This window comes from Dermacentor variabilis, chromosome 7, assembly GCF_050947875.1.
Source record: "Dermacentor variabilis isolate Ectoservices chromosome 7, ASM5094787v1, whole genome shotgun sequence".
NCBI lineage: Eukaryota > Metazoa > Arthropoda > Arachnida > Ixodida > Ixodidae > Dermacentor > Dermacentor variabilis.
In genome coordinates this window covers 5,329,447-5,401,535 of record NC_134574.1, presented here as the reverse complement: position 1 = coordinate 5,401,535, position 72,089 = coordinate 5,329,447, and positions in this window count along the sequence as shown.

Below are 72,089 nucleotides of genomic sequence, written 5' to 3'. Positions count from 1 at the left end.
CCAGTTACGCTGGCTGCACCAGTGTGTCGAACCATTGGTCGTATGATAGACGCTGTTGTTCTCGCCAACGTGACGTAACGTGTGCACGCACTTACGCTACATCGGGCTATATTTAGCCCGCCCGCTCCCGCATTCGAGCGACGCCGGAGATCCCAATGGTGTGTTAGATCTAGTCCCCCGAAGCGCTCCTGATAACGGCCGCGTTTCATCGGCGCTACGGTTCTGTAGCCGGAATTTTTGCGGAGTATTGACAGTGAAGCTGAAAGAAAACTTTAAGCATTAGCGCCAGCTCTTGCTACTGACCGAAAATCGGAACTACTATAGATCGAGTTCACGACACTGGTGCCGGGACAAACGAGATGCTAGCTACGTCTGCTGAGCATGCATCTGCTGAAAGCTTTCAGCGGGTGCTAGGGCCGGATTAAGAAAAATGGGGGCCCTATGCGCACGCAGGCCCCCTTTCCCTATACTAACCCCCCCCCCCCCCCTGTCGCCTGCTGCACTACTGGAAGTGTGCCATGTTTCATTTTAATTCCACCAAATTATAGAGAATGAAGTGCGATCAACGGGATTATTATTATTGTTATTATTTGCTATTATTGTTATTACAGGCGTGGTTTGAGGCGCGACGAAACTGCGACACGTATATGAGACTGATTCAGACCTGAACCTTTTCTTCAACGACAATCTAACCAAGATGAATCGGGACCTGTTCTGGCGCATGCGCATGGCAGCGAAAGAAAAAGGGTTCAGGTACTGCTGGGTGAAAGGCGGAAAAGTCTACGCACAAAAAGACTCCAATGCTTCTCTCATTCGTGTGAGCCGGGAAGCTGATATTAAAAGAATTGCTTAAGCAGAATGGCAGCTACTTTCAGTGAGTTATCTGATTTCACCTCTTTCAAGAAATTGTTTGGGCGCACGTCACCACGCGATTTTACACTCGTGACATAAACATTAGGAGTCTACGTAAATACGGGGAGGCATTAAAAGTGCTATCTGAATATTTGCTTGATTTTGTAGACACTTTTGTGGTCACAGGAATCAACGTGTCTGAATATTTCCTGCATATGTTCTCGTTAAATGGATACAGGTGTTGCTTCATAACACGGACTAACCGTACAGGGGGCGGCATTGCTATATTTGTAAATTCAAAATATGACACTTCACTGGTAGACTTTACGTTCAGGCATGCGGAATGCCTCGCCGTAAAGGTTCGTTGTATAAATTATGAACTGTTATTGTTAGCGGTGTACCGGCCCCCAAGTAATAGGGTTGAAATCTGGGCCAGTTGGTACATACTTGAACGAAAAAAAAAAACAGTAAAAAAACACAAAGGACAAGAGGAGAAGTTCACACCACAACGACTGGACCAGTCGTTGTGGTGGGAATCTCTCCTCTTGTCCTTTGTGTTTTTTGACTGTTTTTTTCCCCAAGTAATAGTCCTCCTCGTTTTGTGTTGGAACTGGAAGACGGTCATCAGTGGATCAAGTTTGCCTGGCAGGGGATTTCAATATTAACATTCTATGTCCAACAAACACCTTAGTATCAAATTATTTATCCGTTTTGGAATCTTATGGTTTCACGTCAACGGTGATTGCCCCGACAGAAGAGGAAATTTTGAATGGCCGTTTTGCAACGTCTTGCTTAGACGATATGGCGGTTATAGCGCCTAATCATTCGCTCACTTCTTGTGTTATCATTATAGCGCCTAATCATTCGCTCACTTCTTGTGTTATCATTCATAGATTATCTGACCACTATGCTGTCGCTTGCCGTGTATACCTAAGTGCATCGTTCGTTGGTACGCAGTATTCAAGTGATAAGGTCAGAACCACGTCAGAATGTCAGATTAAGCTTGTGGATCAAAAGAAACTTGACAGTCTCATTGTGAATTTTACCTGGTCTTCGTTGATTGACGGTAGGCCCCCATACCAAGTGTACGATAGCTTTTGTGAGCGTCTAGCACATTTGTAAAGGAGCTGCACATTTTTCAGAAATAAAAAAATGCAGGAAAAGCTATCCATGGATTAACTCCGATATTATGCAAGCCGTATCTCACAGCGATTGGCTTTGGAAAAAAGTAAACGCACTCGTAACAATAAAGACCTTCAATTAGAATATAAGATTGCCAGAAATAAAGTAGTTGCTCTTCTCCGCGTTGCAAAACGTCCCTTTTTCTTACACAAATTTAATCAATCATCCAAAAGTGCTAGCAAAACTTGGTCGCTGATAAACCATCTCAGAGGGAAATCCGAGACTGTAAAATCTCTGATAGAACATTTTCTCGGAAACCCTGTCAAAACAGCTGACCTGTTCAATCATTTCTTCAGTCAGGCTTCAACAGAGGCGTTTGGTGATTCTTTGACAGCATCTGCATTTTTAGCGCGGCTTTCGAAATCACACCTTGCCCGAATCACTTTCAGTTTTCGGACGAATAAACCACCTGGAGTGGAGGGAATGTCTGTTAGCTTGCTGAGAAGAAACTTTAAGGTGCTTTCAGATATTGTGCTTTTCATGCTAAATGGCTTCCTAGATACTGGAACTGTGCCACAAAATCTAAAAACTGCTTTAGTTAGACCACTCCATAAGGCAGGAAGGAAAGCTATTATTGAAAACTACCGGCCTATATCCATTTTGCCCGCATTATCTCAGGTTATAGAAAAATTTTTGCTTGAGGTTATGACTTCTTTCATTCAAAAGTTTTCAATTTTGTCTTACCGACAATTTGGTTTCGTGCAAGGCCGGGGTACATTTTCGCTCCTGGAAGAATTTGCAGATGATTTGTATTCTGCTTTTGAACACTATCTTTTTTGCTGTGCTTTGTTTCTCGACGTATCCAAAGCCTTTGATTCAGTTTGCCATGACATATTACTTCGCAAATTATATCTTACTGGTTTTAGGGGCCCCTTCTATACTCTACTTCAAAACTATCCATGGCAGAGTGTATAAGCGCGACTGTATGAGGACGTAGAAAGAAACAGATACACAGACACAGCGCTTCACACAAGAAGCGCTGTGTCTGTACAACTGTTTCTTTCTACGTCCTCGTACAGTCGCGTTTATACACTCTACCATGGATTCTAACCAACTAGCCCGCCAACGTCTTTTAACCAAGTTCAAAACTATCTCACCGACAGGTCAGAAATGGTTGTTATAGGTACCAAATACTATACGCCTCGTGCACCGCCTATAGAGGCGCCACTGATAGCCACCTAGCGGGCGCTTCCAACAGTACGCGCGGGAGCAGTAGCAGACGACAACCCTTTGCAGCAAGGATGGCTGAAGTTCGCGGCTGCGATTTCTCCTTTGTTTGGGTGCCAGGCTGCTGCTTCTGCGGTGACAGCTGTAGGGAAGACCCTGGCCTCTGTGGGAGCGGGTACGAACACGATATTACCGGTGTTTGGGACAACATGGTCCACATACTGTGCCAGGTGCGTCCCGCAGACAAACGCCCTGAACCCCATTTACATGAAGTGGAGCTCATGTTAACTAGCCGATCAATTTTGTTGAGTAATGCGATCTGTCGATCGTTCTTGTTTTAATTCTACCCTTGCCGTAATGATGCTTCTGTACCTCCATAATAAGCACCCCTCGTTAGTGCAGACTTATATCAAACTTATCCGCACGGTGCGATGTCTGCATATGCCATTGTGATTTTTCTGCGGATGAATACATGTGACATCGCCGAATAAGTGTAGTCGAAGCCGCCTCAAGAGGAGTAATTGCGAATTTATTGATGGAAACGCGTACACTAGTCAATGAAGTCGCCAAACGCATGGGTTAATAAAAGCGCGTGTTAGTGCTGTACCACTGATGCAATTCTGCTGCATACGCCGATGAACTGCCGTTTCCGCTGCTGTATTTGCAATTTTACATTCCCCAAGGGAGCTGCTTGGAAACGTACAAAGCTAAAGTCTAACTTTTCAGTACTTTTTTATATTACTAGAGAGAGGTGCCACATGATATATTTAAAGGCAGAGCAGCGCCAGCCAAAGTAGATGAGCGCTGGCGGCAAGGCCGGGTTTAGTTCTCTGCAGCGTAAGCATAATAATAATAAAGAATTCTGTTGAGTACAATATTCACATGCAAGAAGGGACTACGTAGTGAAACGAACCAATCACTCGGCGTGTTAAGTCTGCTCAGGCAGCATCGAGGTGTGATGACTTCGCAAACGTGACGCGAACTTTTCAGCGAAAAATGGAACAAAAATACCATATCCAGCAACTATTAGCAATTCTCACTCTGAACTACCTATTTTCTAAACACATTTTCTAAAAAAATCACACTATCTAAGATGTCCTCGGGCGGAAAGAATAAAGCTGTTAAAGAAGCACTTGTTTTGTATCATTTCGATAAGACACAGCGTGATTATAAAAACGAGGCAGGGTGACAACCTCGCAGCTCAAAAGAATCCACAAGAGTTATGCATGGAGCAACTAGCAACAGTTAAACATGTGCGAAACCACGCATAAAATAGATGCAAAAACATGAAGTGCGCGACAGGATTTACCAGGCCACATAAAACCAACAATTTCAATCCTTGCAACCTTCAGTAGCTTCAACATACAGCGCAATGCGCTCGTGCAGTCGTGCTGCCTATAGCTAGCGCAACGCGGTAAGGAAGCGGAAAACAATATAAGCGGCAAACGGCATTCCGAACTTTAGCGAAATGTCTTTAAACCGCTAGCTGCACTGCAGACGAACTTCGTCGCTTACGCGTCTAATTATGGGCAATTGGAAAAAAACACCGAGGAGCCAAAGGAAAGGATGAGAACAAGAAATTTCCCGCCGAAACGACGATCCACTCTTGCTACCGTTGCTCCCGCTGATGAGGCTTTGCTGGGAATGATTAGGACCGTATTGCCGGCACATTTTCGCCGGTATTTGAGCCCCCCACCGTGCAACAATTCTTCTTCGATGTTGCTTGGAGCTTTGGCCACCCCACACATGCTAAGGGTGCTGCATATTTTGCTCTGAAAACGTGAATAAAGCAGAGAATCACTATCAACGACACTACAAACTACGGCGCGCGGCTGGGTCCTCTCCCGTGTGTTCTGCGCAAGGTCGCCACCACCGCGTAGGGCGCGTCCATCGGCGCGCACTACGCGTATAGCAGCAAATTATCCCTTGGTGCTGGTGTCCCTCAAGGGTGAATTTTATCGCCTCTTCTCTTTAACATATTTGTGAAAGATTTCATTTCAGTAATACCAAATGGTAAATTGTATCAATATGCGGACGATATCGTCCTTCTAACAAAGCATGTTGATTACAAAAAGGAGGTTGAATATCTGCAGCAATCGGTGCATGAAGCTATGGTCTGGTTTTTTAAAAACAAACTTACCGTCAATCAAAGAAAGACAAAAATGATATGCTTTAAAAATCCCCTGAAGATTGGAACCACGGTCATTCCAGTGTATCTTTATACCCAAGACTGCTTATCCTGTAAGTGTACTCCTGTCTAAAATACAAACTCAATTAAGTATCTTGGCATTCATTTCGATAGTGACTTGTCGTGGCATAATCACGAGGCGCATTCACGCTCCAAACTAAGATCTGTCGCATGTTTACTCTTTAACATTAAAAGTTTTGTGCCATTTCAGACTAAAAAAATGATAGTACATTCCCTTGCATACAGCACCTTAAGGTATCGTATAACGGTTTTCGCTTTCTGCTCCCAACGTTGGCAGGATAGATTTGATAACCTTGTTAAAATACATTAAAAAGTGTGGCGTATAATCGCCTGACGCCATCAAAGAAAGATATTTTTCATGATCTCGGTTTCCCGTCCTTTTAATCTTTATTGATTTCTACGCTTGTGCTGCGCCATTTTGGATGGATGAATTTAAGCATCCGCATGCCTCCCCGCGACCGAGCCCCGCGAAGAAAGGCGCTTCGTTGTACCGCGCGTATCTACTAGATACGCAGCAGCAAGACGCTGCATGTATGTCCCCAAGATATTTAATATTTTGTCAGACGACTATTTTTCTGTGGACTCTCGGTCTAAATTGAAAAGTCTATTGAACATGTAATACAGATGTATGTACTTATTTTCCTGTTTGTCGCAGTTTAGCTGTGATTACTCTATGCTTTTGTTTCGATGCCTTGGGAACCTGATCTACGTTTACCACTCTCATTTGCTTCCCTTTTCTTTGTCGGTTTTAAGTTTGTGCTTGTATACTGCAACCACATCGCTTAGCTGATGATGCCGGGCCACGTCACACAAGTCGCCATTGGCTTAGATTGGTTTTGCTGTACTGATTATCTTGGGTGCTTAATGAAGATTATTATTATTATTATTATTATTATTATTATTATTATTATTATTATTATTATTATTATTATTATTATTATTATTATTATTATTATTATAAGGAAAACAACAAAACTTGCTCTTGAAACGTGTGCTGTTGTGAACACCAGCACATATGTTCACTTTGTGATTAATCTGCAATTCTGTTTTCAGAAAAAGCTGGGCTTTAAGGAAAAGTTTAGTGCACACAAGACGAACAAGAACGTCGAAAAGACAACACAGCTCAGATGTCGATCCTTCTGAAGCTAGGCTTTGTTTGCATCACTTAGTTTAATCCCGTGAGGGGCCGCATGGTTGTTATCCAAAACATTCTTTATTAAAATTCAAGCATCAGACCGCAGTAATCGTTATACACGTTACTCTATAAATATGCAATAGATATATTCAACACTTAAGGCAATCCAAATACCATAAAAATGCAGTAGAATACACATGAAAATTACCAACTGTAATTACAAAACTGTTGTCTATAGGGGGCGCTGTCAACTAAATCAGCTATATATAAGCGATTGCCATCGGAATAAAGGTCAGTTCCGTGGTTCGCCGTCAATGCATAGTCTTGTCTTATCATTGAGCGCTTCGCATCACTACAAAAACATTATCTGAAAATATTTTCGTTAAAGGTAAGACAAGCAAGGACGACACCAAATAAACGTGGCACTATCAAAAGCAACAAAAATACCGTTCTTTATAAGCACGCTAAATATCACAAGAAGAACAAACAAGAGACGAACAACGAAGGTTTCCATATCTTGAATTACACTGCTCAGCGTTTCATTTTCAACGTAGAGGCCGGGAGGCGACACAACGAACTTATTGGAACTATTCATGTACAGCTCAAACAATCCTGTTTTAAAATGGCATCTTTCGCGCCTTCGCTTTGGCGAAATCAGATATTGTCTGTTCGAAGGATAGATCGCGGAGAAGGTCACTTTCAATGGACATGATAGCAAGCGACTTCACCTTGTCGTCAAGGAGGCTCGAACGAAGGCGATTTTTTATCAGCGACAACTTGGAAAACGATCGTTCGGTCTCACAGTTTGCCACGGGTATACTTAAGTACATTCGCAAAGCAATAGGAAGGTTCGGAAACAGATCAATAAGCTTTCTTTCGTGCAGCAACTTCATTATTCCCAGGGGTCTCGTGTCCTGGCACAGAGTTGTGCAGAAAGTTCGCAAACAATGATTTCAGCTGAAAATGCAGGCTCCAAGTCATTTTTATAGGTTTTCACCAACTTCTCAGCCTGCTGTGCCAGAGAGGCCTCGCTCCCAACTTCTGTTAGCAATTTTAAATGTCCGAACCTTTCGCGAAGTTCAGTGTTACTCAAAATGATGCGTTTGCCCTGATGCTGATAACATTGATTGATACTTAGCTTGCGTGCTCTGTCTTCGAAGGTATCAAAGAGAGGTCGCAAATAATTAGCAAAACCTTCTAGAGAGCTCAGCAGGTCTACAGCAGTTGAAATGTCTAGACCTGGTTTCTGAAGAGCTATGCTCGTTTTGTCAAAGCGCTCCAAGATTTCACTCCAGAAAATCGCCATGAATGCAGTCTCTATATTTGTCGTTTTCTTGAAGAGAGTGCGCTTTGTTCCTAGTGTCACCGTTTTCTTCCTCGTTCTTTGATGTAGCTTCAAGGCAACCCAATACTGCATTGGAATTTTTCAGAATTGCCTTACATGATTCAGTGTGTCTTGACCACCTGGTCGCAGAGATACTTTTCAAAACAAGCTGCTGGCCAGTTCCGCCCATGCTGTCCAAAATATACCTCCATTGCTTAGGTGAGGCAGCAAAGAACACATACAGTCTCTGAATTACAGTGAAAAATTTGACTGCCTTAAGGCAACTGTCAACGCTACACGCGCCAACTAAGTTCAATGAATGACCAGCACACGGGACGTAGACTGCCAATTCGTTCAAATGTTTGATTTGAGCTTGCAGTCCTTTTTATTTTCCTGACGTATTACTCGCATTATCATAAGCCTGGCCCCTACAATCATCAATTGAGATGCCATTGGTCGTCAAGAGGGACATCACGGTATCGAAAAGATAAAAGCCGGTAAGCGATTCAGTTGGAACAAATGCAAGAAAGCGTTCGTACACTTTCGCATTTGAATAGTATCGTAAAACAACTGACAGCTGATCAATGTGAGTAAGGTCTGGAGTCGAATCAACAATTAAAGAGAAGTATTTTGCGCGCTTCACTTCGTCAACGAGACGTTCCTTGACAGCCTTTGTCATATGCTCGATAAATTCATGACAAATTGTTTTCGACAGATACAATGGGTGACCTTTTCCTTTGTTCCCGTAGCGTTTGATGTGCTCCTCCAGAAAGGGATCAAACTTGGCAATGGCCGCAAACACTCCCGTAAAATCGCCATTTAAGATAAAAGCCGGTAAGCGATTGAGTTGGAACAAATCCAGGAAAGCGTTCGTACACTTTCGCATTTAAATAGTATCGTAAAACAACTGACAGCTGATCAATGTGAGTAAGGTCTGGAGTCGAATCAACAATTAAAGAGAAATATTTTGCGCGCTTCACTTCGTCAACGAGACGTTCCTTGACAGCCTTTGTCATATGCTCGATAAATTCATGACAAATTGTTTTCGACAGATACGATGGGTGACCTTTTCCTTTGTTCCCGTAGCGTTTGATGTGCTCCTCTAGAAAGGGATCAAACTTGGCAATGGCCGCAAACACTCCCGTAAAATTGCCATTTCTCGGTGAACCAAAACTGTCCTCACTGCCCCTAAACGCTAGGTTGCGCTCAGCTGGAAGATTAACTACAACGACTACGCGCTTCTACACCTCTGTCCAGTAAGTAGTCTCAGTTACTAGATGCTTAACCAGCTCCTTGTCAATTGTGCTGCTCGAGTTAGAGCGGGCGAGCCATGCTGCCATGTAGTTGATGTGCTCGACGCTGTCTTCATGTGCGCAAACCTTTTCTTCTGCTTTTTTCCAATCAGAAAAGCCGTGCGTGGTGAAAGCACCGTGGTTGTTTGAAATCGAAAATAGTTTGCACATGAAACAGTAAACGGAACCCTTTGGCTCCGAGTACATTAACCAGTGTCGCTCGTACGCCTCCCCATTTACAGCCTTTCGCAGCCTCCCCATTTACAGCCTTTCGCGTTTCTGAGTTTTGTATTGCCTTTCGGAAAACGGAAAATTTTCTGCCTCATTTTGAAAATACAATGGCCCTTTCTGAAGGCATACACTCCGAAGGCTGTCAGTAATAACGCCCGGCCACTTAGCAGGGTCACTTCGGAGAATCTCCATACTTCCGATTTTTTCCAAAGGACTAGAGAAGATAATATTTTGTAGGTTATCCTGTTTTCTTGACGAACATAACTTATTAACCCCACATCAACACGCTTTCCGCAGATTCATGTCAACGGAACTAGCAATCCTTAAGCAGTAAGAACTAATCTTTGAAAATTTTGAGGTGTGTTTATTAACCTTAGGCGTTTTGTCGACTTATCTAAAGCCTTCAATTCTATTGATCATAAACTTCTGGTTCATAAGCTAACTTATTATGACATCCGTGGCATTGCTCTCAGCTTACTTGAATCTTACTTGAATCACAGAAAGCAATTTGTGCATGTAAATGGATTATCATCCAGTGTCCTTCCTGCTCATGTAGGTGTCCCACTAGGAAGCATCTTGGGCCCTCTCTTGTTCAATATTTTCGTCAATAACTTTATTAACATTGATTCTGACACAACGTACATTATGTATGCCGATGACACCACACTTCTTTTTTCATCCAAATCTCTGTATGACCTGGTCTTACGTGCTAATAGTGTGCTCTCCAAAGTACACCAGTGGCCCCTTGAAAATGGTCTCACAATCAACTCCGCAAAAACCAAAGCCTTGCTCTTTCATCCAAGAAGCATGAATATCGTGCTACCTGGAAGGTATTGTGCTTAACTCCAGTACTATTGAAGTTGTCTAATCAATCAAATGTCTGGGTGTGCACTTTGATCATGATACGACATGGCGCTCTCATGTAGATTTCCTCACCGGCAAACTGTCACAGATGTTGGGTGTTGTCTATTCCTTTAGATACCTGCTGCAATCCGTGAAATTGCTGATTTATAAGGGGATTACGGTAGCGCGAATCAAAGACGGGACAAAAGAAGACACATAGGGACACACAGAGCGCTTCTGTCCAGTCTTTTAATCGCGCTACCGTACTCCCCTTGAAGATGCACTACCAACAAGCCCACATTGCAACCCCAGCTGATTTATAACTCACTTTTTTTCAGTCACCTAAATTACTGCTGCCTCGTATGGGGGACAACTTCAGCCACAAATATTCACAAGCTGTTTGTAATCCAGAAGAAATTTCTTCGTTTCATTTGTAATAAGCCTCGTGATTTTCATTCCGCTCCTCTTTTCAGCGCGCTTAGAACCCTTAAATTGCCTGCCCTAATAAACTTGCGCTTGTTGTCAACCTATAGAAGATATGAGAAAAATATTGGCGCCCTCCGCTCTCTCACTAATCTCACAAAACGAGAAACCCTTACACACCTCGAGCTCCTGAGACATGGTGCGTTCCTCAACCTCGGACTAATTATAACCAGCAAATGTTATGCCACTGGCTGCCCAGTTTACTCATTGATCTCACCAGATACAATATCGATGTGCTCACTTGTTCCGCGAAAAATCTGCGTGATATGTTTCTGCAATCTTGACTGTGTACCGTTGTACTTAGTGATTTTTGCCCTTAGTGTTCTTGCTCTTTCTTTTTTTCTCCTCTTTTATTTCCCTTAACGTTTCCCACCTGCCCTGCTGCTGCCATTGTAAACGGAACCTGGGGCCAGTCAAGCTGCTTTTCCGCAGCTTTTTTCCCCTTGTTTTTCCGCCACAACCATGTACCTCCTTGCTTGAAGAAACAAATAATTGAAATCTCGCAACGTACCTCTTGTTGCGGGGGTGTCTGTACTTCTCTGTTGCCGCAACGAGAAGCCGTCTCATTCGTCCTCTCGAGGCACACTTTGTGGGTGTGAATATAATTGTTTGAAGCCACACTAACAGGAAACAAGTGAGTCGGTTCTTGGGGTGTTGTTTCCTGGCGCTCGTAAGTAGGAGGCTCATCTGGGTGGTTTGGCACCTGTTCATCAGCAGTAGCAGAAATCGGACGTGGCGACCCGGACACCTGGAGCTCTGTGGTAGGGGCCCGGCCGAGTAGCATAGACGTTGCTGACTCAGGAAAGGACAGGGCTCGGTTAGCGTCGGTTGTTCAGAAATATGGACGACCGAGGTCGGCACCGTTTTCACAGGATCCAGACAACGAAGATAAGTCAAACCTTGTTTCTTGCCAGGAAACCGCGGTGATGTAGTTGGCAAGTCCTCCACAGAAGCACAGTCGGTACTATTGGGAGTTTGACACGGTCTCTGCGTAGAGCGATCATACTGCTCCGCGCAAACTGCTTTCAGTAGGTACTTTGTCATCTTTGTTAGCTTCTTTTCACGCTCTTCTCTTTCTAACTTCGCCTTTCGTTTAGACGCACCACTTTGATGCTTCCGACCGAGCATTTTCGCATGAATGGAAGCTAATTGTATTATGCGTATTGCGCAGATCGCGTAATGCCGAAAATCTAGTTCACTTTAAACAAATTAAATCATAGGGAAGGTGAACGCGACGTCAGACACAGAGAGAAAGCTGGGTGAGGTTCATCTCAGGCATTAATTCATACACGCAGCAGGCAAAAGTGTGGAATGGTACGAGAAAGCTACAAGGGCAACAAATCCATCCGTTGCCTCTGGAGAACGACCAAGGGGGTACCTTGCAAGACCAGGCAGATTCTCTTGGAAAACACTTTGAGCGTGTGTCGAGATCAATACACTATTTTGAATCTTTCCTTAAATACAAAGAAATAGAAGAACTTAAGCCATTCGTACGTAAATGCAGACACGACGAAGCGTATAACCGGCCGTTCAGTATTGCCGAGTTGATAGCTGCCTTGATCTCATGCAAGAGCACAGCACCGGGACCTGACCGAGTCATGTATGACATGATCAAAAACTTGCGCACTGACACACAAGTTACACTACTCGCACTCTTCAATGCTATTTGGGCTGCCGGATACCTTCCACACACATGGAAAGAAGCAATTATTGTCCCTGTTTTGAAGCAGGGGAAAGACCCACCCCTGGCGGCAAGCTATGCGCGATAGCTCTTACAAGCTGCCTGTGTAAGCTCTTTGAAAAAAAAATGATTAATCGCAGACTCATACATTTCCTTGAGCTCAACAATATACTTGATCCCTATCAGTGTGGCTTCAGAGAAGGCCAGTCGACAACGGATCATCTTGTACGCAATGAAGGATATATTCGTGATGCATTTGTACATAAACAATTTTTCTTATCAATATTCCTTGACATGTAGAAGGCGTATATGACACAACATGGCGTTACGAGATCTTGCGAGACTTGTCGTGAATGGGCATCTGTGGAAATATGCTGAAAAGAATTGAAACCTATTTGTTGAATCCTATCTTCCGCGTGAAAATCGGCAACGTATTTTCGCGACCTTTCACAGAAGAAGCATGTGTACCCCAGGGAGGCGTGCTTAGTTGTACGCTCTTTATCGTGAAGATGAACGCGCTTCCTGCTTCATTACTACCTGCCATTCTTTATTCTTCTCACGTGGACTACATTCAAATCGGCTTCAAATCCTGTAACCTCGCAGTATGCGAAAGACAGGTGTAGCAGGGCTTGAACAAGCTTTCCAAGTGGGCAGACAAAAACGGATTTAAAGCAACCCCCACAAAAGCTATTGTGTTCTTTTTACTAGAGAGAGAGGCCTGGTTCCAGATCCTTGCGTTCAACTGTGTGGACATCAAATACCTATCAACAAAGAACACAAATTTCTAGGTAATATACTTGACTCCAAGCTTACTTTTATTCACCACATTAAATATCTTAAAGAAAAAATGTGTAAGGACAACGAACTTACTTAAAATTCTATCCCACACAACATGGGCTAGCGACACGAAGTGTCTGATGAATGTTTATAAGAGCCTAATTCGATCACGATTGGACTATGGTGCCGTCGTATATAACTCTGCCGCTCCAAGCGCACTAAAGATTCTATCCTGTCCACCACCTAGGTATCCGCGTAGCCACTGGCGCTTTCAGGACAGCCCTATTGCAAGCTTATACGCGGAATCAAATGAATGGTCACTGCATCTGCAGAGAACTTACATCAGCCTCACATATTTCCTGAAAATACACCCCAGTCATCATCATCCATGTTTTAACACCGTTAACGATATGACATGTTCTACACTTTTCCATAATCGTCCCTCTGTAAGACAGCCTTTCTCGCTTCGTGGGAGGGAGCTTAGGGATGAAATGCATGTCCCACTCCTCGAGCTTCGCCTAATTCATCCAACCAAGCTGCTATCACCTTGGGAGTGGCAGGTGATGGAATGTGACATATCCTTTTTAGAAGTAACAAAACACGCACCAGAGATCGAAATCCGAATGCATTTCCTAGAACTCCAGCACAAGCACTCCTACGCAGAGCACTACACAGATGCTTCGAAGTCAAATGCCGGGGTGTCCTATGCTGCCGTTGGCCCATCCTTCTCAGAATCCGATGTACTGCATCCGGAAACAAGTATCTTTACGGCCGAGGCCTATGCATTACTGTCTGCTGTGAAGCATATAAGAAAATCAAAACTTCAAAAATCAGCGATATATACAGACTTCCTAAGCGTCGTGAAGGCCTTGATGTCACTCTACACACAAAAAATTCCAGTACATAATGAGCTCTATACCGTCTTGTGTGAAGCGTACATATCAAACCAGCATATCATTATATGCTGGGTGCCTGGCAATAGGAGCATCGAGGGTAACATTATGGCCGACGAGATGGCCACGTCAATCGCATCGCAGGCTGTTAACCCTACCGCACAAGTGCCTGTCACAGATTTGAGGCCTTTCTTACGAAAGAAACTGCGAAACCACTGGCAACGCATGTGGGACACGGAAACAAATAACAAGCTCCACCTGGTAAAGCCACAGTTAAGATTCTGGCCCTCTACTACTATATCGCGACGAACAGATGTCCTATTCTCTCGTCTCAGAATAGGACACACATTTGGCAACTATATTTTTCTACTCACTGGAAGTGAGCCACCAACCTGTGGTAGATGCGGGGAGAGGCTGATCGTACTCCACGTCCTCCTCGAGTGTGGGGAAGCCCAATCTGTGAGAAAGAGACATTTTTCCTTAGCATACCGGCAGCACATTCCTCTTCATCCTGCAATGTTTCTCGGTCAAGAATCGTTATTTAATGCAGACACAGTCCTAGGTTTTCTCAGAGATGTGGTCTTACAAGTTATTAGTCCCATACGTTCGTAGCGCTTCCTTTCTTTAGAGGATGCCGCTGGGATAGTCGTACTGTAGAGCACATGCCTCCGGGCCCTTGTGTTTCAAGGGCTCTGGTGAGGCAGTTGTGCTGTACCTAATTTTTGCATCTTACATGTTCTGTATATGATATCATTCTTCCGCAATGCAGTGTAAGGCTGATAGTACTCATCATTAGTTATAGCCATAATCTTATTGCATGTAGATTTTACGCACTTTATAGCGATTATTTTAGGTCCCTTTACAGCCACGTCACATCAACTTCACAGAACTCATCATTCCACCGCGAAATCACTAACACTGTCTTGGCGCTCTTTGGTCATTCATTCATTCATTCATTCATTCATTCATTCATTCATTCATTCATTCATTCCATCTCCATCCTGTTATGTTTATAGGTAAAGAACCCCTTTTTGCCACTAAAGCTGTCCAGCATTTCTTGAAAGATGTGGTTTTGCATCTTAATAGCCCAAATGTTTCGTAGCGCACCCTCTCTACAGAGGATGATGCTGTGATTTTAGTCCTTGTATAGCACGCGCCTTCAGGTCCTTGCGCTGCAAGGGCGCTGTTACGGCAGTAGTGCTTTTAAGAATTTTTAGCCTGTGACAAATTTTAGCGCATTGCAATTCTTTCGCAATGTAGCTTTCGCGTCCTTGGCACGCTTCATAGTCATTGTCATAGTTTTATTACATGTATTCTACCGTCTTTTAGGCCCCTTTACAACCCTGTCAAATCCTTGTTCAAAATCTATAGCTTCACATTGAACACATTCACCTTGGCTTGGCGCTTTTTGGCCATGCTTGGCCCTTGCGCCACAAAAGACTATATTCATCGTCATCATCATCCTCTCCAGACAGCTCTGGACAGACGGACTGACAGGAAACCACGCAAACTCTTCCAAGCAAACGCACCTCGCTTCGTAAGAAAGAGGGCCACGCCGGGGTGGCGGGGGATTCCTGTTTTTGCAGCTCGACAAGCTCTGCCCAAATGATAAGGCTAAAGGCATGCTGTTACATTAGGCGGGGGGCCCCGTCTGCTCGTTCTGGTGTTCTCGCTTCATACATGTCGCTCGAAGTTCCGTTGCCCATGGTTCCATATACTAAGCAGGTTAGAATAAATGGGCCCCCTTCTCCTACTGTCCGAAGTGAGGCCCTGGGATGCAGCCTCTTTAGCCCCCTCACCCCCCCCCCCCAGGTCCCCACTTTATCCAGCGCTGGCGGGTGCTCAGAAGGCAACACCGTAGTGACACTAGCCAGACTACATTCCTAAAGGCTACTAATGCAATAGTACTTGTATATATTCAAATATTCTGTGGTGTTCTGTTACAAAAATAAGCTTATTTTGTTTTCGCAAGTTTTCTCAGAATCTAATTTCTGGTGTTTTTTAAACTTTCCGAAACGCTATCTCGGTCTTCGGCGCACATAGAACCATAATGTAGCTACATGTGTGTACTACACAATGCTAGGAGCAGATTTTTAATTTCGCTTTTGTATACTTTAAAATCTGGCTACTAATTGGACCACGTGACTGCCATGTCTGGAGGTTGAACTTCAAATTTCTGTAAAGTTGGTAATACCTGCAATATAAAAAAAGTAGCCCTACAGTTGTGTAGCTTACACTTTGTAGTATCCAGCCATATGTGTTTATAAACATTCTGGCTGATACTCTTCTTACAGTTGTTCAGATAAACAATAGGTGATTAATTTTAAATATATCTGGAACCACTCACTCAATTTAAAAAGTAATCATATTTTTCGTTGTCTGGGTGACAATTTTCATTAAAGGTAGTAAGAAAATCAAACGTTTCTAAATTTCTCTTCCCCAACAGACTTTTGGTGTGGATTTACGCGTGACTCCAGACACGTCGTTTATATTGTTACGTGTGGAAAGACACAGATGAAAGAGGCTATATACAGGCTATTTACACTGGAGCCAGACCGTCAGGCCGACACTCGCTCGCGCCAAGGGCACAGACCCACTTCGTCATCGTTCTCGCGGGGGCTCGTCCCTTGAGCATCGCTCGATGATATCGTAATACTACCCCCCGGCGGCAAAAGCGCCGTCACGGTGCTGTTAAATATCCAAGGCGCGTGGGGAGTTGTAGGGTTTGAGTCGGGCGACGTGGACAATGTCACTGGTTGTCACAGCGGAGGACGTAGACGTAGTGGGTGTGGCTAGGACGATTTCATAGGTGACGTCGGTCACTTGGCGGATCACGCGATACGGGCCTGTGTAGCAGGAAAGCAGTTTTTCACAAAGGCCAACTTTACGCGATGGTGACCAAAGCAACACAAGGGTGGCGGGCACGAAATGGACATCCCGGTGACAGCGGTCGTAGCGTTGCTTTTGTTTGCCTTGAGAGACTTGTAGACGAGCGCGCGCAAGTTGGCGAGCATGGCCAGCATGGGCAATAGCATCACGTGCATAATCGCTAGTTGAAGCTGTGGTGGACGGAAGCACAGTGTCCACTGGTAGCGTCGGTTCACGGCCACACAAGAGCTAAAAAGGCGAAAAGGCAGCAGTTTCGAGACGGGAAGAGTTGTACGCAAAGGTAATGTATGGTAGAGCCTGGTCCCAGTCACGGTGGTTGTCTGAAACGTATTTGGATAGCATGTCTGTAAGGGTGTGGTTCGAACGCTCAGTGAAGCCGTTCGTTTGAGGGTGGTAGGAGGTGGTTAATTTATGTTGTATTCAGCAGGCACGCATGATGTCGTCAATGACTTTCGCTAAGAACGTACGGCCACGGTCTGTTAGCAATTGACGGGGAGCTCCATGAATCAAAATGATATCATGCAGGAGGAAGTCCGCAACATCAGTTGAGCAACTGGTCGGAAGAGCACGGGTTATGGCGTAGCGGGTCGCGTAGTCAGCAGCGACCGCCACCCACTTGTTTCCTGATGTAGATTCCGGAAATGGGCCGAGAAGGTCTAAGTCGACACGTTTGAGGGGCTCGGCAGGGGTGTCGAGTGGCTGCAGGTAACCAGCGGGGAGCTGGGAAGGCTTCTTGCGTCGTTGGCAAAGTTTACAAGTGGCGACGTAACGTCGTACGGAACGGGCAATGCCCGGCCAGAAAAAGCGGCGACGTACACGGTCATAGGTTCGAGATACGCCGAGGTGTCCTGCCGTTGGTGCATCGTGAAGCTCTTCTAGAACGGTTGAGCGGAGGTGTTTAGGTATGACAAGTAGGAACTCGGAGCCGTCCGGATGAAGGTTACGACGGTACAGAGTACCGTCGCGGATGACAAAGAGGCGTAGAGCAGCACCGGCCGGATAGTGTTCAAAGCGGTCGTTGAGTGCTCTGATGTAGGCGTCACGTCGTTGCTCGTCGGCGAAGTGAAGCAGCTACGATACAGAGAATACGCAAGCAGCACTGGTAATATTGGAGAAGTCAGGGTCGTCAACAGGGTAACGCGACAAGCTGTCAGCGTCTTGGTGCAAGCGGCCAGACTTGTAGACCACGGAATATGAAAGTTCTTGTAGCCTCAATGCCCATTGACCAAGCCGGCCTGTAAGATCTTTTAGCGATGAGAGCCAGCAGAGAGCATGATGGTCAGTGACTACGGAAAAAGGGCGACCGTAAAGGTAAGGAAGGAACTTCGCAACTGCCCAGACTACGGCAAGGCATTCTCGTTGGAATAGTTGCGCTCCGATGGTGTGAGGAGGCGGCTCGCATAATCAATAACGCGATCCCGGCCACAATGACGCTGGGCTAAGATGGCACCTACGCCATGACCGCTGGCATCTGTACGCAATTCTGTAGGGGCATCATGGTCGAAGTGGGCGAGAATGGGTGGTGAGGAGAGAAGAGCAACGAGACGAGAGAAGGCGGTGGCTTCTGGAGTACCCCAAGAGAATTGTACGCCTTTCTTCAAAAGAATAGGGAGGGGTCTAGCAATTGTCGCAAAATCTTTAACAAAACGCCGAAAGTACGAGCATGGCCCTACAAAACATCGAACGTCTGCGGCCGTCTTCGGAACCGCAAAGTCTCGGATAGCACAAGTTTTGTCGGGATCAGGCTGTACTCCGGAAGCGTCAACGAGGTGGCCCAGAACAGTAATTTGGCGGCGGCCGAAACGACATTTGGACGAGTTAAGTTGCAGCTTCGCCTTTCGAAATACATCAAGTATAGCTGTTTGACTCTCAAGGTGAGTGTCGAACGTGGGCGAGAAGACGATGACGTCGTCGAGGTAGCAGAGACATGTGGACCATTAGAAACCACGGAGGAAGGAATCCATCATACGCTCAAAAGTGGCACGGGCGTTGCATAATCCAAACGGCATTACTTTAAATTGGTATAGGTTATCAGGTGTGATGAACGCGGTTTTTTCTCTGTCGATATCGTCAACAGGAATCTGCCAGTATCCAGAACGAATATCAATAGAAGAGAAATAGCTGGAACTTTGTTTATTTTGTTGTTTTGTTTCTTTATTTTGGTGGATACAGATCGGTTCTGAGAGCCATACGACGACCAATGCGTAATTGCAAAATGAATCACTTTTGAAACGAAGATCTTTTTTGATATTCATGATCAAGTACATCTGTTTCTTCTTCCTCGTAACAATATTAATAAAAGAACTCTTGATTAGCATGTACGACTACGCAGAATCAGTATTTACTGCCTTCCCAAAAGTACTGTTGTCGTGTTAACGAATATATATATATACATTGCCACGACAAACTTGGAGACATTCAAGTTGCGCGCCCTTTGCATTGGGCACTGTGCACGCCGTACAGTGGTGTTGTCCAGCCACAACAGGCAGTGATCTTCGTGGCACGAGCAGCCAGTTGGACCCGGCTCGCATGCGCCACGTGCACGAGGTGTCACGCGAGGAGAAAGAGGAAGACGGTTCGAGCCCAGTTTGAGAACGCGACTGCCGCGGATTTCTTCACGACCGCAGTGACTTTTACTTGTGGGCACAAGTTCTGCTTTAATAAATATTGTTGTTTTACCAACATCGTTACATTTCTGGTGGAGGTGCGGGGTGTGAGTCGAAGCCCCACGAACGAAAGTCAGCGTAGCCCCGACAACCCGCGAGTCCATCCCGTGGAACTGGCACCTGTACACAAGCGGACCAGCCGCCGTATTCGAGGTGACTCACCCGAATTCGGCCCTCTTTTCTTCATGCCAAGAGAAACTCCCACAACGGACGCCGCCACAATGACTATCCAGGTAACACCGGCACAGCTAGTCGTAAGCCAACCTCGCAAGCCGACAACATTCCATGGTGACTCGTTTGAAGACGTGGAAGATTGGTTGGAACTGTTCGAGAGAGTGGCGAGCTTTAATGAATGGAATGAGAGACAGAAGCTCCGTAACGTATATTTCGCTTTGGAAGATTTCGCAAAAACGTGGTATGAAAACCACGAACCCTCTTTGTCCTCTTGGGAGGAATTTCGACGACAACTGCCAGCAACGTACGCCAGCACGGATCGTAAAGAACAGGCGGAAATCGCACTTCAAGCCAGGAACCAGCTCACAAACGAGAACGTGGCGATGTACATCGAGGACATGTCCCACCTGTTCAAGCGTGCTGATCCGACTATGAGTGAAGATAAGAAGCTGCGCCAGCCCATGCGTGGAGTAAAGCAGGGACTCTTCGCAGTTGTCGTCCCCAACCCACCGCGCACGGTAGCCGAGTTCAAATGCGAAGCAACGACCATCGAAAAGACGCTGGAACAGCGGGCTCGGCAATACAACCTTGAGGCAAGCTGCGCACCTGTCCATGTCTTCCCTGGAGGCCTGCCAAACGAACTGGAAGCCCTGCGGGAGCTCGTCCGGTCAGTGATCAGGGAAGAGCTCAACAAGTTGCAGATACCTCAGGCTCCAACTGCACTATCTATCGTCGACGTTGTCCGGGACGAACTCAGGAACGTCATACGGGATCCAGAGCGTGAGCCACAGCCGACGCGGCGCACCCCAACGTACGCCGACGTACTCAGTCAACCCGCAGTACACAGTAGTGGAGCAGTTGCGACGACCGTTCCCTACCCGCCTACAGTACGCAGTGCACCTCGTCTACTGGAACCACCTGCTGCCTATCAGCCTTTAGCACGTAGTGCACCTCGTTTTGTGGAACAAAGGCCCCGGAATAGTGACGTCTGTCGTGACCACGAGCGCAGGCCTCAGTGTTTCCACTGCGGAGAAGAGGGTCACCTGTATATGTTCTGCCGGTATCGTCAAGTTGGATTAAGGGGTTTTCCCTTAAGCGCACCATGCCCCCGAAACGGTGAACGGCCAGCGGAGATCGAAGAATACTTGTCGGCGCGCCAAAGCCCCGTTACTCCTCGCCAACGTCAACCACGATCACCGTCGCCCATGCGCTACCGATCGCCTAGCCCACGCGCGTCTCCAAGATTGCCTAGGCGTCGTTCACCAAGCCCACACCAGGAAAACTGAAGCAAGCGACCTGTGGAGGTGAGGCCGCTGATAACCAGAGTTACGAAGATCCTCCAACGCGATTCCAGTGCGGTGACGAGATAATTCCAGTCTACAGGTGCAGGAACGAAATGATTACGTCAGATTTGCGGTTGATAATAGACGGATGCGAGCTGAATGCCTTAGTCGACACCAGCGCTGATTATTCGTTAGTAAGCGTCAAGATGGCGAAGCACCTTAAAAAAAGTTGTGACGAAGTGGACTGGTCCGCAGATACGCACGGCAGGCGGTCATCTTATTACGCCCCTTGGCCGATGCACCGCAAGACTTACGATAAAAGGCTTCACTTACGTTTCTGACTTTATTGTACTGCCAGAATGTTCACGGGAACTTATATTGGGAATGGATTTTCTACAAGCTAACGGCGCCATAATTTAACCTACGTAGTTCCAGTGTGTCTTTCTCGACAAAAGAAGCTATACCTGTAGAACAATCGGAGGAGCGACGTCTCGCTGCACTGCGCGTCTTTGATGATGACGTAACTGTGCCGCCACGCTGCAGTATAATGGTTCTTGTGGAGAATGAAAGATTTTCCGACCGCGAAGGCATAGCGGATGGAAACATAGAGCTCCTTTTCAACAAAGGTATTTGCGTGGCTCGGGGCCTTGTTTAGTTAAGCGATGGCCGTGCAAATGTCGCACTTACAAATTTCGGTAATGAATTCTAACACATCGCACAAGGAACAGCTATTGCCTATTTCCACGAGTTCTGTGAAGCGACCGAATTATGCAGCCTAACTACGTCAACTGCCCTGCCAGGAACCTGCAGTGTCGACAGATCAATTACCGTCAACCCGAGACTCCCGAAAGCCCAAAAGAAACAGATGTGGGCTGGGTGGGCTGTGCAGGTGGGCTCGGTGGCTCGGTGGCTGCGCCACGACGCTGCCGTCTAACCCACTGGTTTTCGCCATGCAGATGATCGCCGCTGCCCTTTCGCATGTGCTGCTGCCCGCACTGGCAGCTGCTTGTTCTCGGACCCCCTCGGAGCATGCGCCATTTTGTGACCGGTTTTCGGATCAGCGAGGCGTCGCACAAGACTGCGCCTTTCCGGTTACCTACGTACTGCCAGCACAGCAATGGAGGCTGAATTCATCGTGGGTTCCTGCATCGACATCGACGCTTTCCAGCTCGTCCACTATAAAAGACAGCCTACCGCTCCGGCCGCTCTGTGGGCTAGGTGGCTGCGCCACGACACTGTCGTCTAACCCACTAGTTTTCGCCATGCAGGTTGGTACAAGGCACAGCCTTTTTTGCTAAGAGGTGTAGCGACTATTGTCTGGTGCAGCTTCCGAGCCCCCATTGCTGCCTTGCTCTTATGGGTGGAAGGGATTCGCCGCTTACTAATACTCTCTGGCGACGTTGAAACTAACCCGGGGCCCGACACGAACGTTGTGTTGAAAGAATTGCAAAAGATTTCAGCCAGTCAGAATACACTAATCAGTGAAGTTCAAGGCTTAAAAAGTCAGATTTTAAACACTGATAAGATTCTAATGGACCTGAACAAACGAATGACCGAACTGGAACATCATTACCAGGCCATGATACCACTTCAAAATGAATTAGAAGCTGTCAAATATGCCGCTGCTCAAACTGCCAGCGTGATATCCGGCCTCGAAAATCGCCTAGACGATGCAGACAACCGGTCCCGAAGGAATAATCTAATTTTCTATGGCCTTCCTGATACTAACCCAAAAGAAACCTTTGCACAATCTGAAAAGTTGATCATTGATGAAATCACGGATATCATGAAGGTAAAACTTGAGTCCAAAGATATCGAACGTGCTCATCGCCTTGGACGCTATTCACCTAACCGGCACCGTCCCATCATTATCAAATTGGCGTCATATAAAACGAAAGAATCTGTCCTGTCTAACGGCCGCAAACTGAAAGGCACAAATTATAGCGTGAGCGAAGATTTTTCACCCGCAGTTTGAAGCGCCCGAAAACATCTTATCGCCTACGCCAAAAGTCAATCTATGCCTTTTTCCATGCGTATCAAAACGCTCGTTATGGGTTCCCAGCGCTATGAATATGACGATTTGACAAAATCAGTTAAAAATATTCAGTAGCAATCATTGCAGAAAATTCATGCAGTTAATAACCGCCCTTCCGCCGCTAAGAAAAACCTTTCCCTATCTATCGTTTACACTAATGCCCGCAGTTTCATTCCCAAACGTGACGCAATATCAAATCTCGTGACGTCATCTAACAACTTGCTAGTTATAACGGAAACGTGGCTCACAAGTAAAATTAGGGACGATGAAGTAGTCCAAGACTTGCCAAACTTCGATGTTTATCGCTGCGACCGTCAAGGGGCACGCGGGGGGGGGGGGGCGTTCTTATTGCCTGTAGTCGTGAATTATCCTGTACACCAATTATTATTTCTTCGAACTTAGAAATACTATGGCTTCTTATTCGCTCTTCCCCTCGATATGTCCTTCTAGGTGTGTGCTACAGGCCACCTACCAGTAATCCAAACTTCTCACCAGAACTTAACAGTACTTTATGTCAGATTACAGTAAGCCATCCTAACGCTCATATCCTTCTGTTCGGTGATTTCAACTTTCCCATTATTGATTGGAATAACCTAACTTCCACAATAAACAACACTGAGGCGAAGGATTTCATCGACATCTGTCTGAATTTTAACATAACACAGCTCATCTCAGAGCCGACACGTGTAACGCTCGACTGCGCAAACATTTTAGACCTTATACTTACTGACCATCGAGAGACATTATCATCGGTTACCTACCTTCGTCCTATCAGCGACCACAGTGTAATTCATGCCACATTTGGCTTTGCCCCAGCACCACGTGTTCTTTCCAGCAAAACTATCAACCCGTATGAAAAAGCAAATTTTGAAGCTATAAATGAAGAATTATGCACTTTTTTTGCAGTCTTTGAAACTTCATTCAATGAACGATCTGTTCAAGACAACTGGGAACTGTTTAGAAATAAAATGAATGAACTAGCAAACAAGTATATTCCGAAACTAACATTCCGTGCGAATCATCAGAATCCCTGGTTCAATAACAATTTAAAAAGGTTAGAAAATAAGAAAAAAGACTGTTTCGTAGTGCCAAGTTTAAACCAAGCCCAACTTCATGGGATAAATATTACGCCGCTGAGACTGAATACTTACGTGCTGTCTGCAATGCCAAATGGTCTTTTTTCAATAATGACTTACCTAAAATGTTAACAGACAACCCCAAGAAATTTCGGAAAGTTATTAACCCAAGTAACACACGCACTGTAACTCTTGTCGATGATATGGGTGAAATCGTGCCTGAAACTGAGTGCGCACTTATATTTAACAACGCATTTTCGTCAGTATTTTCTAATGATAATAACGTTCCATTGACTAATGTCCCCTGCAACATAGTTTCTAGCATGCCGAGCGTGGTGTTTTATCCTGATGGTGTTTTGCGCATAAGTGAAAACCTTAAACTTTCATCCTCAGCAGGTATAGATGGTATAAACTCTAAACTGCTAAAAAATACAAAATATATTTCTTCATCATTTTTGTGTCTTATATTCTCGCAGTAACTTTCTACAGGTTTCATGCCTCACGACTGGAAGGTGGGGAAGTTCATTCCCATCTACAAGTCTGGTAATAAGAACGCACCGCTAAATTATCGACCCATCTCTCTGACTAGTCTTCCTTGCAAAATCATGGAACACGTCATCTACTCCCTGATCATAAATCATTTGGACGCGAATCAATTTTTTCATTCGGCACAGTATGGGTTCCGCAAGGGTTTCTCTACCGAAACGCAACTAGCTCTATTTCTACACGACTTACATGTAAACCTTGACTCTAACCAACAAACTGACGCTATTTTCTGGACTATGAAAAGGCCTTTGACAAAGTTTCTCACCGCCACTTACTACTAAAGCTTTCTTCCTTGAAATTACACAGTGACGTACTCAAATGGCTCGAAGCATTCCTTACTGATCGCTACCAATTCGTTTCTGTAAATGACAAATCATCCACTCTTCTCCCTGTAACTTCTTGAGTCCCTCAGGGATCAGTTCTCGGTCCTCTTCTTTTTTAATTTATATTAATGATTTACCCCAACACGTATCTTGTAAGATACGAATTTTCGCCGATGACTGCATGATTTACCAACCAGTTTCTAATGCTACTGACGAAAACACCTTACAACAAAGTCTTAACAACGTGCAGTCTTGGAGTGAAAATTGGCTGATGACTCTTAATCACAACAAATGTAAACATATATCTTTTACCCGTCGCCGTAACCCTTTCCTGTCCTCTTATACTATAGTAAACGTTCCCTTAGAATCATTTAAGTACTTGGACGTCACACTTTCTCGTGATCTCAGTTGGGGTACGCATATTTCCAACATACTTTCATCAGCTAACAGAACTTTTGGCTTCATGAGACGACACTTGCGTGACGCCCTGCAGAACGTAAAACTCCTAGCTTTCAAATCCCTTATCAGACCGAAAGTTGAATACGCATCACATATCTGGAATCCATATCAAGTCTATCTAGTTAACGAGCTCGAGTCCTTTCAAAACCGCGTCGTCAGATACATCCATTCATCCTACCCATACGACGTAAGCGTATCATCCTTAAGAGCAAAATCTGATCTACAGCCTCTTGCACGTCGCCGCGCTACTGCTAGCCTTTGCCTCTTTCATAAGTTTTTTTACAGTACCTTATTTCACGAGCCATATATCACACCACCCGCACGCATATCGCTACGAACTGGACAACCATTACAAGTCTTACGCCCACGCTCCCACACAACTACTTTTTCCTCGTCTTTTTTCCCCCGCACAGCATCAGATTGGAATGCCCTTCCCCACCACGTCGCTGCAATCACTTGCTCGACATCGTTTCTCGAAAATGTGTCCTTGTTGGCTAATCAATAACCTGCTTTTTTCACGCGTTATTATTTCTGTTTTTATGCACTTGCGAAAATGTAGCTTCCATGTACAATTTTTTCTGTATACCTGTGTTTATATTTGCATTATCAACTGTACCCACCCCTTATCTAATACCCCTAGCAAAGGAGTCTTTAAGAAAATAAAACTGATCTGAACTGAAATTATATGCCCTGATAAAGGATTTTTCTGACTGAAGCTTCTCCATGTCCTCGAAGGTACGGCGCACGTCTGTTGCGAAGCACAGAATCATAACAGAGGACGCCACAAGACCGGTATGCCAGCACCCGTATCGGGTTTCACCAAAAGAAAGGGACATCATCAAGAAGCAAGTAGAGGAGATGCTTTCAGATGACGTTATTCAGCCTTCCAGCAGTCCATGGGCGTCTCCGGTAGTGCTCGTTCAGAAAAAAGATAACACACTTCGATTCTGCGTCAACTACCGTAAACTGAACAGCGTAACCAAGCGGGATGTGTACCCCCTTCCGCGTATCGATGATACGTTCGATCGGCTCCGATGTGGAAAGTTTTTCTCCTGCCTGGATCTCAAGAGTCGATATTGGCAAATAGAGGTGGATGAACGGGACCGTGAAAAGACAGCATTCGTAACCCCTGATGGCCTCTACGAATTTAAAACACTTCCATTCGGCCTATGTTCCGCGCCCGCAACGTTCCAGTGAATGATGGACTCTGTGCTTACAGGATTGAAATGGCAGTCATGCTTAGTGTATTTGGATGATGTGGTCGTATTTTCCACCACATTTGACCAACATCTAGAGTGCCCGCGACTAGTATTAGAAGCTATTCGCGCAGCAGACTTGACAATTAAGCCGGAAAAATGTCAATCCGGCTTCGATGAACTTCGGTTTCTCGGACACGTCATCAGTGCTGAAGGCGTTCGGCCAGATCCCGAAAAGACAGCAGCTGTTGTGAGGTTCCCGACACCCACAGACAAAAAGTCAGTGCGACGTTTCTTGGGTTTATGCGCATACTACAGAAGATTTGTGGAAAACTTTTCAAACATTGCTGAGCCCCTTTTAATACTGACAAGAGAAGATCAACCTTTCATGTGGAGAAGCGAACAACAAGACGCCTTTGACGAGTTAAGGAAACGCCTGCAAGCTTCTCCAATCCTTGCCCATTTTGATGAGACAGCCGACACTGAAGTTCATACCGATGCGAGTAACGTCGGCCTCGGTGCCATACTAGTGCTGTGGAATAACGGCCAGGAGAAAGTAATAGCTTATGCCAGCCGTAAGCTCTCGAAAGCAGAGACAAGCTACTCAGCAACTGAGAAAGAGTGTCTTGCAGTCATTTGGGCAATATGTAAATTTCGGCCCTACCTCTATGGTAGACCATTCAGAGCAGTCAGCGATCACCATTCGCTTTGCTGGCTGGCGAATCTCAAGGATCCATCCGGACGACTAGCAAGATGGAGCCTTAGGCTTCAAGAGTATGACATTACTGTCGTATACCGATCCGGGAGGAAACACAGCGATGCCGACTGCTTGTCACGCGCACCCGTCGAGACAACTGTGTCAGAAGAAGAGGCTTTCCCGTTCCTTGGCATTGTTGACGCGTCGCAAATTGCTCAACTACAGCGAGATGACCCGGAATTGCTTCCACTTATACAGCGCCTGGAGGGACTCGACGTTCAACTCTGGCGTATTTTCTCTAGAGGGCTATCCTCGTTCTGTCTGCGAGGAAGTGTCCTCCACAAGAGAAACTGAACAGCGAGACAAAATTTTTACTTGTCGTACCCACATCTATGCGAGAAGAAATTTTGCATGCATGTCACGATGAGCCGACGTCTGGACACATGGTCGTGAGCCGTACAGTCGCCAGGATTCGTCTGAAATACTACTGGCCCAAGTTATTAGCATCAGTGCAGCCCTATGTCAAGACTTGTCGCGAGTGTCAAAGGCGCAAGGCTCCATCCGTAAAACCGGCCGGCCTCCTCCAGCCAATAGAGTCACCAAAAGCCCCATTCCAACAAGTCAGTATAGACCTCCTTGGACCCTTCCCAACATCGTCTTTAGGCAAAAAGTGGATAGTTGCAAAAGAAAAAGTGTTGGCTGATGCCGAGATGCAGGTGTCCGTCATCCAAACCAATAAAAACTATTTAAAACAATGAAACAAAACACTGACGTGTCGTGCGCGGGCTGAGAGTATGTCAGGACAGTTGAGGTTGACTTACGAGCTGTTGAAAGAGAATCTCAATTGTGACAAAGTTCGGGCCTAATACCACTGAGCTTGCTATCAGTTGATAGAAATAGCTCGTATTCGAAACAATTTGCTTCTGTATGCATCTGCTTTTTATTTGTATTTGAGAATTTCCGACTCGAATTGCGATTGTTTCCGAAGGCATTTTATTTGAGAATAAATTACTAATTGATAAATTTACTAACCCCTCCCTTCTATTCTCTTTTGGAATAACATAAACACTACTCCTTAGTATTCAAACTTGGTTAAGTCGTTTTCTTTTTATTTGTTTTTCTTATGCTTACTAGAGAGTGACAGCATTGAGCGGCGTGGTTTCAGCCCGTCGTGACATAAAACATCGTTCTGCGTCACTGAGGGAATTTTGCAGGGGCGCTCAGGGAAAACCTGGAAAACTCAGGGAATTTGGAAATGTCAATTTGGTAGATGCCCTGAATGAGATGGGCCAAAGAAGGAATGCAACGCAGCCGGACACGTGATCGCACAAAACTGTGACTTGCGCACGCCAGCGCGCTCGCCGGCGCGAGAGCTTGGTGTTGCTAATTCGCCGGCTACGCCTGCACTTGCTTTGCGATGTCCTTGCCATCATCGTCGTCCTTGTTTTCGTCGTCCAGCGGCGACTATGTCCTGCTTGCGGTATTCGCCACCGAATTAGACGTGGCCAACCACATTTGATTGGATCCACTACAAAGCAGCGACTCGGAATATGCGGCCAGCGACAGCTATCAATATGCGTGCGCACTGGTACAAGTAGTACGAGCCATTCGTTGAGGGCACTTTGGAAACGAAGCATATTCCGGAGCAGGACACAAGGCGAGGTAAAAGTCGACACAGCATCAGGCTTGGGGGCACGTAGCCTTGGTGGAAGATCATCGGACTGCTCTAAGCTGGAACGGTTTTGTTTATTTTACCAGGCATTCTCGAAATGAAACGAGCAAATCTGGCTGCTCTTCAGCGGGGTCCACTCTAAGCGTCCAGCGGCGTGCACGCACTCGAACCACTTAATTCTGCCGCTTATCGACGCCGAGCGGGCTGGCGATCGCTGGGAAACGGCAAATAGGCTTAGCTCGCTAGCCGTCGGATACGAGGCCGGCGGCCCTTGCAACCCGTCCACAGCTGGTAATTAATCATCTATATTCGTCAACACAATCAACGTCTGCACATTTATGTTGCTCATAAGTGACAAGTCTTCCCGACGCCGATGGTATACGATGGTATACATTAGCCAGGTGAGCCGCTTCGCAGAGACAATTGCAGCGGCAGCTGCGCGGATCGCTTGCGACTCAAAATCACAGCAACATTTTATAACATGCACACTTTCGAGGTCACTTTATGAGTTATTTCGTGTCACAAACAAATTTTAGCCGATTTTTGTGCCGCCGTCCGCGGTGACAGATGTCAGCGTCACGACCAGGGAGAAAAGGAAAAAAAAACTGAGAAAAGAGACAGCCAGGATGATCGGAACAGCGAGCAACTTGCTCGCAGGGCCCAAATCGACGGCAGTGCAAACTCGTGACGTAGCGTTTTCTCGTTTGTTGACATTTCTTTCTTGCTGTCGATGTCGCGAGTTGCTGCGTTTTGCGGTTGGCTGCATGGAGATACTTCAAAATTGATTTTATGTTCTAAGCTGTATTCACCGTTGATAATTTGCAGACGATGTGTGTGTGCGCCCAAATTAACTCGACTTAGAAATTTTGTGTTAGAACTCCTTTAAAGTCATGAACAACGTCTTAAAGCCAGAAAAATTTCGATAACAACTGACCTTTTACAGCACAGCGAAAGCTAGCGATGCACGTATTTGAGCCCGTAATAAGCGCCTTTCGCCACCTGCCGACAGCTGTAAAAACTCGAGAGGAGTGATGGCGCGCCTGGGGCGCTCGTTTGGCCACCTCTCCTATTCTACCACAGTGGCTAGGGGTGGCTTAAAATTCAGCCGAGCGGTGTGCTGCAATCGGCAGCGATGTACATATTAAAACCTTAAAATAAATTACATGCTTTACGCGGAACACTTAGATGCGTCAATTAATTACCGGAAAAACCTACTCTAAGACTGGGTACGTTTGTACAAAATCGTTTCAGGGTCCCTTTAACTGATCAGACATGGTCGTGAAAACACTCTGCACACACAACAAAATGGACCATGACTAATCAATACTTTCCCCCCGGATGGATGGATGGATGGATGTTAAGAGCATCCTCTTTGCAACGGGGCGGTGGGTTGCGCCACCAAGCTCCTGCTATTATACTGCTTAATGTCTTAAACATGATGATGTGTGGTGTTTTATGGCGCAAGGGCCAGGTATGGCCAAAGAGCGCCATGACAAAGATAATGTTAACGGTGCATTGTGAATGATGCAGGCAATGAATTAGACAATGGATTTCTTGTGGTATATGTGACATGGCTGTAAAAAGGCCTACAATCGGTCGCTGTAGATGGCGTAAAATATATAGTTGCTAAAATACTGACTCTGACTAAGTAGTGCTGTGGGCTATGGTAATGGGGTTTCGTTAAAAGCATGATGCAATAAAACATAACATTGACAATTTAGCTTCAAGAAAGGCTTTGAGTACAGGGCTGTTATGCGTGAGCTAAAAATTTCCTGGCCAAATGATTTCGAGAGTGTCTGTTTCAGCTAAAAACTCTAAAGCTAGTTTCGGATTAAAAAGCGGTTTATTGCTGAGAAAAAATTTCGGGTGAAGAGGAATATTTTCGCGATATGCAGAAATAAAACACTTTTTCCTCTGTGCTTCTATTGCAGGGCATTGAATAAGAACGTGCAGGACTGTGAGATTTTGGCCACACTTACTACAAGTAGGGGGATACCCCCCGGTCAAGAGGTAAGAGTGAGTGCCGTAAGTGTGTCCTATTCTTAATGGGCAAAGGAGCTCTTCGTTATATCGTGATGTTCTCTCCGATACCCAATATCCTAATTTGGGTTTTATCAAGTGCAGTTTATTTGATATCTCAGCATTCCACTGTTGTTGCCAATGGATTTTGAGTTTGTGACGCAAGTATGCTTTTAGATCTGTGGCTGGGATGGGTATGTTTATGTCCGTGTCACTAAAAGCTACTGAAGTAGCTTTCTCGTCAGCAGCTTCGTTGGCTTTTATCCACAGTGGCCAGGTACCCAGCATAGCATGATGATTTGTTTAGCACTGTAAGCTGAGCATAGCAATGTATACAGTTCATTAAAGACAGTGTTTTTATGTTTACGTACATTCATTAGGGCTCACACTACGCTCAATGAATCTGTGAACGCAATAGCCCTAGTCAGATTCGTTTGCTTGATGTGCTTTACTACAGAGAGTATTGCATACGCTTCCGCTGTAAAAATACATGTATGTGGGTTCAATGTACCGGATATTAAGAATGCTGGTCCTAGTGCTGCGTAAGCAACACCAGAAGAAGACTTAGAGGCATCTGTGTATCAGCACAAGAATATTTCTCCTGAAGCTCAAGAAAATGTGATCGTATGTGTGCCTCAGGTGCTCGTTTTGATATTTCTGCAAACGAGACGTCACATTCGATAGTCTGCCACTCCCACGGCGGTGGAAGCCGCGTAGTTGCCATTATGACATTCTGTAAAATCGGTGCACCTGTTTCTTCGGACAATGCTTCCAACCGAAGGGACAGAGGAGGTCTAGTGCCTGGGCGGTTACGGAAAAGCCTAGCCGTAGACACGTCGTATATAACTGAATGGCATGGATGATGGAAATCTGATTTCACCTTGAGGGCGTAAGAGAGACTTAAATGGGTTCTTTGAAGATGCAGGCACCATTCGTTAGATTCAGCATACAGGCTTTCTACGGGGCTAGTCCTAAAGGCACCTGTAGCAAGGCGGATACCTAAGTGGTGAATAGGATCTAGCATTTTCAAAGCGCTAGGTGCAGCAGAATTATAGACTATTGCTTCGTAGTCAAGTCGTGTTAATATTAGACTTTTGTAAAGTTTTAAAAGGCACCGCCTGTCGCTTCCCCAAGATGTGCGTGAAAAGAGCTTCAGCAGATTCATAGACTTGAGGCACTTTGATTTCAGATACTTCAGGTGTGGTACAAAAGTCAGCTTGCTGTCTAAAAGCATTCCTAGAAATTTGTGTTCATGGCCCACAGATAGCCGTTCTCCATTTAGATCTACTGCGGGGTCCGCAAGTATGCCTCTTTTGTTAGAAAACAGGATGCATGTACTTTTTGTGGGTTTAGCTTGAAGCGGTTTTTGTCCACCCACTTGGATAATTTATTTATGCAAAGCTGTACTTGTCGCTCGCAGATACTTAGGTTACATGATTTTAAACCTATCTGGATGTCATCCACATATACAGAATAAAACATAGTATGTGGTATGGCAGTCTGGATCGAGTTCAACCACTTACTTCTGCCGCTTATCGACGCCGAGCGGGCTGGCGATCGCTGGGAAACGGCAAATAGGCTTAGCTCGCTAGCCGTCGGATACGAGGCCGGCGGCCCTTGCAACCCGTCCACAGCTGGTAATTAATCATCTATATTCGTCAACACAATCAACGTCTGCACATTTATGTTGCTCATAAGTGACAAGTCTTCCCGACGCCGATGGTATACGATGGTATACATTAGCCAGGTGAGCCGCTTCTCAGAGACAATTGCAGCGGCAGCTGCGCGGATCGCTTGCGACTCAAAATCACAGCAACATTTTATAACATGCACACTTTCGAGGTCACTTTATGAGTTATTTCGTGTCACAAACAAATTTTAGCCGATTTTTGTGCCGCCGTCCGCGGTGACAGATGTCAGCGTCACGACCAGGGAGAAAAGGAAAAAAAAAACTGAGAAAAGAGACAGCCAGGATGATCGGAACAGCGAGCAACTTGCTCGCAGGGCCCAAATCGACGGCAGTGCAAACTCGTGACGTAGCGTTTTCTCGTTTGTTGACATTTCTTTCTTGCTGTCGATGTCGCGAGTTGCTGCGTTTTGCGGTTGGCTGCATGGAGATACTTCAAAATTGATTTTATGTTCTAAGCTGTATTCACCGTTGATAATTTGCAGACGATGTGTGTGTGCGCCCAAATTAACTCGACTTAGAAATTTTGTGTTAGAACTCCTTTAAAGTCATGAACAACGTCTTAAAGCCAGAAAAATTTCGATAACAACTGACCTTTTACAGCACAGCGAAAGCTAGCGATGCACGTATTTGAGCCCGTAATAAGCGCCTTTCGCCACCTGCCGACAGCTGTAAAAACTCGAGAGGAGTGATGGCGCGCCTGGGGCGCTCGTTTGGCCACCTCTCCTATTCTACCACAGTGGCTAGGGGTGGCTTAAAATTCAGCCGAGCGGTGTGCTGCAATCGGCAGCGATGTACATATTAAAACCTTAAAATAAATTACATGCTTTACGCGGAACACTTAGATGCGTCAATTAATTACCGGAAAAACCTACTCTAAGACTGGGTACGTTTGTACAAAATCGTTTCAGGGTCCCTTTAACTGATCAGACATGGTCGTGAAAACACTCTGCACACACAACAAAATGGACCATGACTAATCAATACTTTCCCCCCGGATGGATGGATGGATGGATGTTAAGAGCATCCTCTTTGCAACGGGGCGGTGGGTTGCGCCACCAAGCTCCTGCTATTATACTGCTTAATGTCTTAAACATGATGATGTGTGGTGTTTTATGGCGCAAGGGCCAGGTATGGCCAAAGAGCGCCATGACAAAGATAATGTTAACGGTGCATTGTGAATGATGCAGGCAATGAATTAGACAATGGATTTCTTGTGGTATATGTGACATGGCTGTAAAAAGGCCTACAATCGGTCGCTGTAGATGGCGTAAAATATATAGTTGCTAAAATACTGACTCTGACTAAGTAGTGCTGTGGGCTATGGTAATGGGGTTTCGTTAAAAGCATGATGCAATAAAACATAACATTGACAATTTAGCTTCAAGAAAGGCTTTGAGTACAGGGCTGTTATGCGTGAGCTAAAAATTTCCTGGCCAAATGATTTCGAGAGTGTCTGTTTCAGCTAAAAACTCTAAAGCTAGTTTCGGATTAAAAAGCGGTTTATTGCTGAGAAAAAATTTCGGGTGAAGAGGAATATTTTCGCGATATGCAGAAATAAAACACTTTTTCCTCTGTGCTTCTATTGCAGGGCATTGAATAAGAACGTGCAGGACTGTGAGATTTTGGCCACACTTACTACAAGTAGGGGGATACCCCCCGGTCAAGAGGTAAGAGTGAGTGCCGTAAGTGTGTCCTATTCTTAATGGGCAAAGGAGCTCTTCGTTATATCGTGATGTTCTCTCCGATACCCAATATCCTAATTTGGGTTTTATCAAGTGCAGTTTATTTGATATCTCAGCATTCCACTGTTGTTGCCAATGGATTTTGAGTTTGTGACGCAAGTATGCTTTTAGATCTGTGGCTGGGATGGGTATGTTTATGTCCGTGTCACTAAAAGCTACTGAAGTAGCTTTCTCGTCAGCAGCTTCGTTGGCTTTTATCCACAGTGGCCAGGTACCCAGCATAGCATGATGATTTGTTTAGCACTGTAAGCTGAGCATAGCAATGTATACAGTTCATTAAAGACAGTGTTTTTATGTTTACGTACATTCATTAGGGCTCACACTACGCTCAATGAATCTGTGAACGCAATAGCCCTAGTCAGATTCGTTTGCTTGATGTGCTTTACTACAGAGAGTATTGCATACGCTTCCGCTGTAAAAATACATGTATGTGGGTTCAATGTACCGGATATTAAGAATGCTGGTCCTAGTGCTGCGTAAGCAACACCAGAAGAAGACTTAGAGGCATCTGTGTATCAGCACAAGAATATTTCTCCTGAAGCTCAAGAAAATGTGATCGTATGTGTGCCTCAGGTGCTCGTTTTGATATTTCTGCAAACGAGACGTCACATTCGATAGTCTGCCACTCCCACGGCGGTGGAAGCCGCGTAGTTGCCATTATGACATTCTGTAAAATCGGTGCACCTGTTTCTTCGGACAATGCTTCCAACCGAAGGGACAGAGGAGGTCTAGTGCCTGGGCGGTTACGGAAAAGCCTAGCCGTAGACACGTCGTATATAACTGAATGGCATGGATGATGGAAATCTGATTTCACCTTGAGGGCGTAAGAGAGACTTAAATGGGTTCTTTGAAGATGCAGGCACCATTCGTTAGATTCAGCATACAGGCTTTCTACGGGGCTAGTCCTAAAGGCACCTGTAGCAAGGCGGATACCTAAGTGGTGAATAGGATCTAGCATTTTCAAAGCGCTAGGTGCAGCAGAATTATAGACTATTGCTTCGTAGTCAAGTCGTGTTAATATTAGACTTTTGTAAAGTTTTAAAAGGCACCGCCTGTCGCTTCCCCAAGATGTGCGTGAAAAGAGCTTCAGCAGATTCATAGACTTGAGGCACTTTGATTTCAGATACTTCAGGTGTGGTACAAAAGTCAGCTTGCTGTCTAAAAGCATTCCTAGAAATTTGTGTTCATGGCCCACAGATAGCCGTTCTCCATTTAGATCTACTGCGGGGTCCGCAAGTATGCCTCTTTTGTTAGAAAACAGGATGCATGTACTTTTTGTGGGTTTAGCTTGAAGCGGTTTTTGTCCACCCACTTGGATAATTTATTTATGCAAAGCTGTACTTGTCGCTCGCAGATACTTAGGTTACATGATTTTAAACCTATCTGGATGTCATCCACATATACAGTATAAAACATAGTATGTGGTATGGCAGTCTGGATCGAGTTCATTTTGACAATAAAAAGAGTGCAGCTTAGCACGACACCATGTGGAACACCAGTCTCTTGCGTAAATGGACGAGACAGAACGTTACCAACTCTAACACGGAACGTGCTATTGGAGCGGTAACTCTGAATCACGTTCAGCAAGTTGCCTCGCACTCCCATTTCAGACAGATCACGGAGGATTCCAAAGCGCCAAGTTGTGTCGTATGCCTTTTCCATATGTAAATATACTGACAGGAAGAACTGTTTGTGGACAAAGGCATCACGGATATTTGTCTCGATGCGGACAAGGCGATCTGTTGTGGATCTACCCTCCCTAAAACCGCACTGAAAGGGATCGAGTATCTTGTTGCTTTCAACAAAATGGATGACGCGACGGTTAATCATCTTATCAAATAATTTGCATAGACAACTAGTCAGAACTATGGGCCTATAACTGTTGGGTGAGGAAGGGTCCTTGCCCTCTTTGAGAATAGGGATTACGATTGCTTCTTTCCAGACATAACGAATGTAGCCGGCAGAGAACATGGAATTGAAGAGTGACAGTAGTGTTTTTTGGGTTTCAGGGTGTAAGTGTGTGATCATCTCATACATAATTCTGTCACTTCCTAGAGTGGACTTGTTGCAACAGTTCAGTGAGGCCTGGAACTCAGCCATTCGAAATGGACGATTGTATGCTTCATTGGATGTGCCTTTCCGACTCAAATGCAGCTGTTCTGCTAGTCGCTGGTATTTTAGGAATGTATCTGTATAATGAAATGTACTGGAAATGTGCTCGAAATGTGCTCCTAGACAATCAGCTTGGTCCTCAAGAGTGTCTGCTTGTGTGTTTACTAATGGTAGAGGATGAGTTTCGCGGCCTTTTAATTTGTTTACCCTGTTCCAGTATTTCGTTTCGTCTGTATAAGAATTAATGTCGGAAATATATTTTTGCCAGCTATCCCTTTTGGCACGGCGGCGCGTTCTTCTGCCTTCTGATTTTATTTTTTTAAAGCTGATAAGGTTTTCGATAGTCGGATAGTCAAGGAGCTGATTCCAAGCCTTATTCTGTTTCTTTCGTGCTTCCTTACATTCATCGTTCCACCAGGGAACACGTCGTTTATTAGGCGATGCATTTGTTTGCGGGATACATATTGACGCTACGTCGAGAATAAATGCGGTTAAATATGACACTGCATCGTCAATACTAAGCGCACGAATATCATCCCAGGACATATATGTCAGCTCTCCGTATCGCTGCCAGTTCGCTGAGTCAACCTTCCACTGGGGTACATGTGGAGAACATTCGTCTCGTTTCCTTAATTTTAAACCAATCGGGAAATGATCACTCCCGTGTGGGTCGTTATGTACTTTCCACTCCAAGTACGGCACGACTGTACTTCATACAATCGATAAATCTATAGATGAAAATGTGTTGTGCGCAACGCTGTAAGAAGTTGGCTCCTTCTTATTTAGCAAGCATGCACCCGTACTGAAGAGAAAGTTTTCAATCAGACGCCCTCTGGCATCACACCTAGAGTCAACCCACAAGGTATGAGGGCATTTAAGCCTCCAACGACAGTGTAGGGTTCCGGAAGTTTCGCAATAAAGCTTTCAAATTCAGTTTTGGAGAGTTGACAGTTGGGAGGAATGTATAAGGATGCAATTGTCAGCAGCTTACTAAAAGCACTGCTCTGACTGCAACTCCCTCTAGGGGCGTTTTAAGCTGTAACTGCCGGCAAGCAACACTCTTATCTACTATTACTGCCGCACCGCCCGACGAGGCAAGGGCCTCGTTGCGGTCTTATCGGAAAATGGCATTCAGTCGGAGGAAGTTTGTTTGTGAAGGTTTAAGATGTGTTTCTTGGACACACAGAACCTTTGGGGTGTACCTATGTAAAAGTTCCTTAATGTCGTCTAGGTTGTGGAGTAAACCCCTCACATTCCACTGTAATATTTGTGTGTCCATATTATGTATGTTTTGTGCTGTGTGTCTAGAAGATATAGATTAGATTATCTCACGAGGCCTTTCCAGGCCCCGTGATACGGAATTTTTATTTCTTCCCGGTGCGCTCGAGAGAGCTGCGCCGTTGCTTCTGAGATGCCGGAGTTTTATTTGTTGTGTCCATCACCTCGTCTGAGGCGGTGGATACTGCCCGCGGAGCGGGGATTTTCGCGGGAGTGGTGGGCCGATCTGCACGAGCAGTGGCCCTGAGTTCAAAAGGCCCGGGGGTTTGCTGTTCCTCCTTTGCGGGGGCTGGAACAGCGCTGGCTGTTCCTGCCGGGGGCGGGGGGGAGCTGATGGCGTGACCGCCGTCACACTACGTGTGTTTTGGGCGGCTGCCGAATGATGTAGCGCTCCCCCTCGGCGCGCCATATCGGTGTAGGGCGGGCTAGATTGGTTCATCGAGAAGCGCTTGCGCGCCTCTTGGAAGGAAAGGTTTAGTTTGATTTTGATTTCGTTGATTTGTTTCTCTCTTTTCCAGGATGGGCAAGAACGAGAGTACGTTGGATGATCCCCGTCACAGTTAGCACAATGGGTGGTGGAAGTACAAGTGTCAGATGAGTGCTCGTTTGATGCACATTTTGCACAAGTAGTGCGCCCTCGGCAGCTTTGAGAACCGTGCCCGAACCACTGACACTTGAAGCATCGGTGTGGGTTACGGATGTATGGCCTTACACGGAGTTTGCAGTATCCTGTTTCTATTGAGTCTGGTAAATTGCTAGTTCCAAAAGTGATGATTATGTGCCTAGTTGGTATTTCTTTGTCATCTCGCCTTATTCTTATCCTTTGTACCTTGACGACGTTCTGCTCTTGCCATCCTTATAATAATTCACTTTTGGTAAGTTCGAGAAGGTCATCTTCCGAGATGACACCGCGCACTGTGTTCATCGACCTGTGTGTGCCTACAGAAACGGGAATGTCCCCAAATGCTACTAGTTTTGAGAGTTTGTCATACTGTGGCTTGTCGCGAACTTCGAGTAGATGATCGCCACTTCCCATCCTCGTTACTTTATAACCTGGGATAGATTCAGTGATAGATTTGGCTACAAGAAATGGTGATGTCATTGGAACTGTCTTCGTTTCGTGCTGACTGTGGACAACGTGGTATTTATGAAAGGACACTTTCGGTTGCATAAAAAAAGTTTAATTGTTCATCGGTGCGCCCCCTCTTCAGGGAGCGATCAGGTAATGGGGGGAAAAACTTCTGCCATAAAAAATTGGAAAATTCGGCGGCGATGGTGGCCACCCACCACCGAGCCCAACAAGGGGACGCTACAAGATTGGAAGCCTGAAGACGCCAGCCATGCATCGCCACTATAACCTACCATAAAATACCCAAGGTTGGATAATTACACCAGGTTAACCCTTGCCGCCAGGAAATACGGAAGTAAAAGAAGTGAAGAGAAGACAGGAAAGATGCAACAGTGGGAGAGAAAGGCGAAGATTGGAGAGGAGGACAGGAAAAGGCGACTGCCGATTTCCTCCAGGTGGGTCAGCCTGGAGGTGCCGTCTATGTGAAGCCGAGGCCGAAGAGGTGTGTTGCCTCCGCCGGGGGGCCTTAAAGGTCCAAACACCCAGCATCGGCTCAACCTCCAGGATACCCCTTTCCCCAGACACTGCTAAGCCGCGCACGGCTACACGCGGGAGGTTCCGACCCTCGTGTGTTCGGGTACGTGGTGTTGCAACACACAAAACGCCTGCTTACGCAGGCGCCTCTGCGGGGTACCTAGGTTAAACAATAAAAAAAAACACTATTAACTACCACGCCCAAATTTTCGGATCCGCTATGGTGAACTGTGCTTTTGTGCGTCTCCGTCTTTTCTCATTTCCTTACTTTGCTTCCACCAATCCTCCTATCATGAAAATGACGTCCCCCCATGAATGAAGTGCAGTTGTCACTCCAGCCACCTTCCTGTCTCTTTGTCTATGTCTGCCGCCTGGTTTTTTCTACTCTCAAGTTTGCTGGCATTCTCCTAGTATAATCCTCCACTCGCCTCTTACTAATGCCTATTGCGGACATGTTTACCACTGTTCCCGCTGAACCCAAGCCACAACCGCGCGACACGTGCACAAAATGGCTGTCAGTGGCGGCAGCGTTGGCCGGCTGAGAGCACATGCCCGAGGCGCCGTCGCCGTTATTACCGCGCTAAGGCTCCCCCGCATCGAGGAAGACCCAACAGTTATGGAAACAAAAAAAAGGGCGGTCCGCGGCATGTACCCTTTATTTCTTGAATCTGCGCACGGTACTGGAGCCAGTCGAGTTGGGCTAATCAGGTACAAATTAGGAAGGCCCACTAAGCTTCAATAGACGCTCCCTTGAGCAGTGTTCGGCCACCCCTCCCTTATGACTCCTACAATGGCCCTCAGTCCTCAGCAGCTGCGGAGCACCTGACCAAGGTGGCGGTCAGACCTGTAACGCAGCAGAGGGTGCTAAGAATCTCTGGACCCGAAGAGGCCGCCAATGTAAAGGGACCCTGGCAACCTTTAACAGCCGAACTCTATTGAGTGACGATAGCTTAGCAGGACTCTTCGAGGAACTATCAGATATTGTTTGGGATATCATTGGCCTTAGCCAGATTAGAAGAACCGGCGCGGCTTATACAGTGCTGACTAACGGCTATGTCCTCTGCTATAGCAGTCTCCCAGATAAGAAGCAATACGGGGTAGGATTCCTAATCCGTAAGGACATAACGGGCAACGTTGATTAATTCTACAGCATTAATAAGAGGGTACCAGTATCATAATCAAGCTTAATAAGCGGTATAGATTAAAGGTAGTACAAGCCTACGCTCCACCATCCAGTCACGGTGATGATAAAGTAGATCAGTTTTATGAAGATGTTGAATTAGCAATGAGAAAAATGCAAAATCAATATGCTGTAGTAATGGGCGACTTCAATGCAAAAATGGGCAAACAGCAGGCTGGTGAACAAGCAATTGGTAACTGCGGCGTCGATTCTAGGAACACTAGTGGAGAGATGCTGGTAGAATTCACAGAAAGGAATAAGCTTCGAATAATGAACACATTTTTCAGGAATCGCAGCAGCAGAAAGTGGATCTGGAAAAGCCCTAATGGTGAAACAAGAAATGAAACTGACTTCATACTTTCTGCTGCTCCCAGCATAGTGCAGGATGTAAAAGGGATAGCTAGGGTAAAGTGCAGTGATCATAGGTTAGTGAGGTCTGGGATTCACCTCAATTTGAAGAGAGAAAGGGCTAAATTCATCAAGAAGAACCAGGGCAACCTAGAGGCAGTAAGGGTAAAAGAAGACAAATTCAGGCTAGTACTTGCAAACAAATATGCTGACTTAGAACAGAAAGATGATGATGACATAGAGCTAATGAACGAAACCATAACTAGGCTGGCTTCAGAGGCAGCAAAAGAAGTGGCAGACAAGGCACCAAAGCAAACACTAGGCAAGCTCTCCCAAGTAACAAAAGACCTAATAAAAAAACGACAAAGAATGAAAGTGTCCAACTCAAGAGATAAGATAGAATTAGTGGAGCTGACAAAACTGATCAACGAGGCGAAAATATTCGTAATTATAACATAAGACAGACGAAGCCGTAAGAAATGGATGCAGTCTGAAATCAGTGGGAAATAAACTTGGCATAGGACAAACCAAGATGTATGCGCTGAAAGGTAAGCAGGGTAATATCATCAGCAATCTTGAACGTATAGTAAAAGCAACGGAAGAATTCTATACTTACCTGTGCAGTACCCAGAGGCCTCGGGATAACTCTGTTCGAAACAGTAATGAACAGGATACAGAAACTCCTCCTATAGCTAGCGATGAGGTCAAAAGGGCCTTGCAAGACAAGAAACAGGGAAGAGTGGCAGGAGAAGATGGAATAACCGTCGATTTAATCAAAGATGGAGCAGGCGTAATGCTTGGAAAACTGGGGGCTCTTTATACGAAGTGTCTATCGACTGCAAGGTTCCCGGAAAACTCGAAAAATACAAACATTATACTAATCCACAATAAAGGAGACGTTAAAGAATTGAAAAATTATAGGCTCATTAGCTTACTTCCAGTATTGCATAAAATATTCACGAAGATAATGTCCAATAGAATAAGAGCAACACTTCATTCAACCAAGGGAACAGGCTCGCTTCAGGAAGGGATACTGTACAATGGGTCACATCCATGTAATCGAGAAATCCGCAGAGTAAAATCAGTCTCTTTATATGGTTTTCAAAGATTACGAAAATGCATTTGATTCAGTAGAGATAGCAGCAGTCATAGAGGCATTACGTAATCAAGGAGTACAGACCACGTACGTAAATATCTTGGAAAATATGTACAGAGATTACACAGCTACCTTCATTCTCCACAAGAAATATAAGAAGATACCTATAAAGAAAGGAGTCAGACAAGGAGACACATTCTCTTCAATGCTATTCACTGCACGCTTGGAAGAAATATTCAATCTATTAAACTGGAAAGACTTAGCAGTAAGGATTGACGGCAAATACCTCATTAACCTTCGGTTTGCCGATGACGTTCTATTCAGCAATACTGCGGCCGAGTTACAAGAAATGTAGGAAGATACCTATAAAGAAAGGGGTCAGACAAGGAGACACATTCTCTTCAATGCTATTCACTGCACTCTTGGAAGAAATATTCAACCTATTAAACTGGAAAGATTTAGCAGTAAGGATTGACGGCAAATACCTCATCAACCTTCGGTTTGCCGATGACGTTCTATTCAGCAACACTGCGGACGAGTTACAACAAATGAGTGAGAACCTTAACAGAGAGAGTGTAAAAGTAGGGCTTAAGATTAATATGAGAAGACAAAGATAATCATGAATACCTGGGCAAGGAAACAAGAGTTCAGGATCACCAGTCAGCCTCTAGAGTCTGAAGGAGTAGAGTTATCTAGGTCAATTAATTACAGGGGACCCTGATCATGAGAAGGAAATTCTTATAAGAATAAAAATGGGTTAGATCGCATACGGTAGACATTGTCAACTCCTGACTGGAAGCTTAGCATTATCGTTGAAAAGGACGGTGTATAATCAGTGCGTCTCACTGGTTCAGACATATGGGGAAGAGACTTGGAGACTGACAAAGAAGCTTGAGAACAAGTTAAGGACCGCACAAAAAGCGATGGAACGAAGAATGCTAGGTATAACCTTGAGAGGCAGAAAGTGAGCGGTTTGGACCAGAGAGCAAATTGGTATAGCCGCTATTCTAATTGACTTAAAACGAAAAAAAATGGCGCTGGGCAGGTCATGCATTGCGCAGGTTATATAACCGTTGGACCATTAGGGTTACAGAATGGATACCAAGAGAAGGGAAGCGCAGTAGACGACGGCAGAATACTAGGTAGTGTGATGAAATTAGGAAATTTGCAGGTGCTAGTTCGCATCCGTTGGCACAGGGCAGGGGTAATTGGAGATCGCAGGGAGAGGCCTTCGTCATACAATGGACATAAAATAGACGTATGATGATGGTGATTATGACTGGCAATCGGGCTATCATGTGCGCCAGAACAAAAGAAATCCTATAGCAACACAACAGATCATTGGCCTGTTTTAAATTGATGTGCTAGTGATACAGGCTCAGAAAATGCACAGAAGTGACATGAATGAATGAATGTGTGATGTTTGATGGCGCAAGGGCCAAGTATGACCAAAAATGAGTTTGCAATGTAATTATGATTACTATGAAGATGATGTGACGTGGCTGCAAAGGGGCCTAAAATATAGTCACTGTAAAGTGCGCAAAATGTACGTGTAATAAAATTATGGCGATGACAAATGACGTGTACTATGAGCATTAAGGTGCATTGCAAAATAATGATACGATATAAGAAAATGCATGTTTTTAAAATTCACTAGAGCACCATGACCTCGTTAGAACCCTTGAGACACAAGGGCCTGGAGGCATGTGCTATATAAAACAACTATCACAGCGACATCCTCTGGAATGAGGATGCGCTACAAATTTATTGGGCTCATAACATGTAGGATAACGTCATTTAAAAAATTGAGGACTATTTTGGTGTTGAAAAATGGTTCCTTACGAAGCAACATAGCTGGGTGAAGAGGTACGCAATAACGATATGCAAGAGGAAAATGTTTCTTTCTTTGAGATTCAACTTTCCGACACTCCAAGAAGACGTGGAGGACGGTCAGCCTTTCACCACATCGACCACAGGTTGGCGGTTCATTTCCAGTAAGCAGAAAATTGTGTCGGCAACTGAGTCGGCAGAATAGGACATATGTTCGCCGTGATGTTGTTGGAGAGGTCCAAAAACGTAACTGTGGCTTTATAACGTGCAGTTTATTGTTTATTTCTGCGTTCCACATGCGTTGCCAGTGTTGTCGCAGTTTCTTAGACAAGAAAGGCTTCAGATCTGTGACAGGGACAGCAGCTGTAGGAAAAGTGTTTAGTGATGTGAGTGACGTGGCCATTTTATCAGCCAGTACATTACCCTCGATACCTCTATGGCCAGGTACCCAGCATATTACTACGTGTTTATGTGATACATAAATATTGCATAAGAGTGTATAAAGTTCAATGAAAACAGGATTTGTATGCTTTTGTAAGGAAATTAACGCTTTTACAAGACTTAACGAGTCTGTAAATACTATTGCTCTGTCGAGTTTTAATTTATTTATACGTTTTACTGCAGGCAGTACTGCATAGTATTCTGCAGTGAAGATACTTGTTAAAGGATTGAACACGTCAGATTGAGAAAACGAGGGACCAACTGCAGCAAAAGATACGCCAGAATGTGATTTTGACGCGTCTGTGTAAGATTCGATGCAGGAGTACTTCGATTGAAGTTCATGGAAACGCATAGCAATTTCAACCTCACGAGCGTGCTTTGTGGCCTCTACAAAGGATATGTCACAGTCTATCACCTGCCACTCCCAGGGTGGTAACAGCTTAGCAGGAGGCATTAGGCGATGTTCTAGAACTGGGACAGCCATTTCCGCGCTAAGTTCTCTTTCACGCAGTGAGAAAGGAAGTCTCATAGAGGGTCTGTTCCGAAAAAGTGTTTAGTAGTTGTGAAACACGGATGTTACTTATTTAAGCGAACTTTAAAAAAGTAGTTAAAGCTGATGTACGTTCTCTGAAAATGGAGGGACCACTGATCTGACTCGACATATAGACTTTCAACAGGGCTTGTTCTAAATGCGCCAGTGGAACCACAATCGCTTCTTTCCATGTGGATGGGAGGTATCCGGAAGCCCAAATAGTGTTGAATAGTGTAAGTAGTGTAACTTGTGTGTCAGTATGTAGGTTTCTGATCATGTCATACATGACTCTGTCATGTATGACATGATCTTTGACATGATCATGATCTTTGACATGACATGATCTTCGACTTGATCTTTGACATGATCTGACAAGTGCTTTTGCATGTGTTCAAGGCAGCTCTCAACTCGGCAATACTGAAAGGCCGGTTATACGGTTCATTCTGCCTTGATTTTCGAATGATTGGCTGATGTTCTATTATTTCTTTATGTTTAAGAAAGGACTGGGAAAAGTGCATTGAGCTCGACACTCGCTCAAAGTGCTCCACAAGTGAATCTGCCTGATCTTGTAGTGTATCGCCCTGTGTGTTTACCAGAGGGAGTGAATATGTTTGTCGCCTCCTTATCCTATTAACCTTGTTCCAGACTTTGGCCTCATCTGTATAGGAGTTGATGCCCGATAAGAACTTCTGCCAACTGTCTCTTCTGACCTGTCAGCGCGTTATACTGTCTTGGGATTTTACTTGCTTAAAGTTAATCAGATTCTCCGCAGTGGGAGGTGCGCGTAGCAACCCCCACGCTTTGTTCTGTTTCTTACGAGCGATCCTACAGTCGTCGTTCCACCACGGGGCACGCCATTTGCATGCCAAACCATTTACTTGGGATATGCATTTAGATGCGGCATCTATTATGAAGACTGTAAAATACTCCACAGCAGCATCAATTCGTAACGAGGACATGTCATGCCATGACATACTAGAGAGAGTTGGGAATTTCTCCGAATCAGCTGTATCAATCTTCCACCTAGGTTCCTGTAGTGGACATTCGTTTTCGTTATGTGTTCGTAGCAGTATGGGGAAATGGTCACTTCCGTAAGGATTCTTTGTAACTTCCTATTCGAGTTCAAGCAGAATAGAAGGAGAAACTATGCTGAGATCAATTGAAGAAAAGGTTCTGTTTGCAAGACAGTAATATGTGGATGCCTTCTTATTCAGCAGATACGCACTAGAAGAGAAAAAAAACTGTTCAACAAGACGACCTCGCGCATTTATACGAGAGTCCCCAAGGACAACGTAAGGTTCTGGCAATTCATCAATGAAGGACTGAAATTCATGTTTAGTTAACTTGTAATGTGGGGGTATGTAGAGCGAGGAGACAGTGATAAGTTTGTTTACGAGAACAGCACAAACCGCCACTGCTTCAAGGGGCGTTTGTAGCTGCAAACGTTGACACGCTATGCTTTTCTGAATAACAATGGCAACACCGCCCGATGATGCGAGAGCATCATCGCGATCTCTGCGAAACGTAACATACTCTAGGAGGAAATTTGTGTGTTTCGATTTTAAGTGTGTTTCCTGTAGACACAGCACTTTTAGATTGTGTTTGTGGATGAGTTCCTGCACATCATCAGTTTCTTAGAAGACCTCTCACGTACCATCGAATTATCTGTGTATCCATATTTGAAGTAAATAGGTGCTGTGTGTACGGTAACAGGAGTATTAATTACATAGATTTCAGAGATTAGGTTACAGGGCTCTTTCGAGGCCCTGTAATCGGGGTTTGGCCCTTTCTGAAGCGTTCGAGAGAGCCTCGCCGCTCCTTAGGCGCTTGGCGCCACTTGAGGATAGGTGTAGTGTCCATTGCCTCTTGTGAGGCGCCGGACACGTGCTCTTGCGAGCAAGAAGTTACTAGGGAGAGTCCAGCCTTGGAGGGCAAGGCCCCTGCGCCCACCAGCCCGGAGGTCGATGGGGCTCCCTGGGGGATTTGGCTGCGCCGACCGTTGCCAGTGCTGGAAGGGACCTGGGAGGTTGAGGCAGCTTCGGCTGCGCCCACCTTTGGGGTCGATGGTCCCTTCTCCTCGGTTGACGGAGCAGCGCTAGCTGCAGCCGCCTCCGGGGCAGATGGCGCAACTGCCGACTCACTGCTTGTGGGTCGGAAAGCCGCCAGAGGCCGTTGTGACGCTGCCCCCTGACGTGCCACTTCGGCAAAGCTTTTCTTTGGCAGGTATGCTACCCGCCTGCGTGCCTCCTTGAATGAGATATTCTCGTTTACTTTGATCGTTAAGATTTCTTTTTCATTCTTCCAGGATGGGCACGACCGCGAGTAGGCGGCGTGCTCCTCATCACAGTGCACACAGTGGAGAGCGTTCTCACAAGTTTCAGTGGTGTGTTCATGGGCACTGCATTTCGCACATGTTTGTTGGCCACTACAGCTCTGCGAACTGTGGCCGAAACGTTGGCATTTGAAACATCGAAGCGGATTTGGCACGTACGGCCTAACACGGAGCTTGATGTACCCGGCCTCGATTGACTCGGGCAGGACTTTACCATCTCGCCTCATCTTAATTCTTCTGACATTGATCACATTTTGTTCGCTGGAGCCCTCCAGGAGCTCCGCTTCAGTCAGCTCAAGCAAGCCATCATCCGACACAACACCGCGGGTAATGTTCATTGTACGGTGCGGGGTTACTGTTATGTGGGTCTCCCCAAATGACACTAGTTTCGGTAGTTTTTCATATTGTTTCAAATCGCGGGGCTCCAAGAGTAGGTTAAAGCTTGCCATCCTCGACACCTTGTAACCTGGACCAAGAACATCAGTCAAGGACTTTGACACAAGGAATGGTGAAATGTTTCGCACTGCTTTGTTTGGTTTTTCAGAGTGAATAACATGGAACCGGGAAAAGTTCTGGATTTGGTGTCCAAAAACTGAAATAAATCTTCGGCGCGCCCGTGTTTGTGAGGGCGATCAGGAAGTTGGGGGAAAGAAGTTTCCATGAAAATCCAACCAAATATCGTGTACCCAAGGTAGGATAGCCACACAAAGTTAAGCCTTGCCGCCAAGGAGAAGGAAGTAAATAGAAGAGAGAAGGAGACAGGAAAGGTGGAAAGTAAGGGAAAGACGAAGGTTGTAGGAAGAGAGAGAGGAAAAGGCGACTGCCGATTTCCTCCAGGTGGGTCAGTCTGGAGGTGCCGGCTATGTGAAGCCGAGGCCGAAGACGTGTGTTGCCTCCGCCGGGGGGCCTTAAAGGTCCAAACACCCAGCATTGGCTCAACCCCCAGAATCTCCTTTTCCCCAGACACAGCTCAGCCGCACACGGCTACACGCGGGAGGGTCCAACCCTCGTGTGCTCGGGTACGTGGTGTCGCAACACACCAAACGCCTGCTGACATAGACACCCCTACGGGGAGAAGTGACATGGGTGACATTTTAATGACTGCACTAATTAGCACAAATGAAGGCCAGCACGTAAACTGCGCGTTCACCTGTTTTATTTAAAGACACGGAAGACTTCGTCTTTGAAGTGATGATGTACCAGGCATGATGCGAGGTCGGTGTGGGTCGTGAGACATCGTTCGAACAGCAGCAGTCAACGAACGGTGCCATCCTTTGTACTTCTCCCATTGGTTGCCGCACCATAGGACGCACACAAAGCCGAAGGGACTGCCGTGCACACAGCAGGCGAGTAAGGGCATGCCGGCCACCACTCAGCGGCAAGGAAACGAAACCGCGAACTCCAGCTGTAGGCCCGGCTCTGACGGAACAGTACGGTACGGCTCATTGAACGAGTGTCAATTGTCACTTACAGCGCATACTTAGACGAGGCACAAAAAGGACGACGAAGACAAGCGCTTGTCTTCATCCTACATTTAGTCACCCGTCTACGTATGTGCTGTAAGTGACGATTGATACTATGGAATACCAACTAGCCCGTACCCAAACCTTGCTTCACTGAGCGAGAGCGAAGATCCGGCTCGCTCCTCAAAAAATCCGACTCAAAAATGCAGATGAGGACGAAGAAGATGATGAACGCAGACATGCAGCAGTGTTTTATTTTCAAGAAAGTGACCACATATATACAGCAGAACCTACGCACAAAAAGCTGCATTCATGTCCTACCAACGTACCGAAACCATAGGACGGCTCAAAAGATCCGGCTCCCTCCAGAATGACGCAATCGGCACGGCTCATTGAATGAGCGGCTCACTGAACGAGAGCGAACCGGCTTGGCCGCTCCAAAAGAACCGCCGCTCACTGAACCGGCTCACTCACGCTTCAAAACAGCGGCTCAAAAGCATAGAGTTTCCTAAAACATATTAAAGGGAACTCGGGCGCTGCAGTCATTTTCCTACCATCTGCATCCGCCGCGCTGGGGCACGACATCGTTTCGGACATGGAGTGCTCACCCGTGCTCACGTTTCAGGTGTCCCTTCTTCTGGCGTTGCCTGCTGTCCTGTGCGCAACTGACCCGTTATCTGGAAGCAGCGACCGGTCCACTTAACAAATTGGACGCAACTACCAGCCTTGGATGATACTCACTTCATCTGCTGGCAACCGGGATCATCAACGCCAACTGCTTCGACTGACAACATTGGCTGCACCAAATTTAAGCGACCATCTGCATCCACTCCGATTAGGCACGACACCGTTTCAGACATGGAGTGCTCAGCCGTGCTAACGTTTCTGGTGTCCCTTCTGGCGTTGCCTGTTGCCCTGTGCGCAACTGACCCGTTTATCTGGAAGAAGCCACCGGACCGCTTCAAGAATTGGAAGCAACTGCCATCCTTGGATGATTCTCACTGCGTCTCCTGGCAACAGGGATCATCAAAACCAACTGGACTGACAACATCGGCTGCATATCATTTAAGCGGCCATCTGCGTCCGCAGCGCTGGTGCACGACACCGTTTCGGGCATGGAGTGCTCAGCCGTGCTCACATTTCAGGTGTCCCTTCTGGGGTTGTCTGCTGCCCTGTGTGCAACTGTCCCGGTTATCTAGATGCAACCACCGGACCGCTTCACGAATTGGACGCAAATGCCAACATTGGATCACTCTGACTTCGTCTGCTGGCCACTGGGATCATCAAAGCCAACTTCTTTGACTGAGAACATTGGCTGAACCGAATTTAAGCGACCATCTGCATCCGCTGCGCAGGGGCACGACACCGTTTCGGAAATGGAGTGGTCACCCGTGCTCATGTTTCAGGTGTCCCTTCTTCTGGCGTTGGCTGCTACCTTGTGCGCAACTCATCCGTTTATCTGGATGCAGCCACCCGACCGCTTCAATAATTGGACGCAACTGCCAGCCTTGTATGATACTCGCTTCATGCGCTGGAAACCGGGATCATCCAAGCCAACTGCTTCGACTGACAACATTGGTTGCACCACATTTAGACGACCATCTGCATACGCCGCTCTAGAGCACGACACCGTTTCGGACATCGAGTGCTCAACCGTGCTCACGTTTCAGGTGTTCTTTCTTCTGGAGTTGCCTGATGCTCTGCGCGCAACTGACCCGTTTATCTGGATGAAGCCACCTGACCGATCCACGAATTGGACGCAACTGCCAGCCTTAGATGACACTCACTTCATATGCTGGCAACCGGGATCATCAAAGCCAACTTCTTGAACTGACAACATTGGCTACACCGCAATTAAGCGACCATCTGCGTCCGCCGCGCTGAGGCACGACACCGTTTCGCGCATCGAGTGCTTAACCGTGCTCACGTTTCAGGTGTTCTTTCTTCTGGCGTTTCCTTTTGCCTTGTGCCTAATTGACCCTTTTATCTGGATGCAGCCACCGGATCGCTTGAAGAATTGGACGCAACTGCCAGCCTTGGATGTTGCTCACTTCATCTGCTGGCAACCGGGATCATCAAAGCCAACTTCTTCGACTGACAACATTGGCTGCACTGCATTTAAGCGGCCATCTGCGTCCGCCGCGATGGGGCACGACACCGTTTCGGACACGGACTACTCAGCCAGCCTCACGCTTTAAGTGCCCCTTCTTCTGGCGTGGCCTGCTGCCCTGTGCGCAAATGGTCGCGGGATCGTATCCCGGCCACGGCGGCCGCATTTCGATGGGGGCGAAATGCGAAAACACCCGTGTGCTTAGATTTAGGTGCACGTTTAAGAACCCCAGGTGGTCAAAATTTCCGGAGTCCTCCACTACGGCGTGCCTCATAATCAGAAAGTGGTTTTGACACGTAAAACCCCAAGTATTATTATTATTGTGCGCAACTGACCCGTTTATCTGGATGCAGCCACCGGACCGCTTCACCAATTGGTGGGAACTGCCAACCTTGGATGATACTCACTGCATCTGCTTGCAACCGTGATCATCAAAGCCTTCTTCTTCGACTGACTACATTGGCTGCACCGCATTTCAGCGACCATCTGCGTCCTCCGCGCTTGGGCATGACACAGTTTCGGACACGGAGTGCTCAGCCGTGCTCACGTTTAAGGTGCGCCTTCTTCTGGATTTGCCTGCGGCCCTGTGCGCAACTGACCCGTTTATCTGGATGCGGCCACCGGACCGCTTCACGAATTGGACGCAAGCGCGACGCTTGTATGACAATAACTTCATCTGGTTGCAACCGCGATTATCAAAACGAACTGCTTCGACTGTCAACATTGGCTACATCGCATATAAGTGACCATCTGTGTCCGCTGCGCCGGGGAACGCCACCGTTTTGGACATGGAGTGCTGAACCGTGCTCACATTTCAGGTGTGCCTTTGGCGTTGCCTGCCGCCCTGTGCGCAACTGACCCGTTTATCTGTATGTAGCCACCGGACCGCTTTACGAATTGGACGCAACTGCCAGCCTTGGATGATACTCACTTCATCTGCTGGAGACCGGGATCATCAAAGACAACTTCTTCGACAGACAACATTGGCTGCACTGCATTTAAGCGGCCATCTGCGTCCGCCGCGCTGGGGCATGGCGCCATTTCGGACATGGAGTGCTAAGCCGTGCTCACGTTTCAGGTGTTCCTTCTTCTGAAGTTGACTGCTGCCCTGTGCGCAACTGACCCGTTTATGTGGAAGCAGCCACCGGAGCGCTTCACGAACTGGACGCAACTGCCAACACTGGATGATTCTCACTTCATCTGCTGCTAACAGGGATCATCAAAACCAACTGCTTCGACTGACATTAGGTGCACCACATTTAAGCCACCATCTGCATCCGCCGCGTTGGGGCATGACACCGTCTCGGACATGGAGTGCTCAGCCGTGCTTATGTTTCAGGTGTCCCTTCTTCTGGCGTTCTCTGCTTCATTATGCGAAAAAGAAGTGAGGCGTGCAGACAGGACACAAGAGTAGAGAAGTGGACAACCCAAACGCCGACCCTCAACTGAAGGGAGCACTGAGGCGAAAAAAGAAAGAAAACACAAAACCCATCGGCGCATGCTGAGGAATGGTAACACCACGTGTCAGTCGGGTACCTGTGCGGGTCTACGTGAGAGATAACTGTTAAGGCACCCAATCTCTTCCTTATGTAATGTACTCGAAGGCTGACTCACGCACTGAGTTCGTGTTGTCCACTTCTCTATTCTAGGCTCCTGTCTGCACGCCTCACTTCTTTTTTGCATAATGAATCCTTTACCAACTAACTCAGCTTTAAGTCGTTCTAAGCATTATTCCCTGTTTCCCTGTGCGCAAGTGATTCCTATGTGTCGATGTAGCCACAGGACCGTTTTACGATTTGGAAGCAACTCCCAGCGTTAGATGATACTCACTTCATCTGCTTGCAACCGCGATCACCAATCTCTACTGCTTCGACTGACAACATTGGCTGCACTGCATTTAGGCGACCATCTGCGTCCGCCACGCTGGGTCACGACACCGTTTCGGACATGGAATGCTCAGCTGTGCTCATGTTTCAGGTGGCCCTTCTTATTGCGATGCCTGCAGCCTTGTGAGCAACTGACCCGTTTATCTGGAAGCAGCCACCGGACCGCTTCACAAATTGGACGCAACTGCCACCCTTGGATGATACTCACTTCATCTGCTGGCCACCGGGATCATCAAAGGCAACTTCTTCAACTGACAATATTGGCTGCACCGCATTTAAGTGACCATCTGCATCCGCCGCGCTGGGGCACCACGCCTTTTCGGACATGGAGTGCTCAGCCGTGCTCACGTTTCAGGTGTCCCTTATTCTGGCGTTGCCTGCTGCCCTGTGCGCAACTGACCCGTTTATCTGGAAGCAGCCACCGGACCGCTTCACGAACTGGACGCAACTGCCAGTCTTAGATGAATCTCACTTTTTCTGCTGACAAGCGGAATCATCAAAACCAACTCCTTCGACTGACAACATTGGCTGCACCGTATTTGAGTGACCAATTGCGTCCGCCGCGCTGGGGCACGACACCGTTTCGGAGAAGGAGTGCTCAGCTGTGCTCACGTTTCAGGTGTCGCTTCATCTGGCGTTCTCTGCTTCATTATGCAAAAAAAATGAGGCGTGCAGACAGGACACAAGAGCAGAGAAGTGGACAACACGAACGCCGACTATCAACTGGAGAGACACTGAGGCGAAAAAAGAAAGAAGACACAAAACTCATCTGCGCATGCTCAGGAATAGGTTACACCATATGTCAGTCGGGTAAACGTGCCGGGCTACGTGAGAGATAACTGTTAAGGCACCTAATCTCTTCCTTATGTAAAGTAATCGAAGGCTGACTCACGCTCGGCGTCCATGTTGTCCACTTCTTTACCCTTGTGTACGGTCTGCACGCGTCACTTCTTTTTTGCATAATTAATCCTTACCAACTAGGAGGTTCGATTGTTGTATTCATATAGGAGGCCGCCACAGGCCGCCTCTGAACCTGGGAACGCTTAACGTTAGTACGTTATCTAGTGAGGCGAGTCTAGCAGTGTTATTGGAGGTATTAGAGGGTAGTAAATGGGATATAATAGGGGTCAGTGAGGTTAGGAGGACAAAAGCATATACAGTGCTAAAAAGCGGGCACGTACTGTGCTACCGGGGCTTAGCAGAGAGACGAGAACTAGGAGTCGGATTCCTGATTAATAAGGAAATAGCTGGTAACATACAGGAATTCTATAGCATTAACGAGAGGGTGGCAGGTCTTGTTGTGAAACTTAATAAGAGGTACAAATTGAAGGTGGTACAAGTCTATGCCCCTACATGCAGTCATGATGACCAGGAAGTCGAAAGCTTTTATGAAGACGTGGAATCGGCGATGGGTAAAGTCAAAACAAAATACACTATACTGATGGGCGACTTCAATGCCAGGGTAGGCAAGAAGCAGGCTGGAGACAAGTTAGTGGAGGAATATGGCATAGGCTCTAGGAACAGCAGAGGAGAGTTATTAGTAGAGTTTGCAGAACAGAATAATATGCGGATAATGGATACCTTTTTCAGCAAGCGCTTTAGTCGAAAGTGCACGTGGAGGAGCCCGAATGGTGAGACTAGAAATGAAATAGACTTCATACTCTGCGCGAACCCTGGCATCATACAAGAAGTAGAAGTGCTAGGCAAGGTACGCTGCAGTGACCATAGGATGGTAAGAACTCGAATTAGCCTAGACTTGAGGAGGGAACGGAAGAAACTGGTACACAAGAAGCCAATCAATGAGTTAGCGGTAAGAGGGAAACTAGAGGAATTCCGGATCAAGCTACAGAACAGGTATTCGGCTTTAACTCAGGAAGAGGACCTTCTTGTTGAAGCAATGAACGACAATCTCATGGGCATCATTAAGGAGTGCGCAATAGAAGTAGGCGGTAACGCCGTTAGACAGGAAGCCAGTAAGCTATCGCGGGAGACGAAAGATCTGATCAAGAAACGCCAATGTATGAAACCCTCTAACCCTACAGCTAGAATAGAACTGGCAGAACTTTCGAAGTTAATCAACAAGCGTAAGACAGCAGACATCAGGAACTATAATATGGATAGAATTGAACAGGCTCTCAGGAACGGAGGAAGCCTAAAAACAGTGAAGAAGAAACTAGGAATAGGCAAGAATCAGATGTGTGCGTTAAGAGACAAAGCCGGCAATGTCGTTACTAATATGGATGAGAGAGTTCAAGTGACTGAGGAGTTCTATAGAGATTTATACAGTACCAGTGGCACCCACGACGATAGAGGAAGAGAGAATAGCCTAGAGGAATTCGAAATCCCACAGGTAACGCCAGAAGAAGTAAAGAAAGCCTTAGGAGCTATCCAAAGGGGGAAGACAGCTGGGGAGGATCAGGTAACAGCAGATCTGTTGAAGGATGGTGGTCAGATTGTTCTAGAGAAAGTGGCCACCCTGTATACGCAATGCCTCATAACCTCGAGCGTACCGGAGTCTTGGAAGAACGCTAACATAATCCTAATCCATAAGAAAGGCGACGCCAAAGACTTGAAAAATTATAGACCGATCAGCTTACTGTCCGTTGCCTACAAAGTATTTACTAAGGTAATCGCAAATAGGATCAGAAACGCCTTAGACTTCTGTCAACCAAAGGACCAGGCAGGATTCCGTAAAGGCTACTCAACAATAGACCATATTCACACTATCAATCAAGTGATAGAGAAATGTGCAGAATATAACTAACCCTTATATATAGCTTTCATTGATTACGAGAAAGCGTTTGATTCAGTCGAAACCTCAGCAGTCATGGAGGCATTACGGAATCAGGGTGTAGATGAGCCATGTGTAAAAATACTGGAAGATATCTATAGCGGCTCCACAGCCACCGTAGTCGTCCACAAAGAAAGCAACAAAATCCCAATAAAGAAAGGCGTCAGACAGGGAGATACGATCTCTCCAATGCTATTCACAGCATGTTTACAGGAGGTATTCCGAGACCTGGAGTGGGAAGAATTGGGGATAAAAGTTGATGGAGAATACCTTAGCAACTTGCGATTCGCTGATGATATTGGCTTGCTTAGTAACTCAGGAGACCAATTGCAATGTATGCTCACTGACCTGGAGAGGCAATGCAGAAGGGTGGGTCTGAAAATAATCTGCAGAAAACTAAAGTAATGTTTAATAGTCTCGGAAGAGAACAGCAGTCTACGATAGGTAACGAGGCACCGGAAGTGGTAAGGGAATACATCTACTTAGGGCAGGTAGTGACCACGGATCCGGATCACGAGACTGAAATAACCAGAAGAATAAGAATGGGCTGGGGTGCGTTTGGCAGGCAGTCTATAATCATGAACAGCAGGTTGCCACTATCCCTCAACAGGAAAGTGTATAACAGCTGTGTGTTACCAGTACTAACATATGGGGTAGAAACCTGGAGGCTTACGAAAAGGGTTCTACTTAAATTGAGGACGACGCAAGGAGCTATGGAAAGAAGAATGATAGGTGTAACGTTAAGAGATAAGAAAAGAGCAGATTGGGTGAGGGAACAAACGCGAGTTAATGACAACTTAGTTGAAATCAAGAAAAAGAAATGGGCATGGGCAGGACATGTAAGGAGGAGGGAAGATAACCGATGGTCATTAAGGGTTACGGACTGGATTCCAAGGGAAGGGAAGCGTAGCAGGGGGCGGCAGAAAGTTAGGTGGGCGGATGAGATTAAGAAGTTTGCAGGGACGGCATGGCCACACTTAGTACATGACCGGGGTTGTTGGCGAAATATGGGATAGGCCTTTGCCCTGCAGCGGGCGTAACTAGGCTGATAATGATGATGATGATGACCAACTAGGTCAGCTTTCTGTCGTTCTAAGCTTAATTCCGTGCTTCCCTGTGCGCAACTGACCCGTTTATCTGGATGTAGTCACAGGACTGCTTTACGATTGGAAGCAACTCCCAGAGTTGGATGAGACTCACTTCATCTGCTGGCAACCGGGACGATCAAAGTCAACTGCTTCGAATGACAACATTGGCTGCACCGCATTTAAGCGACCATCTCTGCCCGCCGCCCAAGACCACGACACCTTTTGGGACATGGAGTGGTCAGCTGTGCTCACGTTTCAGGTGTCCCTTCTTCTGGCGTTGCCTGCTGCCTTGTGCGCAACTGACCCGTTTATCTGGAAGCAGCCACCGCAACGCTTCTCGAACTGGACGCAACTGCCGACCTTGGATGATACTGATTCATCTGCTGGCAACCGGGATCATGAAAGCCAACTTCTTCGACTGACTACATTGGCTGCACCGCATTTGAGCGACCATCTGCGTCCTCCGCGCTGGGGCATGACACGGTTTCGGACACGGAGTGCTCAGCCGTGCTCACGTTTAAGGTGTGCCTTCTTCTGGATTTGCCTGTGGCCCTGTGCGCAACTGACCCGTTTATCTGGATGCGGCCACCGGATCGCTTCACGAATTGGACGCAAGCGCCACGCTTGTATGACAATAACTTCTGGTGGCAACCGCGATTATCAAAACGAACTGCTTCGACTGTCAACATTGGCTACATCGCATATAAGTGACCATCTGTGTCCGCTGCGCCGGGGCACGCCACCGTTTTGGACATGGAGTGCTGAACCGTGCTCACAGTTCAGGTGTGCCTTTGGCGTTGCCTGCCGCCCTGTGCGCAACTGACCCGTTTATCTGTATGTAGCCACCGGACCGCTTCACGAATTGGACGCATGTGCCAGCCTTGGATGATACTCACTTCATCTGCTGGAGACCGGGATCATCAAAGCCAACTTCTTCGACAGACAACATTGGCTGCACTGCATTTAAGCGGCCATCTGCGTCCGCCGCGCTGGGGCATGGCACCATTTCGGACATGGAGTGCTAAGCCGTGCTCACGTTTCAGGTGTTCCTTCTTGTGAAGTTGCCTGCTGCCCTTTGCGCAACTGACCCGTTTATCTGGAAGCCGCCACCGCAGCGCTTCACGAACTGGACGCAACTGCCAACACTGGATGATTCTCACTTCATCTGCTGCTAACCGGGATCATCAAAACCAACTGCTTCGACTGACAACATTAGGTGCACCGCATTTAAGCCACCATCTGCATCCGCCGCGTTGGGGCATGACACCGTCTCGGACATGGAGTGCTCAGCCGTGCTTATGTTTCAGGTGTCCCTTCTTCTGGCGTTCTCTGCTTCATTCTGCAAAAAAGAAGTGAGGCGTGCAGACAGACACAAGAGTAGAGAAGTGGACAACACAAACGCCGACCCTCAACAGAAGGGAGCACTGAGGCGAAAAAAGAAAGAAAACACAAAACCCATCGGCGCATGCTCAGGAATGGTAACACCACGTGTCAGTCGGGTACATGTGCGGGTCTACGTGAGAGATAACTGTTAAGGCACCTAATCTCTTCCTTATGTAAAGTACTCGAAGGCTGACTCACGCACTGAGTTCGTGTTGTCCACTTCTCTATTCTAGGCTCCTGTCTGCACGCCTCACTTCTTTTTTGCATAATGAATCCTTTACCAACTAGCTCAGCTTTCAGTCGGTCTAATCATTATTCCCTGTTTCCCTGTGCGCAACTGATCCGTATGTGTGGATGTAGCCACACGACCGCTTTACGACTTGGAAGCAACTCCCAGCCTTGGATGATACTCACTTCATCTGCTTGTAACCGGGATCACCAATCTCAACTGCTTCGACTGACAACATTGGCTGCACTGCATTTAGGCGACCATCTGCGTCCGCCTCGCTGGGTCACGACACCGTTTCGGACATGGAATGCTCAGCTGTGCTCATGTTTCAGGTGGCCTTTCTTATTCCGATGCCTGAGGCCTTGTGAGCAACTGACCCGTTTATCTGGAAGCAGCCACCGGACCGCTTCACGAATTGGACGCAACTGCCACCCTGGGATGATACTCACTTCATCTGCTGGCCACCGGGATCATCAAAGGCAACTTCTTCAACTGACAATATTGGCTTCACCGCATTTAACTGACCATCTGCATCCGCCGCGCTGGGGCACCACGCCTTTTCGGACATGGAGTGCTCAGCCGTGCTCACGTTTCAGGTGTCCGTTATTCTGGCGTTGCCTACTGTCCTGTGCGCAACTGACCCGCTTATCTGGAGGCAGCGCTCGGACCGCTTCACGAATTGGACGCAACTGCCACCCTTGGATGATTCTCCCTTCATCTCCTGGCATCCGGGATCATCGAAACGAACTGCTTCAACTGACAACATGGGCTTCACCGCACTGAAGTGACCATCTGCGTCAGCCGCGCTGGGGCACGACACCGTTTCGGACATGGAGTGCTCAGGTGTGCTGACGTTTCAGGTATCCCTTCTTGTGGCGTGCTCTGCTTCATTATGAAAAAAAAATAAGTGAGGCATGCAGACAGGACACAAGAGTAGAGAAATGGACAACACGATCGCCGACTATCAACTGAAGGGAGCACTGAGGCAAAAAACAAAGAAGACACAAAACCTATCTGCGCATGCTCAGGAATGGTAACACCACGTGTCAGTCGGGTACACGTGCCGGTCCACTTGAGAGATAACTGTTGAGGCACCTAATCTCTTCCTTATGTAATGTAATGGAAGGCTGACTCGCGGACGGCGTTCGTGTTGTCCACTTCTCTACTCTTGCGTCCTGTCTGCGCGCCTCACTTCTTTTTGGCATAATGAATCCTTTACAAAGTAGTTCAGCTTTCTGTCGTTCTACGTTTTATTCCCTGCTTCCCTGTGCGCAACTGATCCGTTTATCTGGATGTAGCCACAGGACCGCTTTACAATTTGGAAGCAACTCCCAGGGTTGGATAAGACCACTTCATCTGCTGGCAACCGGAATTATCAAAGCTAACTTCTTCGACTGCCAAGAATGGCTGCAGCGCATTTAAGTGACCATGTGCATCCGCCGCGCTGGGGCACCCCACCTTTTCCGACATGGAATGCTCAGCCGTGCTCACGTTTCAGGTGCCCCTGCTTCTGGCGTTTCATGCTGCCTTGTGCGCCACTGACCCCTCAATCTGGAAGCAGCCACCGGACCGCTTCACGAATTGGACGCAACTGCGTACCTTGGATGATTCTCACTGCACCTGCTGGCTACCGCGATAATGAAAACCAACTGCTTCGACTGACAACATTGACTGCACCGCACTTAAGTGATCATCTGCGTCCGCCGCGCTGGGGCACGACACCGTTTCGGACATGGAGTGCTCAGCCGTGCTCACGTTTCAGGAGTCCCTGCTTTAGGCGTTGCCTGCTGCCCTGTGCGCAACTGACCCATTTGTCTGGATGCAGCGTCCGGACCGCTTCACGATTGGGATGCAACTGCCAGCTTTGGATGATACTCGCTTCATCTGCTGTTAACCGGGATCTTCAAAATCAACTGCTTCGACTGACAACATCGGCTGCACCGCATTTAAGCGACCATCTGCATCAGCCGCGTTGGCGCACGACACCGTTTCGGGGACTCAGTACTCAGCCGTGCTCATGTTTAAGGCCTCCCTTCTTCTCGAGTTGCCTGCTGCCCTGTGCGCAACTGACCCGTTTATCTGGATGCAGCCACCGGACCGCACCACGAATTGGACGCAACTGCCAGCCTTGGGTGATAGTCACTTCATCTGCTGGCAACCGTGATCATCAACGCAACTTCTCCAACTGACAACATTGGCTGCACCGCATTGAAGAGAGCATCTGCGTCCGCCGCGCCGGGGTACGACACTGTTTCGGAGACTCAGTGCTCAGCCGTGCTCATGTTTAAAGCCTCCCTTTTCGATTTGCCTGCTGCCCTGTGCGCTAATGACCCGTTTATCTGGATGCAGCCACTTGACCGCTTCACGATTTGGAAGCAACTGCTACCCTTGGATGATACTCACTTAATCTGCTGGGAAATAGGATCATCAAAGCCAACTTCTTCAATTGACAACATAGGCTGCACCGCAATTAAGCGAATATCTGCGTCCGCCGTGCTGGGGCACGACACCGTTTCGGAGACTCAGTGCTCAGCCGTGCTCATGTTGAAGGCCTCCCTTCTTACTGAGTTGCCTGTGGCCCTGTGCCCAACTAATCCGTTTATCTGGATGCAGCCAGCGGACCGCTTCACAATTTGGAAGCAACTGCTAGCCTTGGATGATACTCAATTAATATGCTGGTAACAGGGATCATCGATACCAACTGCTTCAACTGAAAGCATTGGCTGCACCGCATTTAAGCACCATCTGGGCCCGCGGCGTTGGGGCACGAGACCGTTTCGGACATACAGTGCTCAGGCATGCTCACGTTTGAAGTGTCCCTTCCTCTGGCGTTTCGTGCTGCCCTGAGCGCGACTGACCCGTTTATCTGGATGCAGCCAACGGGCCGCTTCACGAACTGGACGCATCTGCCAATCTTGGATGATTCTCACTTCATCTGCTATTAACCGGGATCATCAAAACCAACTGCTTCGACTGACAACATTAGGGCCCCGCATTTAAGCGACCATCTGCATCCGCCGCGTTGGGGCACGACAACGTTTCGGACATAAAGTGCTGAGCCGTGCTCACGTTTCAGGTGTTCCTTCTTCTGGCGTTTCCTGCTGCCCTGTGCACAACTGACCCGTTTCCTGGATGCAGCCAGTGGACTGCTTCACGAATTGGACGCAACTGCAACCCTTGGATGATACTCACTTCTTCTGCTGGCAACCATGATCATCAAAGCCAACTTCTTCATCTGACAACATTGACTGCACCGCATTTAAGCGACGTTTTGTGTCCGCTGTGCTGGGGAACGACACCGTTTCGGACATGAAGTGCTTAGCCGTTCTGACGTTTCACGTGTCCCTTCTTGTGGAGTTGACTGCTGCCCTGTGCGCAACTGGCCCGTTTATCTGGATGCAGCCACCGGACCGCTCCACGAATTGGACGCAACTGCCAGCCTTGGATGATACTCACTTCATCTGCTGGCAACCGTGATCATCAACGCAACTTCTCCAACTGACAACATTGGCTGCACCGCATTGAAGAGAGCATCTGCAACCGCCGCGCCGGGGCACGACACCGTTTCGGAGACTCAGTGCTCAGCCGTGCTCATGTTTAAAGCCTCCTTTTTCGATTAGCCTGCTGCCCTGTGCGCTAAAGAGCCGTTTATCTGGATGCAGCCACCTGACCGCTTCATGATTTGGAAGCAACTGCCAGCCTTGGATGATACTCAATTCATCTGCTGGCAACGGGGATGATCAAAGTCAACTTCTACGACTGACAATGTTGGCTGCACCGCATTTAAGCGACCATCTGCGTCCGCCGTGCTGGCGCAGGACAACGTTACGGACACGGAGTGCTCAACCGTGCTCACGTTTCAGGTGTTCTTTCTTGTGGCGTTGCCTGATGCATGTGCGCAACTGACCTGTTTATCTGGAAGCAGCCACCGGCCCGCTCCACGCATTGGACGCAACTGCCAGCCTTGAGTCATACTCACTTCATCTGCTGGCAACCGTGATCATCAAAGCCAACTTCTTCAACTGACAACATTGGCTGCACCCATCAGCCTCCAGACCACCAGACCGCAGTCAATGTTTTTCGTAAATGACCACCTCACTCCACAGAATAAGCAATTATTCAGCAAGGCCTTGCAACTGAAGAAAGAAAAAAAGTGGCTTTTTTGTGGACTGATGACTGCGTCATCAAGGCGAGGCAATCTACTGACAGCAAAGTGTTTCGCATAAGGACTGACGCGGACCTTGCGATATTCAGTTAAACTGACAAATATTTTCCTTTTTTTTTCTCGATTCCTCTTATCCTGATCTGATTGCATGTCGTACATTTCGGTTAACGATATTCAATCCTATTTTTCGGATAACTATCATTCAGCGATCCATTTTAATTCACGTAGTCTTCGAAAACATTTCTGCGATTTTCAGAGTCTATTGTCTTCTTGTCTTCATTCTTTCTCAATTATATGTGTTTCTGAGACATGGCTGAGTGATTTTGACAAAAATCTTTATGGTTTTCCATCATACAATTCAGAATATTGCAATCGCATTTCATCACAACATGGTGGCTCAGCTATGTTTATTCGGTCCGACATTAGATACAAGCGTAGGCTTGATCTTCACTTAAATATCTGTGATTGTGAGTCCGTGTGGATTGAGGTTGATCATTCTGTAATAGGCAATGATAGTCATATTGTCTTTGGTACCATCTATCGATCACCACATTCGCCAATTCCTGCTTTTTGTGAAGCCCTTGACACTATTCTTGACATTCTTTCAAAAGAAAAAAGGTCCGTTGTCATCTTGGGTGACATTAACATTAATTTACTTGATGCTTCCTCCTCTTATCTAACTCAGTATATCAGCTGTTTCGAAGGTTATGGTCTTGAATCTCTACTCTCCCTTCCCAGCCGTTGCACTAATAATGGTTTAGGAACACTTATTTACCATGCTTTTTCGATCCTTCTTCATCCTCCCTCCGCATTCATTCTTCAAAGCAATATTACAGATCATTTCCCAGTTGCACTTTTCTTTGAGAACAGTCCTCGCACAAATAGTGTAAGCTTTGTTAAAAAGAAGTTTGATCGCGACAAATTCATAGAAATGGTATCTAATTCCGATTGGTCTTGTGTCACTTCAATGAATAATGCTGAATCAGCATACACCGCTTGCATTTCTACAATATCCAATTGCGTATCTTCATCGACAACATGTGTACAGTGCCATAAACGTTATTCTTCCCCTAGAAACCCATGGTTAACAAAAGGATTACTTAATAGCCTGTGTAAGAAAGGTAGCCTATATAAATAAACAAAAAGACAGCGATTTAATGTGCATCTACTTGACCGTTACAAGCAATATTGCAACACACTTAACACACTAATGAAGAATGCCAAAAAGCGCTATTATCAAAACGAAATTAATTGTACTGGTTCAGATATTAAAAAACAATGGCGCTTGATCAATTCCTTTCTCAATAAAACCATTAACCCGCCTATAGCCAACATTAATCATGAAGGATCTGTTATATCTAACCCACTAGATATCGCCAATGCATTTAGTGACTACTACTCCTCTCCCATACCCGTTCCGGCCAGTACGCATGACGAACTTGATCATTGTGGTCACTCATTTTTTTCTTTTTCCTGTTGCCCCGGATGAGGTAAGAAGAACAATTATTAGTATAAAGTCCTCTAGCGCAGGTATCGATAATGTTTCTGCTAAGCACGTGAAAATGATTGTTGATCATATTGCGGATGTGCTCACCTACATAATCAATCTAATTTTTGAAACCGGCGTATTTCCCCATGAGTTAAAGATGAGTAGGGTAATACCGGTATTTAGAAAAGGTGACAGATGCTTAATTTCTAATTATAGACCGATATCAGTTCTCCCCTTTTTTAGCAAAGTAATTGAAAAAGTAATATATGTTCGCCTGTCTAGCTACCTGACGAAATTTAATCTACTTCATCCGAAACAATTTGGGTTTAGACAAGGGTATTCGACTAACCTAGCCCTCATTTACTTCACAGAAAAATGTAAATTAGAATTGACAATGGTAACTTCGTTGGTTCTGTTTTTCTAGATTTTACTAAAGCTTTTGATACACTAGATCATGACATTCTTTTTTCTAAACTTGCATCTTATGGCATTATTGGCAACTCTCTCAATCTTTTCCGTAGTTACTTATCTGATCATGAGCAATTAGTATCCATCTCCGGCATTTATTCCACAAAAAAAATTATTAACATCGGCGTTCCGCAAGGCTCAATTCTAGGCCCGCTTTTATTTTTACTATACATTAATGACATTCCACAGTGCCTAACCGCATTATCAGAATGCATCTTATATGCTGACGACACGACTGTCTTATGTTCGAGTAATTCTCTAGGCAACATTTCAACAACCCTTAACGCTGAACTTACTAGCGTTAGCGCATGGTGTGTTAAAAATATCATCATCATCATCATCATCATCATCATCATCATCATCATCATCATCATCATCATCATCAGCCTAGTTACGCCCACTGCAGGGCAAAGGTCTCTCCCATACTTCTCCAACTACCCCGGTCATGTACTAATTGTGGCCATGTTGTCCCTGCAAACGTCTTAATTTCATCCGCCCACCTAACTTTCTGCCGCCCCCTGCTACGCTTCCCTTCCCTTGGAATCCAGTCCGTAACCCTTAATGACCATCGGTTATCTTCCCTCCTCATTACAAGTCCTGCCCATGCCCATTTCTTTTTCTTGATTTCAACTAAGATGTCGTTTACCCGCGTTTGTTACCTCACCCAATCTGCTCTTTTCTTATCCCTTAACGTTACACCCATCATTCTTCTTTCCATAGCTCGTTGCGTCGTCCTCAATTTCAGCAGAACCCTTTTCGTAAGCCTCCAGGTTTCTGCCCCATATGTGAGTACTGGTAACACACAGCTGTTATACACTTTCCTTTTGAGGGATAGTGGCAACCTGCTGTTCATGATTTGAGAATGCCTGCCAAACGCACCCCAGCCCATTCTTATTCTTCTGGTTATTTCAGTCTCATGATCCGGATCCGTGGTCACTACCTGCCCTAAGTAGATGTATTCCCTTACCACTTCCAGTGCTTCGCTACCTATCGTAAACTGCTGTTCTCTTCCGAGACTGTTAAACAATACTTTAGTTTTCTGCAAATTAATTTTCAGACCCACCCTTCTGCTTTGCCTCTCCAGGTCAGTGAGCATGCATTGCAATTGGTCTCCTGAGTTACTAAGCAAGGCAATATCATCAGCGAATCGCAAGTTGCTAAGGTATTCTCCATCAACTTTTATCCCCAATTCTTCCCACTCCAGGCCTCTGAATACCTCCTGTAAACATGCTGTGAATAGCATTGGAGATATCGTATCTCCCTGTCTGACGCCTTTCTTTATATTGATTTTGTTACTTTCTCTGTGGAGGACTACGGTGGCTGTGGAGCCGCTATAGATATCTTCCAGTATTTTTACACATGGCTCATCTACACCCTGATTCCGTAATGCCTCCATGACTGCTGAGGTTTCGAGTGAATCAAACGCTGTCTCGTAATCAATGAAAGCTATATATAAGGGTTGGTTATATTCTGCACATTTCTCTATCACTTGATTGACAGTGTGAATATGGTCTATTGTACTATATATTTATTTATTTATTCAAAAGAACCTTACAGGCCCTACGGAAGGGCATAAAGTAAGGGGGGCACATTGAACAGTAAGAGGTATAAAAAGTACAAATTTCTAATAGGAACAGTGCTATAAAAAGATTACCATGTTACACAATATTGAAGGCACTAGGAATACAAAGCAATATCTGAAGGCACACGAACACTTGTTACTGTTAACAGAGCAAAGGAATACCGTTTATGAAAATGATATACAACATGGCAAAAATGCACGATAACATACACTAGATTGGTCACTCGTGAACGGTATTAAATGGGAAAAGCATGAGTAACTGAGAGCGGAACGTGTCGGGATTAGATATGGAGGCTATGTTTTCAGGGAGGTCATTCCAGAGACGGATGGCACGTGGTAGTGCCGATGAATTAAATGCATTTGTTTTACCGTATATGCGCATGAAACTGAACTGATTATGTAATCTGCGTGAAAAAGAGTGGGGTATTTGTAGTTGCAACCGGGTTCGTTTATTAGTGTAAATATATTTGTGGAATAAGCACAGAAGAGCGATGTTACGGCGGATATCTAATAGCGGCAACAGTAGGTCTAGTTTAATTTGTGTAATGCTCGAGTTTATACTGTAGTTACGCGATATGAACCGGGCTGCTCTGTTTTGTATCATTTCCGTCATATTTATTAGGTAATTTTGATGAGGGGACCAAATTGGGGAGGCGAATTCTAACTGTGGCAAAATGAATGTTTGGAAAGCGAGTTTTCGAATGTTTGGCGGGGCATTTCGCAAATTGCGTCGTAGATAACCCAGAGAACGTGATGCTTTGGCGCATGTAGAAGTGATGTGTGGGGCCCATGAAAGATTCTCTGTAAGAACAACACCAAGGTACTTATATGATGAAGTGTGGGAAAGCATAGTGTTATTAAGATGATACGAATATTTAGAATTTACACATTTTCGGCTGAAGCACATCACCTCGCACTTTGTAAAGTTTAGTGTCATGAGCCATTTGTTACACCAGTTAGCGATAAGGTTAAGATCTGCTTGAAGTTTCAAGTGATCGTCATTCGTGTGAATAGGACGGTAGATTATACAGTCATCGGCAAAAAGGCGCATGCAGGAGGTAATCTGGGTGGGTAAGTCGTTAATGTAGATTAAGAAGAGCAAGGGGCCGAGGACGCTGCCTTGTGGCACACCAGAGCTAACAGAAGAAGGCGGGGAAGAGAAATTGTTAACAACAGTAAACTGTTCTCGAAAAGAAAGAAAATTACGAATCCAGGATAATGTTAAAGAGTCAAGTCGTAAGGCAGATAATTTAGATATTAGGCGACAGTGGGGCACTCGGTCAAAAGCTTTAGAAAAGTCAAGAAAGATACAGTCAGTTTGAAAGTTGCAGTCCATGTTAAAGTGCAAGTCAGTCGTTAGTTCGAACAATTGCGTGTCACAAGAAAATCCCTTCCTAAAACCATGCTGATTAGAAAAAAAGAAATTGTGAGCTTCTAGGTGGCTGTACACGTGGGAAGTGATTATGTGCTCGAGCATTTTGCAACATATGCAGGTTAAAGATATGGGCCGATAGTTGTCAGGTGTATGAACATCTCCAGATTTGTGAATTGGTATTATTTTTCCTATCAACCAATCGGTGGGTAACTTTCCAGATGCTAGGGATTGTTGAAAAATATGGCATAAGATCTTGCTTGAGGCAGTAATGGTGTTCTTTAAAATCTTAAAATTAATGTTGTCAATACCGGCGGAAGTAGATATTTTGAGGTTACTAATGAGTAATTTAACGCCTTCAACAGTGATATCGATTGGTTCCATGTATGCGGCATCAAGTTCAGGAAAAGTTGGAACATTGGAAACGTCCTCCTGAGTGAAAACAGATGAAAAAAACGTGTTGAATACGGTGGGGCAATCGGAGCTAGAAATAGGTATGTTTTCTGTTCCGTGCAGAGTTATGGTGTTAGTATCTCTTGTCGGAGATATGGTTTGCCAAAATTTTTTAGGATTGGAAGTTAGCAGCGATGGTAGGTCTTGAGAGTAATATTTATCTTTGGCGGAAGATATCGCTGAGCAGTAATTGTTTAAACTGTCTTTGTATGTCTGCCAAGCCTCAGCAGTGCGTACGCGTTTAGCCCTGTTATAAGAACGCTTCTTTCTATTCTTTAGTTTGCGAAGAGTCTTGTTGAACCAAGGGCTGGATTTGTCGTTAGTTATGGAGATTATCGGGACGTAACGGTCTACTAATGCTGTTAATTTGTCTCTAAAGAGCACCCAGTTGTCGTTTACGGATCGACAATGAAATGAAGGTAGTAGCACTTGGCAAAAAAATTCTTCTAGTTGGGAGTTAATCTCATCGTAATTTGCTCTGTTATAATCGCGAATTTGTTTAGTTGTTGTGCCAGACACGGGCTTCGGGATGCTGACAGCTAGTTGGATGAGGTTATGATCACTAAAGCCGCTCATATTTGAAATAGAAGTAATAGTGTCAGGAGCGTTTGTGAAAACCAAGTCCAAGATATTGGAAGTCCGTGTAGGGGCCTTCACTATTTGGAACAGGTTGAAATCTAACGTTAGATTGATTAGTTCCAGAGACGCGTGACATGAAGATGACATATGTTCCCAGTCGATAAGCGGAAAATTGAAATCACCAAGAAGATAAACGTGGTTGGATGGACACAGCTGGAGCGCTTTAGTGACACTGTCCCGCAAGTCATTCAAAAAGGAATGGTTGCAATCTGGGGCCCGGTAACAGGCGCCAATAAGTACAGCACTGGAGGACACATAAAAAGCAGCCCACACAATCTCGAGAGATGACCCTGAATCGATAAAATATGAATGAAGGGTTTTCTTAATGGCGATAAGTACACCCCCACCGCGCCTATCGATGCGGTCGTTTCTATAAATTTTGTAAATATTATTTCTTGGCAGGATCTCATTGTCGTTGATATCTGGATTCAACCATGTCTCAGTTAGTACTATTATGTCAGAGTCACTATCGTCTAAAAAACCACAAAGTGTATCGCGTTTAGGTAGCAAACTTCGGATGTTAGTGTAGGCCACTGAGAGCGAGAGAGCGGCTTGCGGCAAGAAAGGCAGCTGATCATTTTGCGAGCTTGGGCTTGTGTCTAGCTATCTGGTAGATTGTATTACTGAGTCGCTAGCGGTGTCATAGACATATACTTGTTTGTCTATATATAGCTTGTCGAGCACCAACTTAAATGGCTTTTCAAGTGGCCTGGCAAAAGCTACCAGCTTTCTTCTAGCAACACGTGTCGATGGCGCGAAGTCTTCACCAATTGAAAATGTTGTCCCCCTAAGTTTACGTGCTGCGGACAGGATACTTTGCTTGTCCTTAAATGAACACAGTTTTGCGATTATGGGCCGTTTTTTTTCAGTAGAATATTTTCCTAGGCGATGAACCAGTTCGTACTGCATACTGGTTGTGGGAAGTTCGAGTTTTTCTTCGCAAAACTTCTTAATCTTTTCTTCAGACGTGGCCCAATCTTCTTTTTCGTCATCCTCGATCCCGAAAAATAATAAGTTTGATCGTCTTAATCTGTTTTCTGCATCGTCACATCTGTTTGTTATTCGCTGTAGCTGGCTTGAAATATCTTGCAGGGTATTCTGCGGGGGAACCGCTTCAGTGGTAGCAGTTACGGTTCCACTAGCTTCAAGTGCAGTGACTCTCGCTAAAAGTTTTTTTATTTCGTCGTTAGTAGCGGCTTGTTCATCCTTGATGCCCTTAAATTCAAGCAGAACTGACTTCAACCCAGATTCCAATTTTTCAATTGCCTCCAGTGCGGATTCGAAAGCAGCGGACTCAGTCTTGCTCATTGGGCCAGGATTCGACTCGACATCACCCGATAACATGAGAAGCAAGTTAACGAGGGAAGAAGATACACACTGCAAACAAGTCAATATCAGCTTTTTAACGCTAGACAGCTCCAATGGGCACGACACCGCAATAAGACAGCAATTGCTAGTTTTGGCACATGCGGCACGGTTCAAGTAACTGACCTGGAAGAATAGCAGTTGTGAGCAGCGCATGGTTACAGCGGTGTCGTGCCCGAAGATGCTGGTGGCTGGCTCCAATTTATACTTTGATGCGCTTGCGTCGCCGGTATACGTTCCCAATCCGCGTTGCCAGACATAGGGAGCAGTTGCGTCCAAACACGGCTGGGATTGCGGCAGGAACGGCATAAGCAGCGGCGGACCAACGAAGCTCGTAGGAAAATAGCCAGGAAGCCAGGAAAGGACGCCCCATGACAGTGCGTCCTGGAAGAATAGCAGTTGTGAGCAGCGCATGGTTACAGCGGTGTCGTGCCCGAAGATGCTGGTGGCTGGCTCCAATTTATACTTTGATGCGCTTGCGTCGCCGGTATACGTTCCCAATCCGCGTTGCCAGACATAGGGAGTAGTTGCGTCCAAACACGGCTGGGATTGCGGCAGGAACGGCATAAGCAGCGGCGGACCAACGAAGCTCGTAGGAAAATAGCCAGGAAGCCAGGAAAGGACGCCCCATGACAGTGCGGCCTGGAAGAATAGCAGTTGTGAGCAGCGCATGGTTACAGCGGTGTCGTGCCCCTGGTCTATTGTATTATATTATATGGTCTATTGTATTATATAATCCTGCCTGGTCCTTTGGTTGACAGAAGTCTAAGGTGTTCCTGATTCTATTTGCGATTACCTTAGTAAATACTTTGTAGGCAACGGACAGTAAGCTGATCGGTCTATAATTTTTCAAGTCTTTGACGCTTTTGAGAAATCACTCGAAAAGTAAGTTCTTAACTTTCTATTCCAGGTCAATAAATAACGCGCAAGTTATGCCCCTCTTTATAAATACACATCCTATTCAGCTATCAGATCAATGTTCCTTCCTTGGTATCAAACTTGATTCCCGCTTAAAATTTAATTTGCATATTAATGAGCTACAGCGGAAAACTTCCTATGGTATTAGGGTATTACTAAAAGCTAGATGTTACTTTGACTTGACTACTTTGGTAACCTTATACTGTGCATTCATTCAAAGTCATCTAAATTATTGTATTGCTTCCTGGGGTCAAACATATCATTGCCACCTTTCTTCCCTCCAACATGTACAGAATCAAGCCATTCGCATTCTCACCTGGAGCAACCGACGTTCACATGTCACTGATCTGTACCGGGAACTGCACATACTGAATATTGACAATCTAACCAAATTTAATGTCTGCACATTTGCTTACCAAACAGTTAAAGACCATAACCTTCTCAAATTTGTTCTTATCCGACACCTTACTAACTCAAATATTACGCGCTTTTCCTCCAATAACAATTTTATACTCCCTAAGGTACGAACTAACTATGGTTCACAAAGAGTAGCATTTGTTTTAATCAAACTTTGGAATTCATTGCCTTTTAACATTAAATGTGCCTTTTCTATATCATCAGCTTCGCAATCTCATGTTTAACCTATAGCTCCGTTTATTGAATATGTCTTTTAAAACACAACTTCAGTTCTGTCGTTCCTAATACTGTTTGCCTCGTTTCTTACTTCTGCTTAAGCCTTATCCCTACCGTTTTATATTTTCCATTGTATTATTCCTTTGCATCATTATGTATTTGCATTTGTATTTGCATTTTCGTATTTTTTTCCTCGCTGCCTTTTTGCTGCCAAGTAGTATTAGCTTTATTAACATTATAAAAGGTCCCCCTACAGTGTTTACACTATGGGACATTTTTCTGTACTAAATACCAATATTTTTGAATCTGCACCATGTATTCAATAAACTTTAAACTTCAAACTTCAAGCTTCAAACCGCATTAAAGTGAGCATCTGCATCCGCCGCGTGGAGGCACGACACGTTTTCGGGCATGGCATACTCTGCGGTGCTCACGTTTCAGGTGTCCCATCTTCTGGAGTTGCATGCTGCCGTGTGCGCAACTGACCCGTTTATCTGGATGTAGCCACCGGACTGCTTCACGAATGGGACGCTACTGTCAGCCTTGGATGATACTCACTTCATCTGCTAGCACCCGGGATCATCGAAGGCAAAGTCTTCGACTGAAAACTATCGCTGCAGCGCATTGAGGCGAGAATCTGCGTCCGCCGCGCGGGCCACGACACCGTTTCGGACATGGAACGCTCAGCCGTGCTTACGTTTCAGGTGTCCGTTCTTCTGGAGTTGCGTGCTGCCATTTGCGCAACTGAACCGTTTATCTGGAAGCAG